The 72,089-nt window shown below is 37.4% G+C and overlaps 2 protein-coding genes and 2 pseudogenes across 2 annotated transcripts; 1 reads left to right on the forward strand and 3 right to left on the reverse strand.

The window, feature by feature from the left end:
- Window positions 1-4,159: 4,159 nt before the first annotated feature.
- Window positions 4,160-6,397, reverse strand: LOC129628102 (olfactory receptor 4C11-like; annotated as a pseudogene).
- Window positions 6,398-22,448: 16,051 nt separating this feature from the next.
- Window positions 22,449-23,387, reverse strand: LOC129628100 (olfactory receptor 4C46-like). Its single transcript, XM_055547540.1, has one exon. It carries the CDS (start codon window positions 23,385-23,387, stop codon window positions 22,449-22,451), a length of 939 nt encoding a protein of 312 aa, XP_055403515.1.
- Window positions 23,388-33,290: 9,903 nt separating this feature from the next.
- Window positions 33,291-34,229, reverse strand: LOC129628101 (olfactory receptor 4C46-like). The gene has a single exon (XM_055547541.1). It carries the CDS (start codon window positions 34,227-34,229, stop codon window positions 33,291-33,293), a length of 939 nt encoding a protein of 312 aa, XP_055403516.1.
- A 36,887-nt stretch (window positions 34,230-71,116) lies between these two features.
- LOC129628103 (olfactory receptor 4C16-like) lies at window positions 71,117-72,048 on the forward strand (annotated as a pseudogene).
- The last annotated feature ends 41 nt before the right edge of the window (window positions 72,049-72,089 follow it).

Consider the following 72,089-nt stretch of genomic DNA (forward strand, 5'->3'; position numbering starts at 1 on the left):
ATTGTGGTGCAAAAACTAAAATTTAATGAGGTTTCATTCATTTATTTTTGTTTTTATTTTCATTACTCTAGGAGGTGGATCCAAAAAGATCTTGCTGTAATTTATGTCAAAGAGTTTTCTGATTATGTTTTCCTCTAAGAGTTTTATAGTGTCTGGCCTTACATTTAAGTTTTTAATCCATTTTGAGCTTATTTTCGTGTATGGTGTTAGGAAGTGTTCTAATTTCATTGTCCAGTTTTCCCAGCACCACTTATTGAGGAGACTTTTTTCTCCATTATATATTCTAGCTTACTTTGTCATAAGTTAGGGGACCATAGGTGCATGGGTGTGTCCCTGTGCTTTCTATTCTTTTTTCATTGATATCTATTTAAATGCTGAAGAGGGTGTGAAGAAAATGGAACCCTCCAACACTGTTGACAGAAAGGCAAATTTATGCAGCAGCTATGGGGAACAGTATGGAGGTGCCTTCCGTTCAGTTCAATTGCTCAGTCGTGTCCAACTCTTTGTGACCCCGTGAACCAGAGCACGCCAGGCCTCCTTGTCCATCACCAACTCCCAGAGTCCACCCAAGCCCATGTCCATTGAGTTGACGATGCCATCTAACCATCTCATCCTCTGTCGTCCCGTTCTCCTCCTGCCCTCAATCTTTCTCAGCATCAGGGTCTTTTCAAATGAGTCAGCTCTTCACATCAGGTAGCCAAAGTATGGGAGTTTCAGCTTCAGCATCATTCTGTCCAAGGAATATTCAGGACTGATTTCCTTTAGGATGGACTGGTTGGATCTCCTTACTGTCCAAGGGACTCTCAAGAATCTTCTCCAACACCATAGTTCAAAAACATCAATTCTTCGGTGCTCAGCTTTCTTTATAGTCCAACTCTCACATCCATAGATGACTACTGGAAAAACCACATCCTTGACTAGATGGACCTTTGTTGACAAAGTAATGGCTCTGCTTTTTAATATGCTATCTAGGTTGGTCATAACTTTCCTTCCAAGGAGTAAGAGTCTTTTAATTTCATGGCTGTAATCACCATATGCAGTGATTTTGGAGTCCCCAAAAATAAAGTTATCCACTGTTTCCACTGTGTCCCCATCTATTTGCTATGAAATGATAGGACTGGATGCCATGATCTTAGTTTTCTGAATGTTGAGCTTTAAGCCAATTTTTTCACTCTCCTCTTTCACTTTCATCAAGAGGCTCTTTAGTTCTTCTTCACTTTCTACCATAAGGGTGGTGTCATTTGCATATCTGAGTTTAGTGATATTTCTCCCATCAATCTTGTTTCCAGCTTGTGCTTCCTCCAGCCCAGTGTTTCTCATGATGTAAGCTAAAAATAGAACTAACTTATGATCCATCAGTCCCACACTTGTGCATACATTTAGGAAAAAACAATTTAATAAGATACATGCACCACAATTACAGCACTATTTATAATAGTCAGGACATGGAAGCAATCTAAATGCCCATCGATAGAGGAATAGATAAAGAAGTTGTGGTAAAAATATACAATGGAATGCCACTCAAACATGCTGTGCTGTGCTTAGCTGCTCAGTCCTGTCTGACTCTTTTTAAACCCATTGACTGTAGCCCACCAGGCTCCACTGTCCAGGGGATTCTCTAGGCAAGAATACTGGAATGGGTTGTCATGCCTTCCTCCAGGGGATCTTCCCAACCCAGGGATCGAATCCAGGTCTCCCTCATTGCAGACAGGGTCTTTACTGTCTGAGCCACCAGGGAAGCCCACTCAGTCATAAAAAGAACAAAATAATGCTATTTGGATCAACATGGATGGACCTAGAGATTGCCATACTGAGTAAAGTAAGTCAAACAAAGAAAAATGTCATATTATATCACTTCAGATCAGATCAGTCCCTCAGTCGTGTCTGACTCTTTGCGACCCCATGAATCGCAGCACGCCAGGCCTCCCTGTCCATCACCAACTCCCAGAGTTCACTCAGACTCCTGTCCATTGAGTCGGTGATGCCATCCAGCCATCTCATCCTCTGTCTTCCCCTTCTCCTCTTGCCCCCAAGCCCTCCCAGCATCAGAGTCTTTTCCAATGAATCAACTCTTCACATGAAGTAGCCAAAGTACTGGAACTTCATTCAGCTTTAGCATCATTCTTTCCAAAGAAATCCCAGGGCTGATCTCCTTCAGAATGGACTGGTAGAGGGTATAAATGAACTTATTTATAAACCAGAAGTAGAATCATGGATGTAGAAAATAAATTTATGTTTACCAGGGAATAAGGAGGGGCAGGAATAATTCGGGAGCTTGGGATTGACATGTACGCAGTACCATATATAAACTAGATAGCTAAAAAGGACATGTTGTATAGCACAGAGAACTACTCAATACTCTGTTATGGCCTATATGGGAAGAGAATCTAAACAAAAAGAGTGGATATATGTATATGCATAACAGATTCACTTTTCTATATACCTGAAACCAACAGAACATTGTAAACTGACAACATACCAATATATTTTAAAATGTCAAAACAACACAACACACAAAAAACCAATGCTTGATGGATATCTTCAGTTTGATTTTCCTTCCATTATAACTGTAACTTATATTCTCTGAATAAAATAAAATATTGCTGGCAAACACATGTGGTGGCCATTAATTAAAAACAGAAATTTTAGTAAGTATATTTAAAATTCATTTATGATAATGATAGCACATACTAGATTTTGTTATGTATGCAATCTTGAACCCTTATGACAAGCCAATAACATAGAGATTATTTTAATTGCCATTTTATAGACAAACACTGAGGCCTAGAAATCCATCTATCTTTCCTCAAGTTACAGGTCTATGAGGTGATAGAACAAGGATTTGGATTCATCAAGACTGAATCCAAAGCTAATGCTCTTAATCATTATATTCTACTCCCTATTTCAAAGCTAGAAAAAAAAAAAAAAAAGTTCGTGACCACTTCATCAATTCCTAATGTTTCCTGTGTTTTAGTTCACATTGCAGATGTTTAAATAAAGTGGATTAGAGGCATTTATTATGGATTAGAGATAAGGAAGACATATGAAACTGTTTTGAAACCTTCCTTCTTATTTCTCAGCAGAATAATCTTGAGGATGGGTTTACTCTGGAAACTTCAGAGAATTGCTATTTGTTCTGAATTTGCTATTTGTATGTTTTTGAAAGCCATATTCAACTTTATAATATATTTGAGACATAACTGAGATAGCAAAAAGGCACTGGAAACATATCAGGAATTCTACTTCTTCTTGAGAGAAATGAAAGTATACTTAGAATTCAGAGTTTCTCCTTTGGGTGAATCACTTTTGAGGGCAGATGACTATTCACAATTATACAATCTGTTTATATTAATAGCATCTTCCAAAAATCATTTAAAATTACACCATTTCCCCTGTTTAATTTGGCTGCAATTAATTCTGAACCACATAAAAACTTTTAAGTTTTCTTTCCCTGTATAACATCTTATTCTATTATCTAAACTTTATGTTTTCATCTGTGTGTGAGCTTATTTTCTTTTCTGTTTTATCTCTTACACGTATTCATCCATTCAATCATCTGAAGTACAAATAACCACAAATCCCTGTATAGCAAGTGTATGTGTCTTTGCCTGTTTGTGTACTGGCATGAGGGATATTTAGACTAGATGAGCTTGTAACAAAATTATGGCACTTCTATTCTCTTTTATACATATGGGCTTCTTAACGCATCACATGAAACTTCTGAGACACCAGTTTAGGCACCAAACTTCGCAATGTCCCAAAAGGTACAAATATATGAAAAACAAAACAAACAAACAAACAAAAAAACCCTTCATGTTATTTTTACTCTGTTGGTGATGTACAGGGAAGCCTGGTGTCTTGCAGTCTATGGGGTTGCAGAGTTGGACACAACTGAGCGACTTAACTGAACTGAACCAATTGAAAAATAAACTTTGACAGGGGATCATGATTAGAATTGGCACGTTTGGTCCATGAAAGAATGAGAAGCCTTGGCATTCATCTTGCCTGTGAATTAAAAATAATAATAATAATAATAAAGCAAAGCATACTTTGATTTTAATTATGCTACTCCCACAAGAGTCAAACATTGTCATATATGATAATTTGTACAGATTCACTAAAACCATGACTCAATAAACAGTCATTCCAGCCCCACAATTCATCTTTTGCTTTTTGAGGTAATTCTGACATGTCTTAACTTTCTCATGGCATTTTTCACTTCTGTATTCCTCAGTGTGTAGATGAGTGGATTGAGGAAGAGTGTTCCAATCGTGTACAATACTTCCACCATCTTGTTCATGGGGAATGTGGCTGGGGGCCGAGTATATATAAATATACACAGACCTGCCGGGAGCCGGCATATTGCATATTGAGTGCATATTGCATATTGAGTGCAGCACTTTCCACAGCATCATCTTTCAGGATCTGAAATAGCTCAACTGGAATTCTATCACTGCCGGGAGCCAGCGTGAGGAATTCCGCCCATGACAAAGGTCATGAGGAAGGAGGCTCGGCATACGCAAAGGCGGGATCGAGCCTCAGGAGTCCCCCTGGAAATTCTCGAGCATCTACCCCGAAAACCAGAGTCTGCCTACTTTCTGCTTTGTGCTTTCACCTACACCTCTGACTTTACGGGGGGCTGTCCCCCACTACCTCTCTCTGAAAAGAGAGTTAGCTTACAGCTCCAGTTAATAATTCTTGGATGTGACAGTGTTTCAACCTACAAACTCCTTTGGAAATCCTCTAGCCTGCCTGAATGGGTTTTTCCGGCCACATGTGATTGTTCAGAGCCTCCCAACTGTGAGAGGCAGGAGATGTTCTAAACTGCCTAAACACAGATTCCTTTGAGTAGTTAAAAGATTGATTAGAAATTGTATTGGTGAAGGGTTTTTCACTTGTTGGGCCAATGTTTGCTGCTAAGTCTCCATACTCCTTACCTACTGTGTCCTTGGCAGTGTATTGATTGATATAATGGGTGTATAGAAATGTAAAATGCAGCTTTGTTCAATGCTTTTTGGAAGGCTGGCACCTGACTTTGGAATAATCACCTTTAGAGAAAGATAAGTTTCTTAAAATGTTAACAGGCCTCCGGGCCAGAAGATGATGTCTATCACCTGAACTTTTGCATATGATAAGTTTACAGGAAAAAAGCCTGGCTTGCTGCATGACTCTACCCCTTCCCCCATTATCCTCTATGCATAACTTAAGGTATAAAAACTACTTTGGAAAATAAAGTGCGGGCCTTGTTCACTGAAACTTGGTCTCCCCATGTCACTCTCTCTCCCAAATTCCAGCTGAGTGTCCATCTGGAGCGTGGATATCCTCTGCGACCATTTATTGGCCTGGGCTTCTAAGACCCACTCGAGAAGGTGTCTAAGGTGGGGCACCTTCCGCTATTCGAGAGGGCGCCTGCGGCCTCCGTGGTCAGAGCTAACCTGGTGTCACGGGTTATATTGATTTTCCGCGTAAACCAAGCCACTCAGCTTCTTTTCTCCACTGAATTTTCCTACTGAGCTATCCTTATTTCAGCTTCTTCTCTCCACTGAATTTCCTCACTGAGCTATCCTTATTCTATTACTCTTTATATCTTTGATGAATAAATAATTAAATAAGTCGCCGACGCCGTCCCCGCTTCGAATACCCTGGATCAGCCGGGGCTGGACCCCAGCACAGACCAAGAAGTGCAAATGGAGAGGGCCTTTTTCCTCCCTTCTGCACTGTGGTTCCACAGTGAATGCAAAATAACAATGTAAGAGATCATCAGAATTCTAAAACTGCTTGCACAAATTGCCCCGCTATTAATCACCACCAGTAAGTTCATCACATAAATATCCATGCAGGCAAGTTTCAACAGTAGCTACTTATCACAGCAATGGTGATCAATGAAATTGGATCTGCAGAAGGACAATCTAAGGGCCAGAATAATCTGAGCCATAGAATGTGTAAAAGACCCTATTCATGCAAGAACAATCAGGATGATGCAGACTTGCCGCCTTATGATGGTTGCATAATTCAAGGGCTTACAGATGGCCACATACCAATCCATGGCCATGAGGACCAGGACAAAGATCTCCATGCATCCAAATAAATGCAGTGCAAAGACCTGAGTGAGGCACTCATTGTAAGACATGCTTTTCTTTGCATACAGGGCATCCACGATTAATCTGGGGCTATTGAAGTTGGAAAGCAGGTATCAACCAAAGAAAAATGAAATAGGAAGAAGTACATGGGGCTCCCAAATGTCTGGCTGAATTTTTATGGTCATAATAATAAGCAAATTACCCATCAACATTCCTGCAGAGAAAATGAAGAAGATTACAAATACCATTTTCTGTCTCTTAGGGTCTTGAATCAATCCTAACAGTATGAACTCGGTTACATTGTTATTTTGCTGCATTGTTTCATGTGGAGAGGGCAAAGCTCTGCTGAGAAAATACCTGCAGGAGAAAAGAAGAAAGAAAATGGCATGAATGCTACATGTGTGATAAGTCACTTTAGTCATGTCCCACTCTGTGATCCCATGGACTGTAGTTGCCAGGGCCCTCTGTCCACGGAATACTCTAGGCAGGAATCCTGGAATGGCTTGCTATTTCCTTCTCCAGGGGATCTTCCTGACACAGGGACTAAACCAGTGTCTGTCTCCTGCTTTGGCAGGTGGCTCTTTACCACTAGCGTGATAGAGCACTAATAGGTACACATGATCATGGGACTGCCACCTTCCAATGCATAACCATTATCTGCAGTGCAATGTTTTACCTGAATTAAATGGAATTCATAATACTCACTCAACCTGTTGCTTAAAGTCATCTGAAAAAAAAAATAATTAAAGAAATTAAAATAATAAAAAAGTAAATAATTCTTCAAATGCCATGGATATCAATTTGAGTTACTTTGCAAGAGTGAATAACTTTTTCACTGTAGCTTATCTTCAATTTCTATCAAGGACATATTGATATTTAGTAAAGTTCAGTTCAGTTCAGTTGCTCAGTCGTGTCTGACACAGTGAACCCATGAATTGCAGCATGCCAGGCCTCCCTGTCCATCACCAACTCCCAGAGTTCACCCAGACTCACGTCCATCGAGTCAGTGATGCCATCCAGAGTTCTCATCCTCTGTCGTCCTCCTACCCCCAAACCCTCCCAGCATCAGAGTCTTTTCCAATGAGTCAACTCTTCGCATCAGGTGGCCAAAAAATTGGAGTTTCAGCTTCAGCATCATTCCTTCCAAAGAACACCCAGGGCTGATCTCCTTTAGAATGGACTGATTAGATATCTTTGCAGTCCAAGGGACACTCAAGAGTCTTCTCCAACACCACAGTTCAAAAGCATCAATTCTTCGGCACTCAGCTTTCTTCACAGTCCAACTCTCACATCCATACATGACCACTGGAAAAACCATAGCCTTGACTAGATGGACTATTGTTGGTAAAGCAATCTCTCTGCTTTTTAATATGCTATCTAGGTTGGTGATAACTCCTACCAAGGAGTAAGCATCTTTTAATTTCATGGCTGCAATCACCATCTACAGTGAATTGGAGCACCAAAAAATAAACTCTGACACTCTTTCCACTGTTTCCCCATCTATTTCCCATGAAGTGACGGCACCAGATGCCATGATCTTCATTTTCTGAATGTTGAGCTTTAAGCCAACTTTTTCATCCTCCTCTTTCACTTTCATCAGGAGGCTTTTTAGTTCTCTTCATTTTCTGACATAAGGGTGGTGCCATCTGCATATAGGAAGTTACTGATATTTCTCTCAGCAATCTTGATTCAAGCTTGTGCTTCTTCCAGACCAGCCTTTCTCATGATGTACTCTCCATATAAGTTATATAAGCAGGGTGACAATATACAGCTTTGACGTTCTTCTTTTCCTATTTGGGACCAGTCTGTTTGTTGTTCCATGTCCAGTTCTAACTGTTGCTTCCTGACCTGCATATAGGTTTCTCAAGAGGCAGGTCAGGTGGTCTGGTATTCCCATCTCTTTCGGAATTTTCCACAGTTTATTGGAATCCACACAGTCAAAAGCTTTGGCATAGTCAATAAAGCAGAAATAGATGTTTTTATGGAACTCTCTTGCTTTTTCCATGATCCAGTGGATGTTGGCAATTTGATCTCTGGTTCCTATACCTTTTCTAAAACCAGCTTGAACATCTGGAAGTTCACGGTTCATGTATTGCTGAAGTCTGGCTTGGAGAATTTTGAGTGTTACTTTACTAGCGTATGAGATGAGTGCAATTGTGCAGTAGTTTCAGCATTCTTTGGGATTGGAATGAAAACTGACCTTTTCCAGTCCTGTGGCCACTGCTATTTTCCAAATTTGCTGGCATATTGAGTGCAGCACTTTCACAGCATCATCTTTCAGGATTTGAAATAGCTCAACTGGAATTCCATCACCTCCACTAACTTTGTTGGTAGTGATGCTTTCTAAGGCCCACTTGACTTCACATTCCAGGATGTCTGGCTCTAGGTGAGTGATCACACCATCGTGATTATCTGGGTCTTGAAGATTTTTTTGTACAGTTCTTCTGTGTATTCTTGCCACCTCTTCTTAATATCTTCTGCTTCTGTTAGGTCCATACCATTTCTGTACTTTATCGAGCCCATCTTTGCATGAATCTTTCCCGTTCTGTTGTTCCTCTATGTCTTTGCATTGATCGCTGAGGAAGGCTTTCTTATCTCTTCTTTCTATTCTTTGGAATTCTGCATTCAGATGCTTATATATTTCCTTTTATCCTTTGCTTTTCACTTCTCTTATTTCCACAGCTATTTGTAAGGCCTCCCCAGACAGACATTTTGCTTTTTTTTCTTTTCTCTTCCATGGGGATGGTCTTGATCTCTGTCTCTTGTACAATGTCATGAACCTTCGTCCATAGTTCATTAGGCAGTCTATCTATCTGATCTAGGCCCTTAAATCTATTTCTCGCTACCACTGTATAATCATAAGGGAATTGATTTAGGTCATACCTGAATGGTCTAGTGGTTTTCCCTACTTTCTTCAATTTAAGTCTGAATTTGGTAATAAGGAGTTCATGATCTGAGCCACAGTCAGCTCCCGGTCTTGTTTTTGTTGACTGTATAAAGCTTCTCCATCTTTGGCTGCAAAGAATATAGTCAATCTGATTCTGGTCTTGACCATCTGTTGATGTCCATGTGTAGAGTCTTCTCTTGTGTTGTTGGAAGAGGGTGTTTGCTATGACCAGTGTGTTCTCTTGGCAAAACTCCATTAGCCTTTTCCTGCTTCATTCCTTATTCCAAGCCAAATTTGCCTGTTACTCCAGGTGTTTCTTGACTTCCTACTTTTGCAATCCAGTCCCCTATAATGAAACGGGCATCTGTTTTGGCTGTTAGTTCTAAAAGGTCTTGTAGGGCTTCATAGAACCATTCAACTTCAGCTTCTTCAGTGTTACTGGCTGGGTCATAGTCTTGGATTACTGTGATATTCAATGGTTTGCCTTGGAAACCAATAGAGATCATTCTGTTATTTTTGAGATTGCATCTAAGTACTGCATTTTGAACTCTTTTGTTGACCATGATGGCTACTCCATTTCTCCTAAGGGATTCCTTCCCACAGTAGTATATTTAATGGGCATCTAAGTTAAATTCACCCATTCCAGTCCATTTTAGTTCACTGATTCCTAGAATGTCGACATTCACTCTTGCCATCTCCTGTTTGACTACTTCCAATTTGCCTTCATTCATGGACCTGACATTCCAAGTTCCTATGCAATATTGCTCTTTACAGCATCGGACCTTGCTTCTATCACCAGTCACACCCACAGCCGGGTATTGTTTTCACTTTGGCTCCATCCTTTCATTCTTTCTGGAGTTATTTCTCCACTGATCTCCAGTAGCATATTGGGTACCTACCAACCTGGGGAGTTCCTCTTTCAGTATCTTATCATTTTGCCTTTCATATTGTTCATGGGTTTCTCAAGGCAAGAATACTGAAGTGGTTTGCCATTCCCTTCTCCAGTGGACCACATTCTGTCAGACCTCTCCACCATGACCCGCCCATCTTGGGTGGCCCCACACATCATGGCTTAGTTTCACTGAGTTAGACAGGTCTGTGGTCCATGTGATTGGATTGACTAGTTTTCTGTGATTTTTGTTTGTGTGTCTGCCCTCTTGCAACACCTACCATCTTACTTGGGTTTCTCCTACCTTGGACGTGGGGTATCTCTTCACCACTGCTCCAGCAAAGCACAGCCACTGCTCCTAACCTTTCACGAGGGGTGTCTCCTCACAGCCGCCCCTCCCGACCTTGAAGGTGGAGTAGGTCCCCTTGGCCCTCCTGCACCTGCACAGCCACCACTTCTTGGACATGGGGTTGCTCGTCTCAGGCAATGCCCCTGATCTCGGTCATGGGGTAGCTCTTGTCAGACGCTGCCCCTGACCTTGGGCAAGGGGTAGCTCCTCTCAGCCACGCTTCTGCGCAGTTCATGTCAGCCAGCGTGCTTCTGCCACCCGGTCCGTCACAGCAATGTTCCCTACTGCAGAAGTAAAGAAATTGTTTTCCTAATTTACGCAATATGCTGTCACATCTTCAACAAAATGTCCAGTGACAAAATACTCTTCTAGTCAATATTGCTTTGAGTAATGATTGTCAAAACATTTCAGAATGTCTTTCATAATAAAACCTAAAGATTCTTGAGAATCTCTTGCACAACAAAGAGATCAAACCAGTCAATCCTAAAGGAAATCAGTCCTGAATATTCATTGGAAGGACTGATGCTGAAGTTGAAGCTCCAATACTTTGGCCACCTGATGAGAAGAACTGACTCACTAAAAAGACCCTGATGCTGGGAAAGATTGAGGGCAGGAGGAGAAGAGGATAACAGAGGATAAGATGCTTGGATGGCATGACCGACTCAAAGAACAAGAGTTTGAGTAAACTCTGGGAGATAGAAAAGGACAGGGAAGCCTGGTGTGCTGCAGTAGTAAAGAGTCAGATATAATTTAGTGACTGAACTACAACAAAGCACACATAAAAATATATGCACATACACACACTGCATTACACACATATAAACCTATGATAGTAGACTGAGTGGAGAGAAAAACAAAAGCATAAAATTTTAGCAATGAGTACACAGCCAGTTGATCCAGTCTATCATTAAATTTACTTTACTCTGTTGCCTTGACTAAGTTTAATTTTTCTTCAGTTCAGTCACTCCGTTCTGTCCAAGTCTTTGTGACCCCATGGACCGCAGCACGCCAGGCCTCCCTGTCCATCACCAACTCCCGGAGTTCATCCAAACTCATGTCCATCAAGTCAGTGATGCCATCCAGCCATCTCATCCTCTGTCATCCCATTCTCCTCCTGTCCCCAATCTCTCCCAGCATCAGGGTCTTTTCCAGTGAGTCAACTCTTCGCATGAGGTGGCCAGAGTATTGGAGTTTCAGCTTTAGCATCAGTCCTTCCAATGAATACGCAGGACTGATCTCCCTTAAGATGGACTGATTGGATCTCCTCACAGTCCAAGGGACTCTCAAGAGTCTTCTCCAACATCACAGTTCAAAAGCATCAATTCTTCGGCACTCAGCCTTCTTCACAGTCCAACTCTCACATCCATACATGACCACTGGAAAAACCCTAGCCTTCACTAGATGGACCTTTGTTGCAAAAGTAATGTCTCTACTTTTGAATATGCTATCTAGGTTGGTCATAACTTTCCTTCCAAGGAGTAAGCATTTTGTAATTTAATGGCTGCAGTCACCATCTGCAGTGATTTTGGAGCCCAAGAAAATAAAGTCTGACACTGTTTCCACTGTTTCCCCATCTATTTCCCAAGAAGTCTGCCGGAGTCCATCTCCAGCAGCCAGGGAATCAGTCTGAAGGGATGGGAGGTGTCAGCGAGTCACAATGCAGCCTCTCATTCATTTTTCTTGACTGCATATTTATTTCAAGCTTAAGATTCTCTTTTATAGTTTTACAAAAGCATTAGGTCAGAGGTTTGACATTTTCAGTTCCCCTGACCCAAATTTGTTGTCTCCATAAATCATTGTTGCCCCTCAAAAGGAGTTCCTGCCTCAGCGATTCTTTTTTCTACTTTTTCTCATGTGTCCTTGTGAATACACTGTAACTCATATTAATGTCTGGGCTACATACCAAATTCCTCCGTTTATTTTTTTTCTTTCTAAATCCTGTTTGCCCCTAGTATCCTGAGCTCACTTTCTCTACAAAGCCTTCTAACCACTAATATCTCCAAAATTCCTAATCTCTATAAGCTATATAGTAAAATATGCTAACATTACAACATTCCTTAAATCTTTAGCTTCTAACTATTTTAATTATTCCTAAGCCCTAAACTCAGTAAACTCCTTTGCCATAAACATTTCCCTCACAAATAGGTTTCAGATAACAATCCCTCCCATGGCCTCAAGCTGCAGCCTACATGTTCATCCTGGAACACTTTTTTGTAAAGGTCCTTGAATGAATGTCAGTGACTAACTTAATGAATTATTCTCTGAGCACAGCTGCAGAAGGCTTTGTGCTTTCTCATACTCCTCTCAAGAACAATAAGCACCTTAATTCTTTTCAGTCAACTCAGCCGAGGAGAGGAAAAAACAAGTCAGAATCACAAGGCATACTCCTTCATCCCAGGTCCATGCCTGCGGGACAAGGAGAGGGAGTTGGGGCCGTGCCTCCATTTTGTCAGTAATACCTAATGAGGCTCCTGACAGAAGTCATGGGACCAGATGCCATGATCTTAGTTTTCTGAATGTTGAGCTTTAAGCCAACTTTTTCACCCTCCTCTTTGACTTTCAACATGAGGCTTTTTAGTTCCTCTTCACTTTCTGCCATAAGGGTGGTGTCATCTGCGTATCTGAGGTTATTGATATTTCTCCCAGCAATCTTGATTCCAGTTGTGCTTCTTCCAGTCCAGCATTTCTCATGATGTACTCTGCATAGAAGTTAAATAAGCAGGGTGACAATATACAGACTTGACGTACTCCTTTTCCTATTTGGAAACAGTCTGTTGTTCCATGTCCAGGTCTAACTGTTGCTTCCTGACCTGCATACAGATTTCTCAAGAGGAAGGTCAGGTGGTCTGGTATTCCCATCTCTTTCAGAATTTTCCACAGTTTATTGTGATCCACATAGTCAAAGGCTTTGGCATAGTCAATAAAACAGAAATAGATGTTTTTCATGAATTCTCTTGCTTTTTCCATGATCCAGTGAATGTTGGCAATTTGATCTCTTGTTCCTCCGCCTTTTCTAAAACCAGCTTGAACATCTTTACAATTTTAATATTTTTCAATTTTAATGTGGTTTCTTTTAGGATTTTAAGTCTTCATTGGATTTATCACAATATTGCTTCTGGTTTTTTTGTTTTGTTTTGTTTTTCCCAGCTGCAATGCTTGTGTAATCTTAGCTCCTGACCAGGAATCGAACCCACACCCCCTACATTGGAAAGCACAATCTTAACCACTGGGCCACCAGGAAAGTCTCCAGATGTTGACAATCTTAAATTCAGCTTGTATTTTTTTTTTATTTTATTCTTCAAATTATACTATATTGTTCAAAGTTAAATTTAAACTCAGGGATTCACTGTGTCTAAAATGAAGGAAAAATTTCAAAAATGAACATATACCATATTCAGAACTTTTAAAAAATATTTCAGGTTTATGGTTAAGTACTAGGAATTTATAAAGTAAACCCAGAAAGCTACAAGTAATACCTGTAACTTTTCAGTTGAATTCTTGTAATGTATATTTTTAATGGCCTATACTGTCACCTCAAGTAAGGGAAGATAAAAATAAAGAGAGCTTTTTTGCATATCTAGCTGTATGCTAATCACTGAACAGTTTGTCTTATGTGCCTTTATAGTCCCCAAACAAGCAGGCAGTAACAGATTATATATGCCCAAGTGGTAAAGTATATTTACAACTCACATGCCAGACAAAAGCATAATTTTAAGTATAAATAGATTTCATTTATTAATCTTAGAAAAAATAATTAATGGGCAAAAGAATCCACTTTAACAAAAACTCTTCTTGCTATACAACTAAACATAGGTAAAGATGCTTAATTTCATTCACAGTTAAATACATTCAAATTAAATATCAAATTAGGTAACATTTTAACCCATTTTTTAATAAAGCAATCTTTGTGATGCAGTCTGTTGATATATAGCACTGACAAGTTGTGGGTTGTAGTCAATCTACACATCTTTGGTAGGAGGCTAACTATGCTCAGTCTCTTAAGGGATGATTTTCAGCATCTAAAATATTACAACTGCACTCAGCATATGGGTCTAGTAGTTCCATTGCCTGCAGATACTTTTACTCACAGAGTCAAAGGCCATCATTGCAACCTTTTCTCTGAGAGCAAAAGATGAGACTGGTTTTAAAATCTATGTGAAGGGAACTGAATAAATAAGAGGTGGCAGTTTTATTTATACCAGTTGTTAAGCCATTATTGAAAACATAATAGGGATTTCCCTGGTGGTCCAGTGGTTAAGACTTTGACTTCTAATGTGAGGAGTGGGGATTTTATCCCTGGTCAGGTAGCTAAGAACCTATGTGCCTCGTGACCAAAACACCAAGACATAAAAAAAAAAAAAAAAAAAGAAGAAGAAGAAATATTGTAACAAAGTAAATAAGCATTTAAAAAGTGGTCAGCATCAAAAAAAAATCTTAAAAAAAAAAAAGCAAATACATGTGCAATGGTCTGTAAAGTAGATTTTAAAGTAAACAAAATAGGAGGACAGCATTGTATGTTAGGAAGTTAAGTGTTAAGTAAGGATAGGAATTTTTGTTCATAAACTACTGAATTTGAGTGCCTAAAAAAGAGTAGTGTCTTAACCAGCATCTGTTGAGTGAATTGAAGCCTTAAGAAAATAACCTATACATAGTCTAGTAGTGTTTCACACTATACTATATTCAGATGCTATTGAGGTTTTTAAGATCTTACCAGGTTTGTAGGAATTCATGCAGAAGTTAGGATGTTCACTTGCTCTTTTTTCATCCCAAGGCAATTTGGATACCCTTGACTCAAAAGAAAAATCATTTTAAATGATCTTAAAAACCTTTTCATCAGGAACAGGAACTCCTTGATCTCACAAGGAGACTTAGGTCCTCACCAGCATGCCAAAAGACAGACTAAGTGGATTCCAGATTCACCCACACTTTCTGAAAGCCACCCTCACACAAGACTTTGACCAGGGAAGTACTTCTCTTTTGCCTCCCTGCAGGAGTACATAAACATGAATGACGCAAAATATAGAATTCTGCAGAAGGTGATTCCCTAAAATGTCCCTTCCCTTCCAATTAAGAGAAATGAACCACATGTGATAAACAACTTAATTTTCAATTTTTCTTATTACTTATGGAAAAAAATGTGGCTTATACTTTCAATTAAAGATGTTTACATGGGCCCTAAATGACATATTTGGACTAGAATAAAAACAAAGATGGTCTTCCAAAACACACGTCTTGTTTACTGATATCATTCTTCAATTAATGAATCAGGACTTCTGAAAACAAACTGACAGATTCTAGGTCTGCAGTAAGGAATGTAAACATGAACCAGAGCACCTTGCAGCAACAGAAAGTAAGGAAATGCTAAAACACACATATATGCACAGTGATGAGAATAAGCCAAAGGAACACAGAAGTCAAAGAAAAGATGCCCCCCAGTGCCCAAACTGGAAAAACAGTTCAGCAACAAAGCAAATAACAGACAATTGAAATGTAATCCAAAGTATAAAATAAATACCCATGAGTTATAATGATATAAATAACTGGACCAATTACTAGATAGAGGAGAATACACAAAATTCCAAATAATTTATGCAGATACTTTGTCCTCAGTTGCTCCAATTTTTCAGTGTCAGCTGAGCACACATTTAAGTTACTTCACTCTGAAGACAACACTATGGAATTAGGGAAAGGAGTAAATTTATAATGAATAAATATGACAAATACTACCTGAGTCAGATGATCAAATTTAACATCAACAGTGGTAAGTCACATTGAGAGTATGTACCTAGTGATATGATATGATGAAAGTGGAACTTTATGTCTCTGGTCTTTCTCCCAATAACCATAACTCTGCTCTAATGGCAAATTAAATATCAGAAAACCCCAATGCAAAATTTTATACAAAATATCTGCCTAGCCCTTAAAACTATCAAGGACAAGACAAGCCAGATAAACTTTCATTGTTTGGAGGAGCTGGAGAAAACTTAACAATTGAATGTAAGATGGTTTCCTGAATCAGATACTGGAGGAGAAATACAGCATCAATAAAAACTAATAAATCTAATTAATTTACAGATTTTAATTAAAATAATGTAATATCAATGGTTAGCTAGTGGTGACGAATGCACCATACTAATGAAAGGTTGTTACTAAACGAAAAGACGCCAGAATTCTTGGCCTCTGGAGGAGAAGAATTCAATCTGGGGCCAGAGACAAGGCTTGATTGCACAGAGCTTTTGTGTAATAAAGTTTTATTAAAGTATAAAGTAGATAGAGAAAGCTTCTGACGTAGGCATCAGAAGGGGGCAAAAAGAGTACACCCCTGCTAGTCTTCAGCTGGAAGTTATGTAGTCACTCAGATCCGACTCTTTGTGACCCCATGAATCGCAGCACGCAAGGCCTCCCTGTCCATCACCAACTCCCGGAGTTCACTGAGACTCACGTCCATCGAGTCAGCGATGCCATCCAGCTATCTCATCCAGTGTCGTCCCCTTGTCCTCCTGCCCCCAGTCCCTCCCAGCATCAGAGTCTTTTCCGATGAGTCAACTCTTCACATGAGGTGGCCAAAGTACTGGAGTTTCAGCTTTAGCATCATTCCTTCCAAAGAAATCCCAGGGCTGATCTCCTTCAGAATGGACTGGTTGGATCTCCTTGCAGTCCAAGGGACTCTCAAGAGTCTTCTCCAACACCACACTGCAAAAGCATCAATTCTTCAGCGCTCAGCCTTCTTCACAGTCCAACTCTCACATCCATACATGACCACTGGAAAAACCATACCTTTGACTAGACGAACCTTTGTTGGCAAAGTAATGTCTCTGCTTTTGAATATGTTATCTAGGTTGGTCATAACTTTTCTTCCAAGGAGTAAGTGTCTTTTAATTTCATGGCTGCAATCACCATCTGCAGTGATTTTGGAGCCCAAAAAAATAAAGTCTGACACTGTTTCCACTGTTTCCCCATCTATTTCCCATGAAGTGTTGGGACCAGATGCCATGATCTTCGTTTTCTGAATGTTGAGCTTTAAGCCAACTTTTTCACTCTCCACTTTCACTTTCATCAAGAGGCTTTTGAGTTCCTTTTCACTTTCTGCATAAGGGTGGTGTCATCTGCATATCTGAGGTTATTGATATTTCTCCCGGCAATCTTGATTCCAGCTTGTGTTTCTTCCAGTCCAGCATTTCTCATGATGTGCTCTGCATAGAAGTTAAATAAACAGGGTGACAATATACAGCCTTGACGAACTCCTTTTCCTATTTGGAACCAGTCTGTTGTTCCATGTCCAGTTCTAACTGTTGCTTCCTGACCTGCATACAAATTTCTCAAGAAGCAGATCAGGTGGTCTGGTATTCCCATCTCTTTCAGAATTTTCCACAGTTTATTGTGATCCACACAGTCAAAGGCTTTGGCATAATCAAGAAAGCAGAAATAGATGCTTTTCTGGAACTCTCTTGCTTTTTCCATGATCCAGCGGATGTTGGCAATTTGATCTCTGGTTCCTCTGCCTTTTCTAAAACCAGCTTGAACATCAGGAAGTTCACGGTTCACATATTGCTGAAGCCTGGCTTGGAGAATTTTGAGCATCACTTTACTAACGTGTGAGATGAGTGCAATTGTTCAGTAGTTTGAGCATTCTTTGGCATTGCCTTTCTTTGGGATTGGAATGAAAACTGACCTTTTCCAGTCCTGTGGCCACTGATGAGTTTTCCAAATTTGCTGGCATGTTGAATGCAGCACATTCACAGCATCATCTTTCAGGATTTGAAATAGCTCAACTGGAATTCCATCACCTCCACTAACTTTGTTGGTAGTGATGTTTTCTAAGGCCCACTTGAAGTCACTAGCAGTCTGTTAATGAAAGAAAAGAATGTCTTAAAACTCAGAATGGCACCAGGCCCCTCATCCATAAAATGCATTTTGGGATAATTTTGGCACCAGATGATTCATCCCGGGCCATAAAATGATTGATTTGAATTTTGTAGAAGGGCAGATTACCATACAAATTATTTTGTTTACATAGATTAGGGGAATAATATCTGAGTATAACATACTGGTTTGTCAAGCAGGTTCTGAGCCATTAGATGGAACCGACTTGAAGACAGAGGTCTGGGGTAAATGCATAGTCCATTAACATAGCTTAAGAGAAACATTTCCATAAGAAAAATGCATTGGTTAACTCAAGGTTTGAGAATAGTGAACTTCAGGTGAAACCAGGTGTCATTATGGCAACACAGTATTTTAAGAGAAACCTCCTTTTAAATTTGTATAGAGAAGGAAAAAAAAATATTGCTAGTTTGTTTCCTCCTGCCACTTAAGAGAGATAAAAATGTCTGACACTTGCAGCCTATTTCCTCCATTTGGAGACCCCTGGCCTTCCTGTCTGTTACCCTCTCACTAACATGAGATGAATACAGGTGAAACTGAATATAGGATACATGAAAACTGTGTTATTTTTTTTTTACAACCTGCTATAAATATAAACCATTTATAAAATACAAAGTTTATGAAAATTGAATGGCATATTTTAACTCATCTTCAAATTTTCTGTTGTAGCATGTGTCAGAGACCCATTATTGTTAAGTGTTGAATTATATTGTTTTAACTGTATACCACATTTTGTTTATCTGTTCATATGTTGATGGGTAACTTAGGTTCCTTAACCATTTTGGCTGCTCTGAGTAGTGCAACTACCCTACAAATATCTGAATTCCTGATTTCAATTCTTTTGGGAATATGCCCAGAACTGGAAAAGCTGGATCATTGGGTAATATTATTTTTCACTTATTCAGAAACGTAATACTGTCTTTCACAATGGCTGCAGTTTCCTCAACCAATACAGGGCTAATCCTTCAGATAGCGGATGAGAGGTCATGTCCTCTGGATGTGGGGAGACCTCTTCTATTGGAAAAGACTTGGTTTTCTTTTGTTTTTTTCTTCCTGGGTTACTCAAACCTCCAGTGATCTATGATAGGATCTGGATTTCATCATGACTCTTCTTTCTCAAATCTTCATTTTATATATGAAATTATTTTGCCTATAAATCCGGAATATTTCTCGAACCCTTCTCTATTTCTTCATTTTACTTTGGTCTTCTTAGGTGCAAATGCAGAGAGGGAAATTTATAAAAGCAATTTCTAAGGAGAAATGTTGAGGGAAGCTGTAGTACAGGGGAAAAGAATAGAGTCTCAATTAGTGTCTGGATTTATCCAGGAGGCCTGAGAGTTCTGCAGTATTTATTGTACTATGATACTCGTTCCACCTTAATGCAAGAGGACCAGTCTTTCACCCCCAATCCAGTCATTTATTGGCCGGTGGTGGACCCTGGGATGGTGAGAATAATCCCCAGTGAAGCAGTTCCAATTTTCTCTGGTGCAAATGTACATAAACAATGGGGTTGTGAGTTCTTAGCTGCTCAGTCATACAACAGCTATTCCTGGGTACCCTGGCCCAGTGAAAGAGATATGACCAGGTGCAATATGTCCTCCACATTCTGTGTCATCATTGGTACCACTGCAGTTCAACCCTCTATCATTTCATACCTAAATAATTAAAGTTACCTTCTAACTGCTCTTCTGATGCCTGTCTTGCTCCCTTCAATTTATTTTCTGTACTGTATCTGGAGTCATCACCTAAATCTCAACTCTAACTGCATCATTAGCTAGCTTAAAAGACCATCCAGTCTTTTCCATATAATACATAGCATCAAGCCTTGACACAATTATGAGACCCTTCTTTAACTTCCCTATTTCTATCTCTTGCTATTTTCCCTTTATAAGCTAAATGCCCAGCGTGTTTCCTGGCATATAGTGGGAATGCAATAAACAATTTTAAATGAATAGTTGATTTCACAACCACAACTCTATCAAAATTGTTAGGATTTCTGCATTCTTATATTCACCTTCTAGCCTTTGTTATATATTCCATCTCCAAGAACACTCTTACTTCAATTGGTGCCTATTTATTCTGGTAACATTTTCTCATGCTTTTAGTTTCAGTTTGGAGATTTTTTTCACTCTGTAAACTTTCTGATTCCAAAGTCTTTGTTGTATATCCATCAAGCATGCCCTTATAGCATCCTGTGCTTCCATTGTCTTATTTTTTGTAAAACTGCATTGTAATCACCTGTACTTTTGGGGGTCTCTCAGTGGTCCTAAGGAGAAGGCAATGGCAACCCACTCCAGTACTCTTGCCTGGCAAATCCCATGGACAGAGGAGCCTGGTAGGCTGCAGTTCATGAGGTCACTAAGAGTCGGACACAACTGAGCGACTTCACTTTCACCTTTCACTTTCATGCATTGGAGAAGGAACTGGCAACCCACTCCAGTATTCTTGCCTGGAGAATCCCAGGGAAGGGGGGGCCTGGTGGACTGCCGTCTATGGGGTCGCACAGAGTCGGACACGACTGAAGTGACTTAGCAGTAGCAGCAGCAGCAGCCCTAAACTTTGTGAAGGCATCTCTTGAATTTCTCTCTGTCACTGCTGCTGCTACTGCTAAGTCGCTTCAGTCATGTCCGACCCTGTGTGACCCCATAAATGGCAGCCCACCAGGGTCCCCCATCCCTGGGATTCTCCAGGCAAGAATCCTGGAGTGGGTTGCCATTTCCTTCTCCAATGCATGACAGTGAAAAGTGAAAGTGAAGTCATTCACTTGTGTCCAACTCTTCGTAACCTCACTCTTAGTAACCCGACTCTTTGTAAGCCCTAGTTGGGCTGTAGCCAACCAGGCTCCTCCATCCATGGGATTTTCCAGGCAAGAGTACTGAAGTGGGGTGCCAGTTCCTCCTCCACTTTATCACTGAAACCCAAGCAAATATTAATGTGCTTTATTCATTCCTTGGACCCCAAACTATTTTTTGTTTAATGAATGAAGAATGAAAGTGATAAATGGAATATATTTATACTGAAATTACTTTATATAAAACTGAAGCTACTTATTAAAAAAAAAAAAAAACTTTTCATAATATAGTGTTACCCAAAAGCAAACTGATTAACAAATAACAGAAAAAGCCCACAGTAACTCTATAACGAAATCTTGGTAATAGCACAAAGAATAAAAGGTAAATAATTTGCTCATTTGATTATAGAAACAGCTTTAGTTTCTTTCTTTTTCATAGTTTAAGTGGGAATAAATAAAAATAGTGGTTTCCAAGAAGATAAAACTAGAATTCATCCCAGACTCTGAAACACATAAAAGTAGAAAAAGTTTCCTAATATCTATCACTACCTTATTTACCTTCATTTTATTAATGTTATTCATCTTTGTTTACATTTATATTATTTATTCAGCATTTATTATGAACCAGACATTGGGCTAATTGTAAAAAAATGTTAGCAAGTAGGCAAATACTTTATGCAGTATGGCTATTTATATACTTAATACATTGAAATTCCCATCTGACATTAAACATTATTTTATTTACATCATCCCTCCTTCTGATTCCTTATCAGGATAAGATAGCTACATGAGTGATTCAAAGTGATTCTGAATGCAATAGGAAATTTTGAAATACAGTATATCATTTATTACTTATATATTAAATGGTCCATTGCTTTTATATTCCTAGAATAGTTAAACACCACAATAACACACTACTTGCCATAAAACCATCAACTATGACACATAAAAAAGTGGTCCGTATTATTAATTAAAATCATTAGCATTTATTCATATATAATGACAACTAAATATATATATATACATTATGATAGTGTATATACTAATGTATGATACATATCTATATAAATATATATTTCAGCAGAACTGTTTCTATACATGCTAACAAATGTAACTATGTTGTTGCTTGTTGATTATTATGGCCTGGTCGTACATCACAACATTTAAGAACATGGTCTGACAGTACAGGTAGGTTCTGGTTACTGGTTCCTCAGTATTTTTGCTTTGAAACATATTCCTTGCTTTTTGTTTGTTCACTTGTAATATGGCGATAATAGCTATGTCTACACTTTCGATTGTAATTGAGATTATTAATAAATATTAGCATATTTTGTCACTTTTGTTTTATTAGAAAAATAGTTTTGAATCCATAAACAGTAATGAAGATAGATATATAGGTAAAAATTTGGTAGTTTTCCAAATTTGCAAAAGCCTGTTTTTTTGTCCCATTTCTACACCCATTTATTCTGCCCTCTTTGTAGAATTTATGATTTATACTAGTTTCTTTCTTTGGTCAAAAATATCCTTTTGAACTTTCCCTCTCTTCAATTAACTTTGGTGTCCAGGCACATTTATATTACATCTGTAATAGCTTTCCGACTAAAAAATTTCCAAATGGCATTTTTCATCTGGTCATTTCTCAAGGTATAGATTAAGGGATTTAACATGGGCGTTATCATAGTGTAAAATACAGCCACTGCTTTATCAAGAGGTAAAGTAGCTGTGGGTCTCAGGTACACAAATATGCAGGGCACGAAGAAGAAGACAACTGCTGTGATGTGGGAGATGCAGGTGGAGAGGGCTTTTTGCCTCGCCTCCAAGCTGTAGGTCCTTAGGGAGTGCAGAATGACCACATAAGAGCCCATCAAGAGAAGGAAGTTTAACAGACAGATGAACCCACTGTTGGCAGCAACAAAGAGTCCTAGAATGTGGGTATCAGTGCAGGCAAGATCGAGCAAAGGGTTCAGATCACACATAAAGTGGTCTATGACATTAGGGCCACAGAAGGGTAACCTGAAGATGAAGAGGATCTGAATGATTCCATGAAGAAAGCCTCCCACCCATGCCACTCCCACTAGCAGTCCACACAGCCGCCGATTCATGATGGTCGTATAGTGCAAGGGCTTGCAGATGGCCACATAGCGGTCATAGGCCATCACAGTGAGCAGGATGACATCAGCACCTCCAAAGAAATGTTCCCCAAATATTTGAGTCATGCATCCATTGAAAGGGCTGATTTTCTTCTCATAGAGTGAATCTATAATGAGTTTAGGGGTATTGACACAGGAATAGCAGGCATCAATAAAAGAGAGATGAGCCAGGAAGAAGTACATGGGGGACCCCAATAATGAGCTGGTGGTGATGGTGACCAAGGTGAGCACATTACCTACCATAGAGACAATGTAGACAATGAGAAACAAAGCAAATATGATTTTCTGCACCTTCAGATTCTGTGTGAGTCCCAGTAGAATAAACTCTGTCACATTATTCCTTTTCTCCATGTATCTCATATTATGGTTAATTACATTACATGAAAAAATGTCACTTTTTCATAATGTAACCTTGAATCATTGTCTCCGGTAATAAATACCTAAGTTCTATTGAGTTCTGTATCCTTGTGAGTTTATTTGAGACTAAAAAAAAAAAAAGCTTCTGATATCTTGAAAAATTACTCAAATTCTTTCCTGGCAGAAGATAATGCTTAGAATCATGAGGAATTTAGTGAACACAGAGGCAAGAGGGTATCTCTGTACACTGAATCATGTGAGATGACTTAGGGCCTTAGTAGAAGCAGTAGGTCTCATGTGTAGTGGCAACTAAGCCTGAAAAAAGAAATAGAAAATGGATGCAAAGACTATAAATTCAAAGTTAAAGAGTTTTCCTTTTAATCTTAGAAAATGAGAAACCAGGGAAAGTAATTGGAATACTAGTGGAAAGATGAAGAAGCATTTGAGAAAGAAGGAATGCTGGATATAACTCAAATAGAGGTCTTTGTGTGACTTTTATGGAGCAGGTAGAGGTTCAGGAAAGTGAAGGACAGATAAGGGAACCTCACTATCAGACAAATTGTAATAGTTGGCATAAATTTTAACAGAGCATTGTTGATGAGAAGGAAATGAAAGGACACAGTTACTGTAATCGAATGATCAATGTGTTGCTTAATTCCAGTAAATTTATAATGCTAACAAACATACTTTCAATGACTGACATCATCATGGCATGATGGCAACCTATGTGGATAGTATTATTTCATTATTTTGCACAGGATTAAGAATTGTAAAGACTACTTTTAGTCATAATAATAATCATTAACTAAAACTTAATGAATACTGACTGTGCTTCAAATTTTTAACTCATGCTCTATATTATATCATAATAAACAATATTTACCTAGTAAATTATTTTGATGTGACCATGATGACTTGAATTACTTTAATAACTTTAGAGGCAAATGTATATCAAGCAAATACAACAGACACACAGGAACAGCCACACATACACACACAAAATAGCTTTTTTGAATCCTCAAATATTAATTAATTAATGAGTTTTAGTAAGCTCCAGGAGATGGTGGAGGACAGGGAAGCCCGGCATGCTGCAGTCCATGGGATCACAAAGAGTTGGACATGACTGAGCGACTGAACAACAACAGCAACAACAACATATGGTGCTGCTTTCTTTGTAGATCCACTTTATTTTTGTGTTCCCTTGGCCTTTTTGTCTCTCTCCAATTCCCCTATAAAATATAATCTCACAGATTCTTCTGCAAAAGGTTGAAAATCACAATCCCAGTTGTTGAGTATGCTGTTTTGAGATTCAGAAAGACCAGATAAGAATCTTGCTTTCCCCTACTTACAACTTCTTGATCTGGGGTACACTTCTTTGCAGCTTCCATCCTTGTTTCCTCTAATCAAGTGAGAACAATAGCCTCTACCTCACAGGTTGTTATAAAAAGTGATTCAGGAAACATGTATGAATATATCCATCACACTGTGGAGAACACATAAAGGCATTTCATTTATTCTTCTATTTATGAATGCAGCAGTAGGAAGAACTGACATTTTGTGCAATAATACAGATAAATTAACCAATTAAAGTGAAGAAGAGTTATCTCCAATTTTACTTTTAATGAAGTCACAGAGACCCTTATTATTCACAGCAGTTGATCCAGGAAAGGTTCTTCACATTCATGTTTGAACTAAACAAGTGATGATTTATATAATTTAATATTTATGTTTATTTACATATGTGTGTAATTATATTTAAAGTTTTATTTTCATTCACATGATTAGTCTTAATCATTAAAAGAAGTATCTCATGGCCAAAGAACTATATCTGATATTTAGCTAGATCTTAAACATTTCTTAAATTCTATGAGCCATAATTTTTTCATTCGTAAAATTATGTTAATGATATTTACAAACTACCTTTTGAAGAATGGGGTGAAGTTAAAATGCTCTATTACTATATTTGAAAACTGTTGAAACAGAATGATTACTGTATACAGAAAATCACAAGCTCTATAATCGACACTATCAAACAACTTACCTTCTGGTCTTAGAAGATATTAATGATTTTCAAAGTGTTCAGAACTAATTCCATTTTCAAATTATCCCGCCTCATTTGGGATAAGTAGATTTCAGTATGAAAGATATGATATATTCCAAAAGATCCTGTTCAGATTATTCACAGCAGAAATATTATCCTTTTTTTTTTAAAGTCTTTTCTTCTAGCCTAAAGACTCACAAAGTTTACACAGAAAATCCGGGGCTTGAATTTAGAATGCATTAGCTTGGAACATTATGGGGAAATGGCCAAAACAAGCAGTTTTAGTCTTACAGACAAGAGGCAGAAAGAGTGGTGAAAACATATGCAAATGTGTCATTACACCCTTGATGAATTTTGCTCTGGAGATGAAAACAGAAAAGACATTTTCATCTGTGATGCATGGATATTTAAAGAGACTTCCATAAACGTTCTTGTCTTGTAGATGCTATATTCTGTCCAGTAAATTAATTATCTGCTTTGATGTTAAAGCTTTGTCTTAGAAGCAGGTATTCTGGAGGCATGCATTTATAAAACTCTCATTCCTGAGTGGGGAATTGTATTCCCTGCTTGCAACCAAAACATGTGAGTCCCCTTATTCTATCTGAACCAAGCTTTCTAAGAAGGTTGATGTCCTGTGAATAGCAAGGATCGCTTAATTCCAGCCTGGCAGCTTATGATGTAGCCAACCTGTGCACTTATTTTGGAAAGAAAACTTCTGTCTTATCCATACTAAGGTATTACTGGAAACCTGGTATCCATTGTCAAGAGAGACAAAAGCAATGAGGACATAATAATGGCAGTGGTTTTAAACTACTTGATGTCAAACCAGTTTTTTGCAATTATCATAGTACTTTTAGAATAAATGGAAACTATAAAAGGCTCCAGATACATCATCTCAGGAATCCATGTGATGATCATTACGGAATCCTAGGCAACATTAAACATGTGGAGAGATATTTAAAGCTCAAGAATTTAAAGTTCTAAATTCAAACACAAGAATTGTTCACCATTCTTATTACTTTGCATGATTTTTTTCCCTTTTAGTCATTTTAGAACATGTGCAGTGATAGATTACTAAAGTTTTAGTTTGTTTTCCCTGATGACTAATGATGTTGAACATTTAAAAAAATATTTTATTGGCCATTCATGTATCTATTTTTTTTTTTCCCTCTGGAAGTTTCTTTTCAAATGTTTTGCACAATTTAAGAATGATATCTGAGTTTCTTATTACTAAGTTGTTGTAAAGATGGTTTATATATTCTAGATATAGGTACAGATATATATATATGTGTGTGTGTGTGTGTGTGTGTGTGTGTGTGTGTGTGTGTGTGTGTGTGTATGACTTCCCTGCTGGCTCAGATAGTAAAGCATCTGCCTACAATGTGGGAGACCCAGGTTCAATACCTGGGTCAGGGAGATCCCCTGGAGAAGGAAATGGCAACCCACTCCAGTACTCTTGCCTGGAAAATCCCATGGACGGAGGAGTGTGGTAGGCTACAGTCCATGGGGTCATAAAGAGTCAAACATGACTCTTTATATACACACACACAAATTTATGTAGTATATAAAATTGTATGTGTAAACTTTTATATATAAATATATTTACATTATATATATATATACACATATACATAGCATATATATACAAAGTACCTATGTGTGTCTGTCCTCAGCAGTGTTCAACTCTTTGCAACTTCATGAACTGTAGCCCACCAGCTTCCTCTTTCCATGGGATTTTCCAGGCAAGAATACTGGAGTGGGTTGCCATTTCCTTCTCCACAATGTACCTATAAAAGAAACTTTATATTTTCTTAGTAATAATGCTAATTAGCACTATTATATATTCTAGATTATCCATATAAGAAAACAATGAACTTCAACCACTACTTTATGCAAAAATGAATGGAAAATGAGTCAAATAACTAGATGTTAAACTTAAGCCTGGAAAAATTCTAGAACAAACGTACCTGATGTGGAGGTAGATCAATATTTTAGACCTGACATTATAAATAAGCACTTGTGAAAAAAATCAGCATTTGTTGAAAAATCTCTTATTTTGCATTGAATTAACTTGATGTCTTTTTTTTAAAAGAAACTCTACATTTACATTTTTTAAGTATATTCTATTATGTATCAGTACTATACAACATGGTTATGAGAGGTTTATACTAAGTCTTCAATTTTGGTAGAACTATTTTCCAATTTTGTTATTTTATTGAGAGTTCTTTTTCATCCCTATTTCTTTTAAAAGTTTATATTTCAGTACAGCCACTATGGAGAACAGTGTGGAGATTCCTTAAAAAACTGGAAATAGAACTGCCATACGACCCAGCAATCCCACTGCTGGGCATACACACTGAGGAAAGCAAAATGGAAAGAGACACGTGTACCCCAAAGTTCATCGCAGCACTGTTTATAATAGCCAGGACATGGAAGCAACCTAGATGTCCATCAGCAGATGAATGGATAAGAAAGCCATGGTACATATACACAATGGAGTATTACTCAGCCATTAAAAAGAGTACATTTGAATCAGTTCTAATGAGGTGGATGAAACTGGAGCCTACTATACAGAGTGAAGTAAGCCAGAAAGAAAAACACCAATTCAGTATACTAACGCATATATACAGAATTTAGAAAGATGGTAACGATAACCCTGTATGGGAGACAGCAAAAGAGACACAGATGTATAGAAAAGTATTTTGGACTCTGTGGGAGAGGCAGAGGAGGGATGATTTGGGAGAAAGGCATTTAAAAATGTATAATATCATATAAGAAATGAATCGCCAGTCCAGGTTTGATGCAGGATACAGGAAGCTTGGGGCTGGTGCACTGGGATGACCCAGAGGGATGTTATGGGGAGGGAGGTGGGAGGAGGGTTCAGGATTGGGAACACATGTACACCCATGGCGGATTCATGTTGATGTATGGCAAAACCAATACAATATTGTAAAGTAAAAATAAATAAATAAATAAAAAGTTTATATTTCAGGATAAATTTCAAAACATTATTTTTAGTTTCTTCAAATATCTGTGGGCTATATTTATTGGAATTGCTTTAAAATTATAAAAATTTGATATGGTAAACACATTGAATCTGTTAATCTATCAACATAGCATATATATCCCTTTACTTAGATATTTGCTTTCAATAGTATTTTATGGTTTTCATATATAAATCTTGACTATATTTTTAAATGTGCTCATAATATACTCATCAAAGTTAATGTTTTGTAGTATTTCACGTAACATTTTGTTTATATTTTTAATTGCTTTTATAGAAATCTATTTGATATTTTATGTTGAAATTCTATCCTGTCACCTTGTTTAGTTAGTTGCTTAGGTCTATTTTATTTTTTGTAGAGGCCTTCACAATTTTTAACTATATAAGGATGTTATCTGCCCATAAAAATATTTGCATGATCTTGCTCTTCTCTACCCATCTGTGTGTCCTTTATTTTTCTTACTTTGTTGCAATGGCTGGAGTCTTATAATGTAGAACAGAATTTGGAAAGGAGAGACTTGTTTCCAATCTTGAGAGAGAATTCATCATTAAGTATGAGGGTGGCTATAGTTTTTATACCAATGCCTTTTTTATCAGATTGAGTAAACACTTTTCCTTTCCTTATTTAGTAATAACTATCTTGTGGGATATTTATTCATAAATATTTTCATTCATAAATACAAATAGAAGTGTATTAATTTGTATGCATCTATTGAAATGATCACAAAATGTTAGTCACAACTTAGCAACTGAACAACAACTGAAATGATGTTATTATCCTCTTTTATTCTGTTAATTTAGTGAATATAATTGATTATGTTTTTCACTTCAAATAATATTTTATTCCTGGTATAACTTACATATGATCATGGTGAATTATTATTAAATAACTTGGCATATTTCATTCACTTTAATTTGTTTAATACCAAAGTTAATAGAAAGCAATCATGAAGATCAGAGAAAAAAATAAATGAAAAGAAAGTGAACAAAACAATAGACAGGACCAACATTTTATCACTATTTTACATTCCCATCAACAGTGCTTCTAGTTTTCATTTTCTTGATAGTGTCCCTTGATGCACAAGAGTTTTTAATTTTGATCGAATCTAACTCTTCTATTTTCCTTGTGCTATTTGTGGCTTATTCAAGGTTATGAATATTTCTCCCTACCAAGAATTTTATATTTTTAGATGTGCATCTGATCCTTGATCTCTTTTGAGTTAGTATCCATTTATGGTGTGAGGTAGGGTTCTGAATTCATTTTTTTTTTTTATTTTGATACAAAAGTTTTTCAGTACTACCTGTATATATACTATTCAATGCCTATGGAATGGTGTTGGCAACCTTGTGAAAAAATAATTGCCAGTAGATATAAGGGTTATTTCTGGACCTTTATTTCTATTCTTTTGATCTTTGTCTTCTCATTCTAATACATTGTTTTAATTACTGTAGCTTTTAGTAAGTTCAGCAAGAAGTGTGAGTCCTCCCAATTTGTTCTTAATAAAGAACATTTCAAAACTATTTCAGGACTCTTTAGCTATTTATGGTTTCTTGGAGTATCTTATGAATTTTAGGATCAATGTTTTTATTCTGGGGGAAAAAAAAAGAATAACATTAGTATCTGGATGGAAATTATAGAGTCTACAGATCACTGTGAGGAATTATGTTATCTTAATTATACTAATTATTTAATCTATGAATGTAAGATATGTTTCTAAGACTTTTAAAATTTCCTTAGAGTAACCTTTTATAGGTTTCAACAGCTATAGAAGGGGAAAGGCAGATGGAGAAACCTTCTCTCTGAAAGTAACTATTGCTTCCCCAGGAACTCTTTCCTTGGGAACAAGGAAATGACTTAACATTTTTCTTAGAAGGAAGCAAGGACCTTGGAGACCCCTGTTTGACCTGATCAGTATCTGGGCTCTGGTCACTGAAAACCATAAGATCCATCGATGGGCCCTTCCTTCACACGCACAGGGTCTTTTGATTAAATTTCTAAGCACTGTCACCATTTTTGGTTTTTTTTTTTTTTTGGTTCCCAAATCATTTAACTGTATTTGATGTTTTGCTTTCAATAATTGTGTGTAGTATGAACCCCAAAATTATAATTTCCATGATACATTTGTGATACAGCATGTATACAAATAACTTTTCTACAGTTTTTCCTAAATCTTAAAGATAGGAACACCACCATATGTTTTACTTACAGTTGCTTCTTTTCTTCCAACAGTTGAAAAACATATATATTACTGTATTTAGACTTTCTTGAAAGTGACTTTTTTGATTACAATGTTATTTTTCAAGCTACTTCTTATTCTTCATGCAATATGCTTTCTTTACTCTCTCAATTCTTTCAAACAACCTACTTATGATTGAATTCAGCTCTTATGATTGAATCTATCTTGAAAGGTTTTACTTTGGAAGTTTAAGGCCCATTGCAAGTAGCCTGTTGGTGCAGTGAAAGTGTTAATCACTCAGTTGTGTCCAACTCTTTGCAACCCCTGTGGACTGTAGGCCACCAGACTCCTGTGGCACCTTATGCTCTCCTTAATCTGACCTGTTCCCTGTGCTGAGATTCTTACCCCACGTGCCTCAAACAATTGCTTACATATTATAAACAACTGACCTTAGAATTTTGGGGTTTTGACCAAATTGGTTTTGCCAAATTTTCTAAACACACTCTTTCCTTGTTCCTAACATCCAGCCAAATTGCTGGTCAAAATCCATGAATCAATACATATTGCACATCTGACATGTCTTTTTCCAATCAAGATGAAAAACCAGGTGTAGTGCCTGAACTTGTACTAATTGGGAGGATTTCCATCTCTACTGACCTTCAAGGATTTTTTTTTTTTTTTAATAATGAATAGGGCTATTAGTTCTGCAACTGTCTACTTTGATGTGATGCCTGCTTATCATTGCAGAACTCTTGGCATAAAAGTCACAAAACTCCCCTTCCTCTGTCCACTGATCAAAGTCATCTACGTGCACATGTGCAGTTGCTTCAGAAGTTCCTGACTCTTTGCAACCCCATGGACCATTGTTATATTTCTTGAGCTCAAAAATATTTGTTGTTTAATGAACGAAGGACAAAAGAACCGAATGGAAAATATTTTCAATGAAATTGTTTTTTGTGTAGACAGAGCTACATATTTTTAAAACCGTTTTTCATTTAAAAAGTAATAAAAATTTAGAAATAAAAATTAATAACAGAAAAATACAACATGTACATGGGATGGATGTGTGCACACTGCTGTATTTAAAATCAATAACAAACAGGGATCTACTGAATAGCACATGTAACTCTGCTCAATATTATATAGCAGCCTGGATGGGAAGGGACTTTGGGAAAGAATTAGTACATGTATATGTATTGCTATTAAGTCCCTTTGCTATTCACCTGAAACTATCACAACATTGTTAATTGACTATACTCTAATACAAAATTAAAAGTTTAAAAATTAAAAAAAATAATTTGAAAAAAGAAAAACATAACAAATCAAACAATATTCATAAACTAATAAATTCTAAGAACAGAGAAGATATCAGTGTAAAAGATTTTTTTTAATGTGATAACATACTTTCAATTTTTTTTCTTACATAAGCAGGACTAAAACAACTTGTGGCTTCCAAAATAGACATAACTAGAATTCTTCCTAGATTCTGAAAAAGATGAGAAAAAAATTCCTATTCTCCACTACTATTTTCTTTTTCCCTATATTTTACTGAGTGTATTCATTTTCCTTTCTAATAATGTTTATCCATTCAACATTTATCATAAACCAAAATTGTGCTATTTGCATAAATTATTGCTAGGAAGTCTGCAAGTATTTCATGGAATAGGACTGTTTAGAGGATACATGGAAATTACTGTCTGGAATTAAAATATTATTTTATTTAAATCATCCTCTTTTCTGATGGTTTATAAACATAAGTTGCTGACATGAAAATACAGAATTTAGGGGGGGTTTGTTTTTTTATGCATCACATTTTTTATTTTTAATGTTTCTTAATGCTAAAAGGATTTTTTAATATGGTGTAACATTGTTATTTATGTGTTAGAGTTTAAATTACCCATTCATTTTGTATTTCAAAAGTAGTTACATAACATGGTGTTACAATCAACATATTATGACCCACTATGATATATAAAAAGTGAACAGAGTAAGTGAAAATATGTGATTTAGTTATATATATGAATATATGTATTTAATAAAAGAGTACATATACTAGTATATAGAGCCAATTAAATATATAAATATATAACAAATATATATTTGGATATATATATAGAGAGAGAAAGATAGATAATTAGTCCAGGATTGCTGTTGTCCCAATAAATGGTAACAGCATAATTATATTACCTTACTATTGCATTGCCTGGCAGTATATCACAGCAGTGAAGAACATGGAATGAGAGGAAGTTATACTCTGATTACTGGATCTTCAATTTTTTTTGTTTGGATCATCCTCTTTTATGTTTATTACTCACCTGTTAAAATGGGAATAAAAAGAATGCCTACCTCTTGTGTTATTATAGAAATGACTGCTAAATGTCAATGAATTATCTATTTTATTTCATTTTACTGGGATTAAAGCTTATGAATGTATATACAGTGATGAAACTAGTAAAATCAGTTTCCGATTTTGCAGAACATTTTAAATAATATGAGTTGTCCTCTGCTAGGTCATTCTATCATTTCTTGAATTACTTTCTTCTCCCCTTTTTGCAGAAGCAATGATTTCTATTGGTTATTATTTTCTTTATCTCATTGATATTCTTAACTGATTATGTGCATTCACCAATGATGTCCTTTTGACATTTGCATCAGTTGAATGAACACTGGAACACAAGCACATTTTATCGATCACTTGAAATCACTTTTCTACTACACAATTCCCTAATGGCATTTTTCATCTGGTCATTTCTCAAGGTATATATTAAGGGATTTAACATGGGAGTTATCATAGTGTAGAATACAGCAACTGCTTTATCAATAGGTAAAGTAACTGCTGGTCTCATGTAAGTAAAAATGCTTGACACAAAGAACAAGAGGATCGCTGTAATGTGGGAGATCAAGGTGGAAAAGGCTTTTTGCCTCACCTCCAAGCTCCGTGTCCTTAAAGAGAGCAGAATGACTGTATAGGAGCCAACCAAGAGGAGGAAGATTAACAGACAGATGAACCCACTGTTGGCAGCAACAAAGAGTCCTAGAGTGTGGGTATCAGTGCAGGAAAGTTCGAGCAAAGGGTTCAGATCACACATAAAGTGGTCTATGACATTAGAGCCACAGAAGGGTAACCTGAAGATGAAGAGGATCTGAATAGTTGCATGAAGAAAGCCTCCTGCCCATGCCACTCCCACTAGCAACCAACACACCTGCCAGTTCATGATGGTCGTGTAGTGCAAGGGCTTGCAGATGGCCACGTAGCGGTCATAGGCCATTGCAGTCAGCAGGATGACATCAGCACCTGCAAATAAATGCTCTCCAAAGATCTGGCACATGCATTCAATGAAAGAGCTGGTTTTCTTCTTATGGAGTGAATCTACAATCAGTTTAGGGGTACTGACACAGGAATAGCAGACATCAATAAAAGAGAGATGAGCCAGGAAAAAGTACATGGGAGACCCCAATAATGGGCTGGTAGTGATGGTGACCATAGTGAGCACATTTCCTACCACAGAGACAATGTAGACAACCAAAAAGACTACGAATATGACTTTCTGCATCTTTGGATTCTGTGTCAGCCCCAGTAGAACGAACTCTGTCACATTGTTCCTGTTCTCCATGTATCTCATGTTATTGTTAACCACATAACCTGGGGGGCGGGGAGGGAAAGATCTTGTTTTAGTTCAACCTTGAGTTCATTAAACATATCTACCTAATAAATAACACATGCCTAGATTCTTATGGCTTTTTTTGTGATAAAAGATAATGTTCCAATCTGCTGAATGCTGCTTATATATGACGGTAAGAATCTGAGAATACGAATGTAGTGAAGAAGAGGCTTTTGAGAGAGAATCTTGTACATAGATCTAATAAAGATTTTTGTGTGCTAGGACGGAGTGAGCTGAGTTTCACTAAGGGGATGGAAGCCTATTACAGAAGTCCCGGGATTTCACTATTCTTCCATTACCAGTGCACTGACAGAGTTAATATTAACTGGTTAATATTAACTGTTATGAGACTAGTTAATATTAACTCTGTCAGTGCACTGGTAATGGAAGAATAGTGAAATCCTGGGACTTCTGTAATACAGTTGCTAAACCAATTACCTAAATCCAATAACTTTGTAGTAGCTAATAAAATTATATAATGACTGATTTCCATGGGTACTACATGAAAACAAACAGTAAATGGTTTTTTTTTTTCTCATTTTGGCACATAATCTCAGAGACTAAAGCTAGCAGTAATATTAATGATAATATTGTGGGAGTGCAAGCATACTCAGTCATGTCTGACTCTTTGCAAACACATGAATTATAGTCACTAGGTTCCTCTGTCCATGGGATTTCCCAGGCAAGAATACTGGAGTGGGTTGCCATTTCCTTCTATGGGGGATTCAGGGATACAGGGGGATTCAGGGATACCTGATTCAGGGATTGAACCCATGTATCCTGCATCTCTTGCATTGGCAGGCAGATTCTTGACCATGGCACCACCTGGAAAGCCAGGCCTCAATTTAAATCAACAATACTTCAATAAAATTGTTTTTTAGAAAATTTAATGAACACTTAGTATGTGCTAAAATTTTTTCTCAGACATTTGGTTATTTAACCCTTGTTATAAACCTGCCAGATGATTAGTGCCATCATTTTTATACTTATTTTACACATCAGGACATAGAAGAATAGAGAAGATAAAGATCCTGCCCCAAATCAAGCAACTAATGAAAGGCAGGTCTAAGATTATTTCAGATTATACTTCTCATCTCTTTTTTACTGCAAATTCTTAAAACACATCCTTTATATTAGGTTAAAATATACAATGTTGAGTTAGTAAACTCCTTTTGACATGACTACAATAATTATAATTGCTTAAATAGTATTTCAGAGGTAAGTATATACAAAGCAGTTTCATTGACAATGAAAATACACATACCAGACACTTGTATGCACAATATAACACACTGGAATCCCAAATGTTAATAACCATGTGGTACTGCTTTCATTGAAAGTCAAATTCGTTTTTTTTTTTTTCCTCTCCTTCACCCCATTTTCTTCTTCCCTTAATTTCCTTACAAATCATGCACAGACTGTTCTGTAAAATGCTGAAATGATGATCCCAGTGGTGAAACACATTGGCTTGAGAATCAAAGAGACAATACCAGAATCTTGCTTTTCCCCACTTAACACTCCTTGATCTGGGGTGTATTTCCTGACACCTTACATTCTTGTTTCCCTTGGTATCAAGTGAGAACAATATGTCTACCTCACAGGCTGTTATGAGAATTAATTGAGGAAACATATCCATCACACTGTTGTGAAAACACAAAGGATCTTCACTTATGTTTATGACTTTCTATGCACCTAGAAGGTACGAAGATTTGACATTTTGAGTAATAAAACAGAGAAACATATTTAACCATGCAATAAACTGGGGAAGAAACATCTACAATATTTTTTGTTTTGTTGTTTTTTTTTTAAGAAGCCACAGGGACTCATACCATTCATAGCAGTTGATCCCTGAAAGAATTATCCATGTGCTTGCTTGAAATAAAAAGAGGATGACTTTTATCTTTTAAGACATTTGTGGCTTTCTGAGTGTGAAGTGTATTAAGTTTTGTTTTCATTTTCATTATTAATCTAAATTATTGAAAGAAGTGTGTTCTGGCAAAGAAGAATATCTAGGGATGGAGAGTTGGCTTAAATTTCTCAGTCTCTATGAGTCTTAAGTTTTTCATCTATCAAACTAGGTTAGTGATATTAACTAACTGTCTTTTGAAGGAAAGGGTGAATATGTAATGGTCTTTGGCTATATTTGAAAAGTGTTATAACATGATTAATACATATATATATAATATATATAAAGTAATTGTTTATAAGCATTTAATAAACTTACCTTCTGATCTTTAGAAGATATTAGTGATATCTGAGGGTGTTCAGAACTAATTCCATTTTAAATTGACTTCCACTTGGGCTAAGTAACTTTCAGTTTGAAAGATATGACATACTCATAAAGACACTAGTCAGATTATTGAGTGTCACAGTAGACATGTCATTGTTTTTATAAATCTAAATCTTTTCTAGATGAAAGACCTATAAAGTTTTCACAGACAAATTGGGACTTGAATTTAGAATAGATTAATTTTGAACATTATGCAGAAATCATCTTCTATAAAATGGTGTAGTCCCAGACACAAGAAGAAGAAAGAGTGGTGGAAATACATAAAAGTGAATCATTCCAACCTTGATGAGTCTTGTTCTGGAGATGTAAACAATAAAAAAGAATTTTCACCTGCAATGCATGGATATTTAACCAGGTTGCCACAAACTTTCAAGGACTTCCTCTTGTAGATGTTATTATCTCTCCTTGGAATTAATTATCTCCTGTGATGGAAAGGCTTTGTCTCAGAAGCAGGTATTCTGAAGAGATATGTTTAAGAAACACCCATTCTGGGTGGGGAATTGTATTCTCTGCACTTACAACCAAAATATGTGAGACCTCTTACTCTATCTGAACTTGGGTTCTAAGAAAATTGAATGTCATGTGAATACCAATTATGGCATCATTCCAGCATCATTCCAGTTAACTTAAGGATACATCTCAGACAGAAAACTTTATCTGTTTATCAGTATTAAAACTTTTCTGAAAACTGCATATTGATTACTAGAGACTTAGAGCAGTGAGGGCATAAAATTATTGGTATTTTTTTCAGAGTAATTAAATCCCAAACCAATTTTTCATATTTATCAGAGGTCTTTGGATGTAAATAGAAAATCTAATCAGATCAGATCAGATCAGTCGCTCAGTCGTGTCCGACTATTTGCGACCCCATGAATCGCAGCATGCCAGGCCTCCCTGCCCATCACCAACTCCCAGAGTTCACTGAGACTCATGTCCATCGAGTCAGTGATGCCATCCAGCCATCTCATCCTCTGTCGTCCCCTTCTTCTCCTGCCCCCAATCCCTCCCAGCATCAGAAATTTTTCCAATGAGTCAACTCTTCACATGAGATGGCTAAAGTACTGGAGTTTCAGCTTTAGCATCATTCCTTCCAAAGAAATCCCAGGGCTAATCTCCTTCAGAATGGACTAGTTGGATCTTCTTCCAATCCAACGGGCTCTCAAGAGTCTTCTCCAACACCACAGTTCAAAAGCATCAATTCTTCGGCGCTCAGCCTTCTTCACAGTCCAACTCTCACATCCATACATGACCACAGGAAAAACCATAGCCTTGACTAGACGAACCTTTGTTGACAAAGAAATGTCTCTGCTTTTCAATATGCTATCTAGGTTGGTGATAACTTGCCTTCCAAGGAGTGTCTTTTAATTTCGTGGCTGCAGTCACCATCTGCAGTGATTTTGGAGCCCCAAAAAATAAAGTCTGATACTGTTTCCACTGTTTCCCCATCTATTTCCCATGAAGTGATGGGACCAGATGCCCTGATCTTCGTTTTCTGAATGTTGAGCTTTAAGCCAACTTTTTCACTCTCCTCTTTCACTTTCATCAAGAGGCTTTTTAGTTCCTCTTCACTTTCTGCCATAAGGATGGTGTCATCTGCATATCTGAGGTTATTGATATTTCTCCCAGAAATCTTGATTCCAGCTTGTGCTTCTTCCAGCCCAGCGTTTCTCATGATGTACCCTGCATAGAAGTTAAATAAGCAGGGTGACAATATACAGCCTTGACGTACTCCTTTTCTTATTTGGAACCAGTCTGTTGTTCCATGTCCAGTTCTAACTGTTGCTTCCTGACCTGCATACAGATTTCTCAAGAGGAAGGTCAGGTGGTCTTGTATTCCCATCTCTTTCAGAATTTTCCACAATTTATTGTAATCCACACAGTCAAAGGCTTTGGCATAGTCAATAAAGCAGAAATAGATGTTTTTCTGGAAGTCTCTTCCTTTTTCCATGATCCAGCAGTTGTTGGCAATTTGGTCTCTGGTTCCTCTGCCTTTTCTAAAACCAGCTTGAACATCTGGAAGTTCATGGTTCACGTATTGGAGAATTTTGAGCATTACTTTAATAGCGTGTGAGATGAGTGCAATTGTGCAGTAGTTTGAACATTCTTTGTCATTGCCTTTAAGACGCTCAATATTGCTAAGAATTAGAGAAATGCAAATTAAAGCTACAATAAGATATCACCTCAGGGCTTTCAGAATGGTCATCGTTAAAAACGTCTACCAATGATAAATGTGAAGAGGGTATGGGGAAATGGGAACTCACCTTCATTGCTGGTGTGAATGTAAAATGATACAATAGCTCTGGAGAACAATATAGAGGTTCCTTAAAAAACTCAATATACCTACTATATGACTCAGCATACGGATTTCGGATATATGTTAGGCGAAAACCATGGTCCAAAAGGTTACATACAGCCTGATGTTCATCACAGTGCTCTTTACAATAGCCAAGACTTGGAAGCAACTTAAATGCCATCAATAGATGAATGGAGAAACAAGATAACAAGATGGAATATTACCCAATAATTAAAAAGAAAAAATATACCAATTACAGCAACAAGGTTGGATCTGAGATTATCATACTAAAGTGAAGTAAGTCAGACAGAGAAAGACAAATATCATATGATATGGCTTATATGCAGAATCTTAAAATAAAAGATACAAATAAAACTTATTTATAAAATAGGAACACTCAGAGACTTAGAAAACAAAATTATGATAACCAGGGGAAAGGGGAGAGAGAAACTGTGAGTTTATGATTGATATGTACATGCTGCTATATTCAAAACAGATAATCAAGAACCTACTGTATAGCACAGGGATCTCTCCTTAATATTCTGTAATAATATAAATAGGAAAATCATTTTTTTGTTGTTTTGTTTTTATTTTATTTTTATTTTTTCTTTATTTTTTTAATAATTTTATTTTATTTTTAAACTTTACAATATTGTATTAGTTTTGCCAAATATAAAAATGAATCCGCCACAGGTATACATGTGTTACCCATCCTGAACCTTCCTCCCTCCTCCCTGCCCATACCCTGCCTCTGGGTCGTCCCAGTGCACCAGCCCCAAGCATCCAGTATCATGCATCGAACCTGGACTGGCGACTCATTTCATACACGATATTATACATGTTTCAATGCTGTTCTCCCAAATCTCCCCACCCTCTCCCTCTCTCACAGAGTCCATAAGACTGATCTATACAAAGATACTTGTATGGGTATAACTGAATCACTTTGGTGCATACATGCAACTAATACATTATTGTTAATCAACTGTATTTTAATATAAAATAAAAACATAAGAACAACTAAACGTCCGAGGTTAGGGGCGGTGGCCGAAAGGAGCTACCCCAGATCCTAGGCCAGGGGCGGCGGCTGGGAAGCCCTACCCTACACGCGAGGCCAGGGGCGGCGGCTGGGAGGAGCAAACCCACCTCCAAGGAGCGGTGGCTGTGGGCAGAGGAGGGCCTAGAGGAGCTATTCCACGTTCAACGTCAGAAGGGGCGGTGGTGAGGAGATATCCCTTGTCAAAGGTGAGAAGCATCGGCTGCGCTTTGCAGGAGCAGGCATGAGCAGATACCCCACGTTCAAGGTAAGAGAAACCCAAGAAAGACAGTAGGAGTTGCAAGATGGCATCAGAGGGCAGACACAATAAAACCATACTCACAGAAAACTAGTCAATCTAATCATACTAGGGCCACAGCCTTGTCTAACTCAATGAAACTAAGCCATGCCCGTGGGGCAACCCAAGATGGGTGGGTCATGGTGGAGAGGTCTGACAGAATATGGTCCACTGGAGAAGGGAATGGCAAACCACCTCAGTATTCTTGCCTTGAGAACCCCATGAATGGAATGAAAAGGCAAAATGATAGGATACTGAAAGAGGAACTCCCCAGGTCAGTAGGTGCCCAATATGCTACTGGAGATCAGTGGAGAAATAACTCCAGAAAGAATGAAGGGATGGAGCCAAAGCAAAAACAATACCCAGCTGCGGATGTGACTGGTGATAGAAGCAAGGTCCGATGCTGTAAAAAGCAATATTGCATAGGAACCTGGAATGTCAGTCCATGAATCAAGGCAAATTGGAAGTGGTCAAACAGGAGATGGCAAAAGTGAATGTCGACATTCTAGGAATCAGCGAACTAAAATGGACAGGAATGAGTGCATTTAACTCAGATGACCATTATATCTACTACTGCGGGCAGGAATCCCTCAGAAGAAATGGAGAGCCATCATGATCAACAAAAGAGTCCAAAATTCAGTACTTGGATGCAATCTCAAAAACGACAGAATGATCTCTGTTCGTTTCCAAGACAAACCATTCAATATCACAGTAATCCAAGTCTATGCCCCAACCAGTAATGCTGAAGAAGCTAAAGTTGAATGGTTCTATGAAGACCTACAAGACCTTTTAGAACTAGCACCCAAAAAATATGTCCTTTTCATTATAGGGGACTGGAATGCAAAAGTAGGAAGTAAAGAAACACCTGGAGTAACAGGCAAATTTGGCCTGGGAATACAGAATGAAGCAGGGCAAAGACTAATAAAGTTTTGCCAAGAAAATGCACTGGCCATAGCAAACACCCTCTTCCAACAACACAAGATAAGACTCTACACATGGACATCATCAGATAGTCAACATCAAAATCAGATTGATTATATTCTTTGCAGCCAAAGATGGAGAAGCTCTATACAGTCAACAAAAACAAGACCAGGAGCTGACTGTGGCTCAGACCATGAATTCCTTATTGCCAAATTCAGACTTAAATTGAAGAAAGTAGGGAAAACCACTAGACCATTCAGGTATGACCTAAATCAAATCCCTTATGATTATACAGTGGAAGTGAGAAATAGATTTAAGGGACTAGATCTGATACATAGAGTGCCTGATGAACGATAGACTAGGTTCATGATATTGTACAGAAGACAGGGATCAAGATCATCCTCATGGAAAAGAAACGCAAAACAGCAAAATGGCTGTCTGAGGAGGCCTTACAAATAGCTGTGAAAAGAAGAGAATCAAAAAAGAAAAGGAAAGGTATAGGCATCTGAATGCAGAGTTCCAAAGAATAGCAAGAAGAGATAAGAAAGCCTTCCTCAGCGATCAATGCAAAGAAATAGAGGAAAACAACAGAATGGGAAAGACTAGAGATCTCTTCAAGAAAATTAGAGACACCAAGGGAACATTTTATGCAAAGATGGGCTTGATAAAGGACAGAAATGGTATGGATCTAACAGAAGCAGAAGATATGAAGAAGGGGTGGCAAGAATACACAGAATAAGTGTACAAAAAAGATCTTCACAACCCAGATAATCACAATGGTGTGATCACTGACCTAGAGCCAGACATCCTGGAATGTGAAGTCAAGAGGGCACTGGAAAGCATCACGACAAAAAAAAAAGCTAGTGGAGGGGATGGAATTCTAGTTGAGCTATTTCAAATCCTGGAAGATGATGCTGCAAAAGTACTGCACTGAGTATGCCAGCAAGTTTGGAAAACTCAGCAGTGGCCACAGGACTGGAAAAGGTCAGTTTTCATTCCAATCCCAAAGAAAGGCAATGCCAAAGAATGCTCAAACTACTGCACAATTGTGCTCATCTCACACGCTAGTAAATAAATGCTCAAAATTCTCTATGCCAGGCTTCAGCAATACGTGAATGGTGAAATTCCTGATGTTCAAGCTGGTTTTAGAAAAGGCAGAGGAACCAGAGACCAAATTGCCAACATCTGCTGGATCATGGAAAAAGCAAGAGAGTTCCAGAAAAAAACATCTATTTCTGCTTTATTGACTATGCCAAAGCCTTTGACTGTGTGGATTACAATAAATTGTGGAAAATTCTGAAAGAGATGGGAATACCAGACCACCTGACCTTCCTCTTGAGAAATCTGTATGCAGGTCAGGAAGCAACAGTTAGAACTGGACATGGAACAACAGACTGGTTCCAAATAGGAAAAGGAGTACGTCAAGGCTGTATATTGTCACCCTGCTTATTTAACTTCTATGCAGAGTACATCATGAGAAGCACTGGGCTGGAAGAAGCACAAGCTGGAATCAAGATTTCTGGGAGAAATATCAATAACCTCAGATATGCACATGACACCACCCTTATGGCAGAAAGTGAAGAGGAACTAAAAAGCCTCTTGATGAAAGTGAAAGAGGAGAGTGAAAAAGTTGGCTTAAAGCTCAACATTCAGAAAACGAAGATCATGGCATCCGGTCCCATCACTTCATGGGAAATAGATGGGGAAACAGTGGAAACAGTGTCAGACTTTATCTTTGGGGGCTCCAAAATCACTGCAGATGGTGCCTGCAGCCATGAAATGAAAAGACTCTTATTCCTTGGAAGAAAAGTTATCACCAACCTAGATAGCATATTGAAAAGCAGAGACATTACTTTGCCAACAAAGGTCCATCCAGTCAAGGCTATGGTTTTTCCTGTGGTCATGTATGGATGTGAGAGTTGGACTGTGAAGAAGGCTGAGAGCCGAAGAATTGATGCTTTTGCAGTGTGGTGTTGGAGAAGACTCTTGAGAGTCCCTTGGACTGCAAGGAGACCCAACCAATCCATTCTGAAGGAGATCAGCCCTGGGATTTCTTTGGAAGGAATGATGCTAAAGCTGAAGCTCCAGTACTTTGGCCACCTCATGCAAATAGTTGACTCATTAGAAAAATCTCTGATGCTCGGAGGGATTGGGGCAGGAGGAGAAGGGGACAACAGAGGATGAGATGGCTGGATGGCATCACCAACTGGATGTACGTGAGTCTGAATGAATTTTGGGAATTGGTGATGGACAGGGAGGTCTGGTGTCCTGCGATTCATGGGGTCCGCAAATAGTCGGACACGACTGAGTGACTGAACTGAACTGAAATGAAATGAATGAAAGCAAGATTGTGAAATATTGATATAAGAATAAACATAAAAAGCATTGAAACATAATAGAAAGTTCAGAAATAGACTTAAAAATATGAATTGTTTTACAAAAATAAAGTAATTAAAACAGAAAGAATATATTTTTCAGCAGATTACAGCAGATCACTAAATATCCTTATATGAAAAAAAGGACTCTCAACCACTACCTCATGCTACAGACAAAAATTAGCTCAAAAAGAGATCAAGATATCAAAGTCAAACCTATAAAAAATCTGTAGGAAAAGTACGATCAAGAACCATAAACTAAAAAGTTTAACATTGTCAACATTTTAAACCTTCTGATCATTAGAGATCATACATTTTAAAAATAAAAAGGCTATCCACAGAGTAGAAAAACATTGTATCTATATTCATATGTACAAAATTTTACATTACATATAAATTTATGTGTAAATTTTTACATATACATGAAATAAGAACTATATCTATAATATATATATATCACCTATAATTTAGTGATAAGACACCCAGAACTCCTATTTTAAATTGCACTGAGGTCTTTTTTTAATATAAATTTATTTATTTTAATTGGAGGCTAATTACTTCACACTATTGTATTGGTTTTGCCATACACTGACATGAATCCACCACAAGTGTACATGTGTTCCCCATCCTGAACCCCCCTCCCACCTCCCTCCCCATCCCATCCCTCTGGGTCATCCCAGTACACCAGCCCCAAACACTCTATCTCATGCATACAACCTGCACTGGCGACCCATCTCACATATGGTAATATATATGTTCCAGTGCCATTCTCCCATTCATCCCACCCTCGCCCTCTCCCAGAGTCCAAAAGACTGTTCTGTATTCTGTTATCCTATTTCAAATTGCACAGAGGTCTTTAAAAAAAAAAGAAAGAAAGAAAAAACCTTCCACAAAAAGGTGTAGAAATTGCCTAAAATATAATAGCATTAAAAATTATCAGCTTCAGTAGTTATCAAGAAAGCAAACTAAAACCTCAAAAGTTTATCACTAATACTTCCTAGAATGACCAAAATGATACCAAGTGACAGAGATGTCAAATAATTCACTTTGATATCAGAACTAATTTCTTGTGTTTTATGTATCTACCCACGTGTGTAAAGTCACTTAGTATTCCACAATGACTATCACAACTGTCCCAGACATAACTTACTGGACACTTTCTAGTTTCCCTATATTAATAGCCTTCTAATGATTGTGCAAAACAAGTTTTGTATTCAAATACTTTTAAATGGCTGCCATTAGTTTTTTGGCCTCACTGCTCCAGCTCTCAGGAAATCAGTACTAGGTTTCCAGGAACTTTATTTTTTTTTTTTTCTAGATTCATCCATCTCTTTATTATTTTTTTTTAATTTTATTTTATTTTTAAACTTTACATAACTGTATTAGTTTTGGAACTTTAATACTGATAATAAGAAAGGAGTTCTCTCTCTGACGTGAGTGCACAAATTAACTACATCGCAGGTCCCAAGGCTGGAATACTGCTCTCCTTGTCATTCACATGGCATTTGTCCTTAGAAAACCAGGCTCGTATAAAGGGGATTCACCTCTTTTAGCTGCAAGTGCAGGGAATACAATTCCGAACTCAAGAATGTGTGTTTCTCAAGCATGTCTCTTCAGAATACACGCTTCTAAGAAAATGCCTTTCCATCAAAGCAGATAATTCCTGGGAGAGAAAACAGCAGCTACAAAACAAAGTCCTTGAACCTATATTGGAACCTTGTTAAATATCCACACATGCAATTGAAAATGTCTTTATCTGTTATTTACATTTCCAGAGAAAGACTTGTCAAGAGTTGAAAGACCAATTTGGAGGTCTTTCCACCACATTTTCTGCCTGCTGACTTTTGGAGCAGACAGAAGAAGGGGACGACAGAGGATGAAATGGTTGGATGGCATCACCGACTCAATGAACATGAGTTTGGGTAAACTCTGGGAGTTTATCCAATGGACAGGGAGGCCTGGCATGCTGCAGTTTATGGGGTCACAAAGAGTCGGACATGACTGAGCAACTGAACTGAACTGAACTGATCCATGGACGATCATTTCTCTATGGTTTTCTAAGTCAATTTATTCTAAATTCAAGTTCCAGGTTTTTTGTGAAATTTCATTGGCTCTTTAGGCTAGAAGGAAATATGTAAACATATAGAACGATTTTTCTACTATTGATTTGATATTGAGTTATCTGAATAACTTCTTTCTGAATGTGTCACATCTTTCATATTAAAAGTTCCTTATGCTAAAAGTAGGTCAATTTGAAGATGGGATTATTTCTGAATACCCTCATATATCATTAATATCATCTAAGACCAGAAGGTAAGTTCTTCAATAATGGTGATGCTTAGTAAAAATTATTCAGTTCAGTTCAGTCACTCAGTCATGTCCGACTCTTTGGTACCGCATGAATCGCAGCATGCCAGGCCTCCCTGTCCATTACCAACTCCCGGGGTTCACCCAAACTCATGTCCATCCAGTCGGTGATGCCATCCAGCCATCTCATCCTCTGTCATACCCTTCTTCTCCTGCCTCCAATCCCTCCCAGCATCAGAGTCTTTTCCAATGAGTCAACTCTTCCTCATGAGGTGGCCAAAGTATTGGAGTTTCAGCTTTAGCATCAGTCCTTCCAATGAACACCCAGGACTGATCTCCTTTAGAATGGACTGGTTGGATCTTACGTATATTTTTCGTTGTTCAGCCACTCAGTCGTATCTGACTCTTTGTGACCCCATGGACTGCAGCATGCCAGGCTTCCTTGTCCTTCACCCCTTCATCATCTCCCAGAGCTTACTCAATCTCATGTACATTGGCATGAGTTATATATACACTAATTATGTTTTAACACTTTTCAAAAACAATAGCAATTTTAAATAGTTAAATTTTAAAATTTAATTTTAATTGCAAAGGGAAGAATTCACCTCAGTTTAGTTCAGTTCAGTTCAGTCGCTCAGTCATGTCCGACTCTTTGCGACCCCATGAATTGCAGCACGCCAGGTTCCCTGTCCATCACCAACTCCGGCAGTTCACTCAAACTCATGTCCATGCAGTCGGTGGTGCCATCTAGCCATCTCATCTTCTGTCGTCCCCTTCTCCTCCTGCCCCCAATCCCTCCCAGCATCAGAATTCACCTTATCCTTCTGCAAAATGTTGAAGATGATAGTCCCAGTGACTGAGCATATTAGTTTGGCAATCAGAAACACCAGACTAGAATCTTGCCTTTTCCTACTTGCAACTTGATCTGGGGTGCATTTCTGGCAACCTTACATTTTTATTTATTTTAATATCAAGTGAGAAGTATAATCCACCTCATAAGCTGTTCAGTTCAGTTCAGTTCAGTCCCTCAGTCATGTCCGACTCTTTGCGACCCCATGAATCACAGAACGCCAGGCCTCCCTGTCCATCACCAACTCCCAGAGTTTACTCAAACTCATGTCCATCGAGTCAGTGATGCCATCTAGCCATCTCATAAGCTGTTAGGAGAATACAAATGTATCCAGCACACTTCTGAAGACACACAGAGGAATGTTACCTATATTTATGACTATGCACCCAGGATTAGGAAGACTTAACATTTTTTTGCAATAATACAGAAAAAAAAAAAAATTAACCCTACATTAAACTGAGAAACAGTCATCTCCAATTTTAAAGAAGCCAAAGAGATCCATATTATGCACAGAAGTTGCTCCAAGGAAGAGTTCTACATACCCATTTTTGGACTAAACAAATGATCATTTGTATCAATTAATAATCATGTATTTTCATGTGTGATGTGTATTCAAATTTCATTTTCATTGTCATGATTAGTCTTAACTATTAAAATAAGTATCTGATGGCAAAACAAATGCATCAGAGGTTAGAGAACTGTGTCTTGCAAATTTCTTCATCTTGATGAGTCAAATTTTTCATCTGTCAAATTAGGTTAATGACATAATTATTAGCATTATGTACTATGATTGTTTCTTATCTGCTATACGGATGGAATGATACCATTCACATAGATTTAGTCCAGATTATTTCTCTACACAGATGTAGATTGTTTCACAGGCAGCTCCATCTGTGTTTTAAAGCCAAATGGTCCATTTTTAATATATATTTATTTATTTCTGTACCCTTTGCAAGTGCTTATTACTTTTTATTGAAGTCTACTAATATTTCACATTTCACTTCTGATTATCTGTGGCTTGGTGGACTAACAGTCCAGAAGTGTACTCTTTGGAAAAAAACTGGCCTTTTTTTCTGATCACCCACCTCCAAATCCCCCATTATTTTCTCCAGAAATAATGAACTGCAGTTAATGGTTGTATGTGCATTTTTTAGATGGTTTATTTGCTTATTTAACTTATATGCAGAGTACATCATGAGAAATACTGGACTGGAGGAAGCACAAGCTGGAATCAAGATTGCCAGGAGAAATATCAATAACCTCAGATATGCAGATGACACCACCCCTATGGCAGAAAGTGGAAAAGAACTAAATAGCCTCTTGATGAAAGTGAAAGAGGAGAGTGAAAAAGTTGGCTTAAAGCTCAACATTCAGAAAACTAAGATCATGGCATCTGGGCCCATCACTTCATGGCAAATAGGTGGGGAAACAACGGAAACAGTGGCTGACTTTATTTTTCTGGGCTCCAGAATCATTGCAGATGGTGATTGCAACCAATAAATAAAAGACGCTTACTCCTTGAAAGGAAAGTTATGACCAATCTAGACAGCATATTAAAAAGCAGAGACATTACTTTGTCCACAAAGGTCCATCTAGTCAAGGCTATGGCTTTTCCAGTGGTCATGTATGGATGTGAGAGTTGGACTATAAAGAAAGCTGAGCACCAAAGAATTGATGCTTTTGAACTGTGGTGTTGGAGAAGACTCTTGAGAGTCTCTTGGACTGCAAGGAGATCCAACCAGTCCATCCTAAAGGAAATCAATCTTGGGTGTTCATTGGAAGAACTGATGTTGAAGCTGAAACTCCAGTACTTTGGCCAACTGATGTGGAGAGCTCACTCATTTGAAAAGACCCAGATGCTGGGAAAGATTGAGGGCAGGAGGAGATGGGGATGACAGAGGATAAGATGATTGGATGGCATCACTGACTCAATGGACATGGGTTTGGGTGGACCCCAGGAGTTGATGATGGACAGGGAGGCCTGGCATGCTGCAGTTCATGGGGTATCGAAGAGTCGGAAACAACTGAGCGACTGAACTGAACTGATTTGAGTAAGTGTATTTTTTGAAATGGCAATAGATCATACTTACATCTGATTTTTAAAGTGTTACTCAATAGTGTGGGCTTCCCTGGTAACCCAGCTTGTAAAGAATCCGCTTGCAATGCAGGAGACTCAGTTAGATTCCTGGGTCAAGGAGATCCCGTGGAGAAGGGATAGACTGCCCACTCCAGCATTTTTGGATTCTCTGGTTGTTTAGACAGTAAAGAATCTGCCCACAGTGCTGGAGACCTGGGTTTGATCGCTGGATTGGGAAGATCCCCTGGAGAAGGGCATGGCAACCCACTCCAGTATTCTTGCCTGGAGAATCCCCATGGACAGAGGAGACTGGTGAGCTACAGTCCATGGGGTCACAAAGAGTCAGACATGACTGAGTGGCTACGCACAACACGACACTTAATAGTGTGGGCATATTTTTGTGTGAGTATGTGTGTTTCTGCCTCGTCATTTTCCTGTTGTCTGGTCTGTCTGTCTGTATTCATTGCTTTAATAGCTGCCTCATATTCTGTGAGTCATTAAATCCAATCCTCATGATGGAATATTTCCTTATCTTGTAAATAACTGTACAACCAGCATTGTTGCACACAATTCTTTGTGCCTTTATCTGCTTCCTCAGGATAAACTCCTAGAAATGGGGTTGTTGGAACGAAAGTAGATGGAGGGCCCAGGAAGCTTTGCCAGCCTGAAACTGTCATTGGCAGTGTTGAGAACCCATACCTCCCAGCTGTCCCCAATGCTCACTGCCCAAATGGGCTTTCATGCCATTATTAACAGTCACACATCTTGGGCTGAGGCTCTAAACTTAAATTTGCATTGATCTCTATTTGCTCAATGTGTCCATTCTTTTTCTATCACCACACAGTATGAAGTAGTGATAGTGGTAAAGAACCCGCCTGCCAATTCAGGAGATGTAAGCTACGTGGGTTCGATCTTGAGGTCCGGAAGACCCCCCTGGAGGAGGAAATGGCAATCCACTCCAGTATTCTTGCCTGGAAAATCCCAAGGGCAGAGGAGGCTGTTGGGTTACAGTCCGTGGGTTTACAAAGAGTCGGACGCGGCTGAAGCATGCACGCAGTCATGCCATCCATATAGTAATCTATCGTTAAAGTGTATTTATAAGTTGTTACAAAGTTACTGGAAACTGTTAGGAAACATGTTAATTTCATTACAGTACCTCCTGTATCTTTTCAGTACTTTCTCATTACCAATGCTCTGTTACACTTTATGTCAACTCATATATAGTGATTCTAGTGTTTTTTGTTTGTTTGTTTGTTTTTTTAATTTCATCCCCTTATACAAATCACACAGATATCCTTATTGGAATTCTATGCAACATTCCCTGTTTTACAAATCTCTATCATCCTTATACTCACAGTCTCAATTACCTTGCATGGTTTCCTATTTCCTAAGAGTAACAGAAAAATCCACTGGCTTTACATTCATAGCCTTTACATTCATTTTCAACCTCTTGGGCTTAGCTATTACTATGTGCTCACTCAGTCATATTTGACTCCTTGCATTCGCATGGACTGTAGACCACCAGGCTCCTCTCTCTATGGGACTTTAAAGGGAACAATTGCACTGGGTTGTCATTCCTTTCTACAGGGAATCTTCCTAACTCAGCAACTGAAACTGCCTCTCCCCTGTCTCTTGCATTGGTAGGCAAATTCTTTCCCACTAAACACCTAAGAAGCACTGCTACTACTATGTGTAAGACCTATTGATTCACATTAGGTTCTGGGTCATCTCTCATGATTAAATGAGCACAGATGGTCTCCAATCAGTGTGTTCATAAAGTTCCTCATGTCTCCAACTATAAATATATCCTAGGAGAGGATTTGAGTTAACTTTAAGAGATCAGAAATATTTTTTCCTATATCAAAAGAAAAAAATACTCTTAAAAATTCACAGCTCAATAGAATTTGGCATTTATTACATGAAAAGGATAATGAATTCAAGACTGACATATTATGATGTTTTTTCAGGTAATGTAATTAACCATTCTACTGGGACTCACAGAGAATCCAAAGCTGCAGAAAGTCATATTTGCTGTGTTTCTGGTCATTTACATTGTCTTTATGGTAGGGAATGTGCTCACCTTGGTCACCATAGCAGTCAGCCTATTATTGGGGTGCCCAATAAGGAGAAAATAAAAGATATAAGCATCTGAATGCAGAGTTCCAAAGAATAGCAAGGAGAGATAAGAAAGCCTTCCTCAGCGATCAGTGCAAAGAAATAAAGGGAAACAACAGAATGGGAAAGACTAGAGATCTCTTCAAAAAATTAGAGATACCAAGGGAACATTATATGCAAAGATGGGCTCGATAAAGTACAGGAATGGTATGGACCTAAGAGAAGCAGAAGATATTAAGAAGAGGTGGCAAGAATACACAGAAGAACTCTACAAAAAAGATCTTCATGAAACAGATAATCATGATGGTGTGATCACTCACCTAGAGCCAGACATCCTGGAATGTGAAGTCAAGTGGGCCTTAGAAACCATGACTACAAACAAAGCTAGTGGAGGGGATGGAATTCTAGTTGAGCTATTTCAAATCCTGGAAGATGATGCTGCAAAAGTACTGCACTGAGTATGCCAGCAAGTTTGGAAAACTCAGCAGTGGCCACAGGACTGGAAAAGGTCAGTTTTCATTCCAATCCCAAAGAAAGGCAATGCCAAAGAATGCTCAAACTACCACACAAGTGCACTCATCTCACACACTAGTAAAGTAATGCTCAAAATTCTCTAAGCCAGGCTTCAGCAATGTGTGAACCATGAACTTCCATATGTTCAAGCTGGTTTTAGAAAAGGCAGAGGAATCAGAGATCAAATTCCCAACATCTGCTGATTCATGGAAAAAGGAAGAGACTTCCAGAAAAACATCTATTTCTGCTTTATTGACTATGCCAAAGCCTTTGACTGTGTGGATCACAATAAACTGTGGAAAATTCTGAAAGAGATGGGAATACCAGACCACCTGACCTTCCTCTTGAGAAATTTGTATGCAGGTCAGGAAGCAACAGCAAAAGAGACACTGATGTATAGAACAGTCTTATGGACTCTGTGAGAGAGGAAGAGGGTGGGAAGATTTGGGAGAATGGCACTGAAACATGCAAAATATCATGTATGAAACGAGTTGCCAGTACAGGTTCGATGCACGATACTGGATGCTTGGGGCTGGTGCACTGGGACGACCCAGAGGGATGGAATGGGGAGGGAGGAGGGAGGAGGGTTCAGGATGGGGAACACATGTATACCTGTGGCGGATTCATTTTGATATTTGGCAAAACTAATACAGTTATGTAAAGTTTAAAAATAAAATAAAATTAAAAAAAAAAGAAAATAAAAAAGAACTGGACATGAAACAACAGACTGGTTCCAAATAGGAAAAGGAGTACGTCAAGGCTGTTTATTGTCACCCTGCTTATTTAACTTCTATGCAGAGCACATCATGAGAAACTCTGGGCTGGAAGAAGCACAAGCTGGAATCAAGATTGCCAGGAGAAATATCAATAACCTCAGATATGCAGATGACACCACCCTTATGGCAGAAAGTGAAGAGGAACTCAAAAGCCTCTTGATGAAAGTGAAAGTGGAGAGTGAAAAAGTTGGCTTAAAGCTCAACATTCAGAAAACGAATATCATGGCATCCGGTCCCATCACTTCATGGGAAATAGATGGGGAAACAGTGGAAACAGTGTCAGACTTTATTTTTCTGGGCTCCAAAATCACTGCAGATGGTGACTGCAGCCATGAAATTAAAAGACGCTTACTCCTTGGAAGGAAAGTTATGACCATCCTAGATAGCATATTCAAAAGCACAGACATGACTTTGCCAACTAAGGTCTGTCTAGTTAAGGCTATGGTTTTTTCAGTGGTCATGTATGGATGTGAGAGTTGGACTGTAAAGAAGGCTGAGCGCTGAAAAATTAATGCTTTTGAACTGTGATGTGGAGAAGACTCTTGAGAGTCCCTTGGACTGCAAGGAGATCCAAGCAGTCCATTCTGAAGGAGATCAGCCCTGGGATTTCTCTTTGGAAGGAATGATGCTAAAGCTGAAACTCCAGTACTTTGGCCACCTCATGCGAAGAGTTGACTCACTGGAAAAGACTCTGATGATGGGAGGGATTGGGAGCAGGAGGAGAAGGGGATGACAGAGGATGAGATGGCTGGATGGCATCACTGACTCGATGGACGTGAGTCTGAGTGAACTCTGGGAGTTGGTGATGGACAGGGAGGCCTGGTGTGCTGGGATTCATGGGGTCACAAAGAGTCCGACACGACTGAGAGACTGAACTGAACTGATATATTTAAGTGATCACCAAAATAAGCCATTGACTTTCATCACCCCACAACTTTGCCATTTTTTCTTGTGATAAGAATGTTCATTATTTACTTTCTTAACAACTTTCAAATGTAAAATACAGTACTGTTAACTAAAATCATCATTCTATACATTACATATCCAGGAAGGATTTATTTATTTTATAAATAAATTTGATAACTGCAACTTTGGACCTTTTGACTCTCTTCACTCATTTTGTTATGCTCCTTCCACCCACCTCTGGCAACCGACAATCTATTCTCTGAGTCTATGAATTCAGGTTTGTTTGCTTTTCTTTTTTTACAATTTCACATATAAGTACAATTATATAGTATTTGTCTTTATGTGTCTGTCTTACTTCTTTTATTATAATGCTCTCAAGTTCCATCTATGTTATTAAAATGATAAGATTTCCTTCTTTTGTATATGCATATACACATACATGCATATATCACATTTTCTTTTTCCATTCATCTGACAGTAGACACTTAGGTAGTTTCCATATTGTTCTTATTGTGAATAATGCTGCAGTGAGAATGGGAATCATATATCTCTTTGATGTAGCAATTACATTTTCTTTATATTCCACAATTCAGTCCAACATACCATGGTTCGTTTAGTATTCTTCTCTCTCTACATCATTATTGCTCCTGTGTTCAATCTCTTAATCTATATGCTGAGGGATGTAAAGATGAAAAATGCTGTAAGAAGAGCTTAGCATTAAACATTCTAACCACATCTTAATAACTGCTGCTGCTGCTGCTAAGTCACTTCAGTCATGCCCGACTCTGTGATCCCATAAATGGCAGCCTATCAGGCTCCTCCCCATCCCTGGGATTCTCCAGGCAAGAACACTGGAGTGGGTTGCCATTTCCTTCTCTAATGCATGAAAGTGAAAAGTGAAGGTGAAGTCGCTCAGTCGTGTCCAACTCTTAGCGATCCCATGGACTGCAGCCTACCAGGCTCCTCCATTAGCGGGATTTTCCAGGCAAGAGTACGGGACTGGGTTGCCATTGCCTTCTCTGCATCTTAACAAAAATAACAACAAAAAAGAAAAAAAAAAAAAGGTGGGGGGAGAGACAGCTAGATGAGATATATGTGGAATTAGAGAATAATAAATTATTTCACAGGTTAATTATTCCACTGGTACTGTTCTCTAAAGTGACATAAATAGGACTTCTAGATTAAAAATAGCTACTAATCAAACACCAATTCTACTTAAAAAAATTTGAATTGAAAATGTAGTTAATTTTGTTGGATTTTGAGATGATGTGATCAGGGTTACATGCCTAAAACTCATCTGGGTTATAGTAATTAAGTCACTATTATATTAGAATGAATACTATAATGAAAAAAAGAAAAAATAAGAGGAAATTTAGGTTTAGTGCTTTCTGTATTCATCTTCAAAGACTACTGTAACTTCTATCTCTTGAGGACCACTTCTTAACATACTTTTCTACACCCCAGTTTCTTCATCTGTGCAATGGAGCTGATAGTTCTCTCTTAGGGTTGTTATAAAGATTAATAAGCTAAACCTCATCAGTTGATTCATACCTTACAGATAGTAAATATTTGCTATTATTAATGAGGCTCACAGAGCAGAGCAGAACCAAGCATAGTTTTGTATATAGACGTAAAAAGAGGAAAAGCTGTTGAAAAATTATGAGAGCAAAATTACACAATGCTTGACTCTATTGTTGACAAATTAGTCTAATAAGTTTTTTTAAACGTAGAAAGATATGAAAGAAAGTTCTATATATCTATAATTTTCCAGAAAAATTCATCTTAACTGGAAGTACATTAAAGAACATTCATTTTGCCCCCTTGGAGACAAAGATGAAAACACTACATGAGGATGGATGAAAAGTACTTAACAGAAGGACTGACTACAGGTTTCCTCATATAATAGCAAGGAGAAAAGAAACTCAAATTGCATAAATAGCAGATCTCAGTCATTAAGGGATTCTAACATGCTTCAGGTTTACCTCTTTTGCAGGGCATTTGTAGTCCACTTCAGGACACTGGTGAGTGGACTATTTGAGTACACACACATAATTATTGTTGCTGTTTAGTTGCTAAGCCATGTCTGAATCTTTGCAAACCCATGGACTGTAGCCTGTTAAGATTCTCTTTCCATGGGATTTCCAGGCAAGAATACTGGAGTGGGTTGCCATTTCCTTGTTCAGAGGATCTTCCTGATCCAGAGATCAAACGCACATCTCCTGAATTGGCAGGAGGATTCTTTACCACTGAGCCACCTGGGAAACCCAATATACATAATTAACTTGAACTAAGTAAGCAACCTTTAGGGAAGAAATATATGTACCTTTAGGATATAGAGTTTACCTAAAACTTTACAGAGTTTTGTGCCTAAACCCCTCAGGAATGATGTGCTAATGTAAGTACAGAGTCTATAAAACTCCATTTGACTAGTTTGGATAACAGAATACTCTTCTTACCCTCAAGCTTTTTTTCTGTGGAATAAACCTCCATCATTTATTTGATTTGATGGTGTTGTAAGGGGCAGTAGTTACTAAGATTATGTAAATGTTGTACTATTTATTTACAGATCAGGGAAAATTAGAAAGTGAAACTCAGCAGTAGCATTCAAGTTAGAAACTTGAAAGGAAATCACTTGAGCAGTTAAAGGATGACTATCATTTCAATGAAGACAGGACAGAAACTATACAAGAAGAATAGATTCAAAATAAGTGCAGAGGAAAATATGTGAGCAAATTATGTCTTTTTCTTCCTTGCCAGGAGCTTCCATAAACATGTGGTATTTCTTGCAATATATTTTTAACTACTGGGTTAGGAAAATATTAGTTAGCTGTTGCTTTTAAAATATGCTTTATTGTGAATTCTATAGCCTAGGAAATTTTTTGATTAAGGGACCAGGAAATTCAAGGAGGATCTGTGAGTAAACTGAGGGTGGAATAACAGATTCTGGAAAAATAAGATCAAAGTCATAAATAATACTGCAGGATGACTGGATTTAAAAAAAAAAGACATATTGTTATAACTCAAGGGAGAAGGTCAGTAAAACATTAAGCAATATTAAGCTAATTTTTATTCTGAAAAAGACATAATAGCGGAAAGGGCTATTAGAACAATGAAGCTAATGTCTTCATTTCACAGAGCCAGTTTTCAAGTTCACAGATATAAGCAGTGGCAATGTTAGGACATGCTCCTAAATACATTTCTCCTATTATTTTACATGGCTAAGAGTTGAGATGCACTGTTAGTGTTCACACTTGAAAGAATATGAAATTTCTTCCTACAGAAATTTCCTAAAATTTCTTGTTACATTTTTGAGTGGCTTATTTATGACAATTCGGAGCTGACTCGGTTTGTGGTTTCTCATAGAGACTTTAGCCTAACTATGTTCTGTGTTTCCATTTGCACATTTTTTAAATATAAGTTTTTGTGACTAGAATGGACCAATGATTGATTCAGGAGGTATCATAGTTTTATCTAGAAGGTTTAAGAAATCTATGCAAACTTCAGAGTTCGGTGAAGTGGGGTTAATGTTAAATCTATCTTGTTGCTTTGCTTTTTTTGTTTGTTTTTGTTTTTCCTTTTTGAAACTTTGTAATGTTATAGCCATGTGTTCCGGGAAATAAACTCACTCAGAAGGACAATGCAGAGAGTGGAGCGCAGTTTATTACACCAGCGGGCCCAAGGCAGAGTCTCCTCTTAGCCAAGGACCCCGACCAGCATTTGTGAAAATCTTTTATACCCCATGTGTACGTGTCTGAACCCACCACCCCAATTTTCTTGAGACTTACATAAGACAAAGGAAGGGTAAATACAATCACACTAACCCCATTATTCAAGTGTTATCAAGTGTTAGGTGTTCAAACAGTTAATAATCAGCAAGCCTGTGGTTACACTCCAATAGACACAGAAAGAATTTATGACCTGTCCAGAGGAAGGGGTGATTAGAGTATGCTTTTCCTTAGGCAATGAGTAACCTGGATGTGATCTTCAAGATTCTCCTGTCCAGACGGGGTCTTATCTTTTTATTGTAGTTTTCATAGGCACTAAGCGCAGATGACACCACCCTTATGGCAGAAAGTGAAGAGGAACTAAAAAGCTTCTTGATAAAAGTGAAAGTGGAGAGTGAAAGAGTTGGCTTAAAGCTCAACATTCAGAAAACGAAGATCATGGCATCCGGTCCCATCACTTCATGGGAAATAGACGGGGAAACAGTGGAAACAGTGTCAGACTTTATTTTGGGGGGCTCCAAAATCACTACAGATGGTACCTGCAGCCATGAAATTAAAAGACACTTACTCCTTGGAAGGAAAGTTATGACCAACCTAGATAGCATATTCAAAACTAGAGACATTACTTTGCCAACAAAGGTCCGTCTAGTCAAAGCTATGGTTTTTCCAGTGGTCATGTATGGATGTGAGAGTTGGACTGTGAAGAAGGCTGAGTGCCGAAGAATTGATGCTTTTGCAGTGTGGTGTTGGAGAAGACTCTTGAGAGTCCCTTGGACTGCAAGGAGATCCAACCAGTCCATTCTGAAGGAGATCAGCCCTGGGATTTCTTTGGAAGGAATGATGCTAAAGCTGAAACTCCAGTACTTTGGCCACCTCATGCAAAGAGTTGACTCATTGGAAAAGACTCTGATGCTGGGAGAGATTGGGGGCAGAAGGAGAAGGGGCCGACAGAGGATGAGATGGCTATATGGCATCACTGACTCGATGGACATGAGCCTGAGTGAACTCTGGGAGTTGGTGATGGACAGGGAGGCCTGGCGTGCTGCGATTCATGGGGTCGCAAAGAGTCGGACACGACTGAGCAACTGAACTGAACTGAAGGATTATTTTGACTGCTTTATAGAGCATCTGGAGTAAATTCTGAAGATATTATAACAATTAGAAAAGAGGTTATGGTAATTTGGGCCAGATCAGTAGCATGTTTATGGAGAGAAATAGTCTGCTTATGGATACAGTTTTCACTGTTGATTGGAATGTACAATTACACATCCAAAGAAGATAAATATCTGATTCTTCATTTTAAAACTAAACACGCATTTAGTGTATTCTCATCTATTCCATTCTTAGCACCTAAGGTAAAAAAAAAAAAAAAATGTGTTCACAAAGACTCAAGCTGTAATATTCATAGTAGCTTTGTATGTAATAGTCATGAACTTAAAGTAAGTCAAGTGCATATGAATAACAAAAAGGAAAAAAAAATATGACTACAATGAAATATTTCTTAGAAGTAAAAAGGAATAAACTGTTGACATACACATGAGCAATAATCATTCCAAAACTAACTATTTGAATGAAAGACGCCTTACATAAAACAGTATGTTCTTTGTGGTTTCATTTATATTAAGTTTTGCAACAGGCAATAGTAATTAGTAGTGGGAAAATGAAATAAAACAGCACTTTTCTTTATAGAATAAAGTAGTGAAGATTACCTAGGGGTCAGCATGAGGGAAATGCCTGGGTTCGTGGGAATGCCTGTATCTTGATAGTAAGTGGTTGCACACATGTACTTATTTGTAAAATTTCTTGTAGTTTTGAAAATTTTCATAATAATGTGCTATGAAAAATAAATTTTCTTTGGCATCTTATGATACCTGTCACTAAGTTTAATATAATTTTGTTTGATCTACCAGAAAAATTGGCTTTTTTTATTGTGCTTCTTACTGGGATTTTCAGTATGTTTTTAGAGAGAACACTTTACCATTATTTTTACTGTTTTATATCATAACATAATTATTATAAATACTCCATGGAACATTATTTTTAATAAACATACAAAATTTCACTTTACTAATGACAGCAGTATTTTGGTCATACATTTGCTGTTTTAGTAAGTGGCACTCTAATTTTCACTTGAATGAGGACTTTTGTGAAAAAGGATACTTTTTCACATTTGTGAACATTAAGATGGCAATATTCCACCCAGTCACTTTATATTCAACTGAGCTTGAGGCTCCCTGGATATTAACAATTATATATTTTTCATAGTCAGCATTAGACTTAACTCTTGGATATGTTATACTGAAAGATGAAGGTATGCTTAGCCCTTTGACCCAGAATGAAATTTGGGATCAAGGAATATACAACATATGAAAAGTATCATAAAATATAACTAAATGGGACTAAATCTTGAAATGCCAGATTGGTTAATCACAAGCAGATTAATTGACTATGCCAAGGCCTTTGACTGTGTGGATCACAATAAACTGTGGAAAATTCTGAAAGAGATGGGAATTCCAGACCACCTGACCTGCCTCTAGAGAAACCTGTATGCAGGTCAGGAAGCAACAGTTAGAACTGGACATGGAATAACAGACTGGCTCCAAATAGGAAAAGGAGTATGTCAAGGCTGTATACTGTCACCCTGCTCATTTAACTTATATGCAGAGTACATTATGAGAAATGCTGAGCTGGAAGAAGCACAAGCTGGAATCAAGATTGCTGGGAGAAATATCAATAACCTCAGATATGCAGATGACACCACCCTTATGGCAGAAAGTGAAGAGGAACTCAAAAGCCTCTTGATGAAAGTGAAAGAGAAGAGTGAAAAAGTTGGCTTAAAGCTCAACATTCAGAAAACGAAGATCATGGCATCTGGTCCCATCACTTCATGGGAAATAGATGGGGAAATAGTGGAAACAGTGTCAGACTTCATTTTATGGGCTCCAAAATCACTGAAGATGGTGATTGCAGCCATGAAATTAAAAGACACTCCTTGGAAGGAAAGTTATGACCAACCTAGATAGCATATTCAAAACCAGAGACATTACTTTGCCAACAAAGATCCATCTAGTCAAGGCTATGGTTTTTCCAGTGGTCGTGTATGGATAGGAGAGTTGGACTATGAAGAAAGCTGAGCACCGAAGAACTGATGCTTTTGAACTGTGGTGTTGGAGAAGACTCTTGAGATTCCCTTGGACTGCAAGGAGATGCAACCAGTCCATTCTAAAAGAGATCAGTCCTGGGTGTTCTTTGGATGGACTGATGCCAAAGCTGAAACTCCAATACTTTGGCCACCTCATGCAGACAGTTGACTCATTGGAAAAGATTCTGACACTGGGAGGGATTGGGGGCAGGAGGAGAAGGGGACGACAGAGGATGAGATGGCTAGATGGCATCACTGACTCGATGGACATGAGTTTGCGTGAACTCCGTGGGTTGGTGATGGATAGGGAAGCCTGGCGTGCTGCAACTCACAGGGTTGCAAAGAGTCAGACACAACTGAGCGACTGAACAGAACTGAAGCACATTAATTAATGTGAAACACCAGATTAACAAAATGGACATTTAAAATCTCATTATCATCTAATCACACACAGAAAAATCATTTGACAAATTCAACATTGATATTATGGTTAAAACTCTCTCAACAAATTAAGAATAGAAAGAACTTCCCTCACTATAGTAAAAATCATGTATTAAAAATTAAAAAAAGAAAAACAGCTAACATCACATTCAATGGTGAAAACCTGAAATCTGTTCTTATAAGATCAGGAATAAAACAAAGATTACCACTTTTATGAATTATAGTCAATAAAGTACTAAAAGTCCCACAAGATAGAACTGTTAGGTAAGAAATGAAAAGCTTCCAATCCATAAAAGTAGTGACACTATTTCTGTCTGTAGATGACATCATCCCATATGTAGAAAATAAAAAAGACACCATAAGAAAGAAAGAAAAAAAAAAAAAAAAAAAACCTCAGAGCTAATAAATGAATGCAGCCAAGTTGCAAACTACAGTTCAGTTCAGTTCACTTGCTCAGTCGTTTCTGGCTCCTTGCGACCCCATGGACTGCAACACACCAGGCCTCCCTGTCCACTGACAACTCCTGGAGTTTACTCAAACTCATGTCCATTGAGTCAGTGATTCCATCCAACCATCTCATCCTTTGTCATCCCCTTCTTCTCTTGCCTTGAGAACCCTATAAACAGTATGAAAAGGCAAATTACAAAATCAACATAAAAATAAATTGTCTTGGTTTGCTAAATACATTTTGTTTGAAAATGAAATAAGACAAACTGATTACAATAGCATAGAAATAATACAAATGAAAGTATTAAATGAAGTGAAAAATGATTACACTGAAAACAACACATAATTAATGAAAGAAATTAAAGCAGATAAGATAAATGAAAAGGCCCCTGTGTTCACAGATTGAATAACTAATATACTTAAAATATTCATACTATTCAAATTGATATATAAGTTCAACAAATCCTTATCAAAATTTCAATGGAAATTTTCATGTAAATAAAAGCAATTCTAAAATTCATGTGAATTCACAAATGTCCCCATTTAGTCAAACAAGTACTGATAAATACAAACAAAGCCAGAGGCATTATACTTCTTCAATTCAAAATACATTAGCAAGCTACAGTAATTAAAGAAATATGATACTGGCATAAACACAAGTATATAGACCAATGGCACAGAATGGGGACCCCAAAAGTCCAAGCATAAACTATAAGCAGCTCTTTGACAATGAAGTTAAGAATCTACAGTGGGAAAAGGAGAGTGTCTTCGAGAAAAACATTGTGAAACTGTATAACAAACTATATCAGATGAAATAAATTGTACCTTTGTGTTATTCCATATACAAAATCAATTCAGAATGGATTAAATACTTCAGTATTGTAATTGGGAAAAAAAAATCCTTGAAGAAAACAAAGGCAAAAATCTTCATGACACAAAAGAAAAAGCAGCAAAATCAAAGTTAGACGAGTGAGATAACTTCACAAAACACAACAAAGCAACCCGTAAACATGGTGAAAAAAAAAAAAAAAAACAAAACAAAAAAAACAAAAACAAAACGTAGAATGAATGGGATAAACTATTTGCAAGGCCACACTACAATAAATGTACCAGAAACCTTACAACTAAACAACAACGAATTAACAATATGACTCATAAATGAAAAAAGGACTTGAATAGACATTTTTCCAAGGAAGACATAAACATTGTCAACTGGTACATGAATATGCAACATCATTATTTATCAGGGAAATTCAATCAAAACCCACAGTGAGATATCACCTCACACCAATGAAAATGGGCTTATCAAAATAATCAAGCTAACAAATGTCAGGACATATGTGGAGAAATCAGAACCTGTGTGAACCGCTGGGAGCAATTTAAAATAAAACAACACCTAGGAAACACAAATTGGCAGTTCTTCAAAATACTGAAAAAACATAATTACCATAAGGTTCAACTTTCCACTTCTGAGTCTATGTCTTCAAATGTATTAATATCAGGAACATAAAGAAATATCTGTACACCCATCTTTATTGTAGTATTGTTCACAACAGCCAAGACATGAAAACAATCTGTTTATCAAAAGAAGAAATGATAACAAAACTGTGACATATATACATAATGGACTATTAAATAATCTTTAAAAATAAGGAAATTCTTCCATATGCAACAACTTTGATGAACCTGGAGGACATTAAGCCAAGTGAAATAAGCCAGATATAGAAGGACAAATTCCTTATCACAATAGCCAAACTGATAGAAACAGACAATAGAATGGTGGTTGCCAAAGACAAGGGCAAAGTTTTAATTATGCAAGATGAGTAACTTCCAGAGACAGTGCAAATCATTGTGACTATAGTTAATAAACTGTGTGGTGTAACTTCAAGTTTGTTAAGAGGGTGTGTCTCATGTTGTGTTTTTATTACAATAAAAATTGTATAAAATAAATAAACATCCTTAAAAATTATCTTCCTCAAAAAATAAAGTACCAAAATATAAAACGATATACAGATGACAAGTTACAAAAGACAATCAGTGCTAAATGCCATTAAAGAATTGAAACTAAAACAACAATAAGATGCCACTATACACCAATAAAAAGTCAAATCTAAAATGCTGACAACATTAACTGGTCACAACGATGCAGAGCAACAGGAACTCTCATGCACTACCTAATGGGATACCCATGAAAGACACTTTTGTGTCATTTTACACAACTAACCTAGTCTTCCTACAAAACCCAACAATCACACAACATGGTATTTACCCAAAGGAGCTGACAATTTATGTCTACGCAACAACCTGCACACAAATATTTATTGCAGCTTTAACTCATATTTACCAATGATAAACCAAGATATTCTTCAGTATATGAAAAGGTGAATAAACTGTGCAATATCCACAATATTGGAATCAATCAAGATAGTCTTCAATATGTGAAAAGGTGAATAAACTGTGAAATATCCACAATGGAATATTTTTGAACACAAAATCCCACTATCTAGCCATGAAAAGACACAAAGTAATTTTAAATGCATAATACTGAAATAAAAGAAGCTAATCTGAAAAGGTTACTTACTATGTGATTCCAGCTATGTAAAATTCTGTAAAAGACATTAAAAGAGAGAGAGAGAAAATACAGTGATCAGTGGTTGGCAGGGGTTGGAGAGAGGGAAGAGTTAATCTAAATAATAAAACAGCCAGATATTTTTACCAGTAAAAGAGATTTATTCAGGAACAGGGATGAGTAACTGTGATGAATCACATATAAATCTGGTAAAGCAAAGGAGAGGAAATTCTCTTATCGTGAAGAGGAAGTTAGGAGAAGCTGTTATAAACAAAAAGTCCACTGGAGGAAACTGGGAGCTTGAACTACAGTGACTTTCTTTACCTGAGTTGTCACAGTCTCTTGTGGCCAACTTATTGTCAGTCAAAGAGAAACTCTTTCTTCCTTCTGATGATGACAGGAGTTTCATACCCTGTCCGAGTTGCAAGTGCATCTCTTTCAGCTGGGATCCTTACTGACTGAATATGCCTGAGACCTCCCCCTTTTGATTTACTGACACCAGTTTAATGAGGTTTCCCTTCATTAACTTTCACAAGCAAGATGAGTAGGCAGAACACAGAGATTATTTAAGGCACTGAAAGTACTGTACTATTCTGTAATAATGTGCTCCCCTTATGGCTCAGCTGATAAAGAATCTGTCTGCAATGAGAGAGACCAGGGTTTGATCCCTGGGTTGGGAAGATCCCCTGGAGAAGGGAATGGCTAACAACTCCAGTATTCTGGCCTGGAAAATTCCATGGACTCCATGGTCCATGGGTTTGCAAAGAGTCAGACACGACTGAGCAACTTCACTGTAATAATAAATACTTGTCATTTTACATAGATCAAAACCCATAGAATGTACTACACTAACAGTGAGACCAAACATAACCCATGGAATTTGGTTTATTATGATATGTCAATGATGTGTCAGGTTCAATGATTCCAAGAAATGTACTAGAAATTCCAGTCTAGTTCAGGGTGTTGATAGAGGGGAAGATTGTATGTGTGAGGAGTGGAAAGGTGGATGGTATGGAGAATCTCTGTATTTTCTACTCAAACTTGCTATGAACCTAAAATGTTACATAAAAAGAGAAAGTATATTTTTAAAAGTTATGTTTACACCAAAAATTACAAAATAAAATGTTAAGGTGAACTTCATTAAAATTATATTAGTCTTCTCTGGAAGAGATCTAATTATGGACAATGAAAGTACTAGCTACAGACTTAGAGGTGTTATTTATAAAAACACACATCTGACAAAATGATTCATATCCAACATGTACAAAGAACACTGAAGTACAACAACAAGAAAACAAGAAATCTGATTTTTTTAAAATGGGCATTGATCTGAACAGATATCTCACCAAAAAAGATGTACTGATGGAAAACAAGTATGCAAAAAGATTCTCAACATCATATGTTATTAGGGAATTGCAAATAAAATGATGAGATACCACAAGCACACTTTATAAATTGACTGCATTGAAAACACTAACAGTATCAAATTTTGGTGAAGATGTTGAGTACATGGGAAAAATCATTCACTACAGTGGGAATGCAAAATGGTACAGTCACTCTGAAGATAGTTTGGCCCTTTCTTACAAAGCTAAACATAGATTTACCATGTGATCCAGGAAGATATCACCCAAATGACTTAAAAACTTAGGTCTATATGAAAAATATACGAGATGTTTCTCAGTAGATGACTGGATAAAGTAAATGTTAAGCCCCCATACCTTGGAATATTATTCAGTAATAAAGAGAAATAAACTATCAAACCACAAAAATCATGAATAAACCATAAATGCCTGTTGCTAAATGAAAGAAACCAATCTGAAAGTCGAGGTACTATATGAATCAAACTGTATTATATAGCACAGAGAAACCCTTGGGTCCAGTAAAAAGATTGGTGGTTGGCAGGGGTTAGAAGAAAATAAGAGGGCATAATTAGGAGTACAGAGAATATTTAGGATAGTGAATTATTCTATGATATTGTAAAGTTGGTTAAATGTCATTATGCTTCTGTGCAACACCAAGAGTGAATGGTAATGTAAATTATGGACTTTAGGTGATAATATAAATTCATAGATCATTTTAAAACATATATAACTTTAATCAAGATATTAATAATAGGGGCTACTGGGGGTGTTACAAAGGAACTCACTGTACTTTTCATTTTTGTTTAAAACTGATCTCTATAAACATTAGAGTATTGGTTACCTTTAGAGTGAAGCAGTAACAGGAAGGAAGGTAGTCAGGAATAGATTTAATTACTGTTAGCATTTTAATTCTTAAGATGGTTGGGAAGTTTGCAAGTATTTATGATATTATTTAGATAAATATAAAAACAAAAGTATAAAATGGAAAACAGTAAAATAATTTGGACATAGGTAAATTCTATAGATGAATGTTATTATACAATTGATTTCTCTCTTAGCTCTGCTTTCATGTTGACTTTCCCCAACTGTTGATGGTCAGAAGTTACAGATCTGTACACTCTTTTAGGGAAAAAACTGATTTGGGGGGGGGGGGGGGACTTAATACTCCAAACAAAAGTAATGACTGTATCTTATTTGCTGATAGATCCCCAACACAAATATTACAGCCTGGGGTAAATGTTTCTAAACAAGCTAGTGAGAATCATATTCCAAACTTTGTGAAATAATATCACTAAAATCTTGTATAGTGAAAAATTAAGAAGTTCTATTGATATTTTCTGAGAGGAAATTCAAGATTCAGTTATTCAAGAAAGAAAATACTCTTGTCAGGTATAAACAATTAGAGCCTACTAAAGAAGTTTTTACATCTTTTTTTTTTAATTAAACGCAGTTAACATAGTCCTTCTTTAAGCATAATGTACAATATTATATGTTCACTTCAGTCGCTCAGTCGTGTCCAACTCTGTGACCCCATGAACCACAGCACGCCAGGCTTCCCTGTACATCACCAACTCCCAGAGTCCACCCAAACCCATGTCCATTGAGTTGGTGATGCCATCCAACCATCTCATCCTCTGTCATCCTCTTATCCTCTGTCTTCCCCTTCTCCCGTCTTCAATCTTTCCAAGCATCAGGCTCTTTTCCAATGAGTCAGCTCTTTGCATCAGGTGGCCACAGTATTGGAGTTTCAGCTCCAACATCAGTCCTTCCAATGAATATTCAGAACTGATCTCCTTTAGGATGGAGTGGATGGATCTCCTTGCAGTCCAAGGGACTCTCAAGAGTCTTCTCCAGCAATCCCACTGCTGGGCATACACACTGAGGAAACCAGCAGGGAAAGAGACACGTGTACCCCAATGTTCATCGCAGCACTGTTTATAAATAGCCAGGACATGGAAGCAACCTAGATGCCCATCAGCAGATGAATGGATAAGAAAGCTGTGGTACATATACACAATGGAGTATTATTCAGCCATTAAAAAGAATACATTTGAATCAGTTCTAATGAGGTGGATGAAACTGGAGCCTATAATACAGAGTGAAGCAAGCCAGAAAGAAAAACACCAATACAGTATACTAACACATATATATGAATTTAGAAAGATGGTTACAATAACCCTGTGTACGAGACAGCAAAAGAGACCCTGATGTATATATCAGTCTTATGGACTCTGCGGGAGACGGAGAGGGTGGGGAGATTTGGGAGAATGGCATTGAAGCATGTATAATATCATGTATTAAACGAGTCGGCAGTCCAGGTTCGATGCATGATACTGGATGCTTGGGGCTGGTGCACTGGGACGACCCAGGGGGAGGGTGTGGGGAGGGGGGAGGGAGGGGGGTTCAGGATGGGGGGCACGGGTGTACCTGTGGCGGATTCATTTCGATGTTTGGTGGAGCTAATACAATATTGTAAAGTTTAAAAATAAAATAAAATTTAAAAAAAAAGCATCAATTCTTCAGCGCTCAGCTTTCTTTATACTCCAACTCTCACATCCATTACAGACACATAACATAGTGATTCACAGGGTTTAAAGATTATACTCCTATTTATAGTTATCATAAAATATTGACTATATTCCCTATGTAGTAAAATGTTTTCTTGTAGCTTATTTATCTTATACATAATAGTTGGTATCTCAGTCCTCTATTCTTTTCTTGCCCCTAACTCCTTCCCTCCCCCATTGCTAACCAATAGTTTGTTCTTTATTTTTGTGAGTACATTTCTTTTTTGTTGTATCCATTATTAGCTTGCTTTGTTATTTAGATTCCATATATAAGTAATATCATATAGCATTTGTCTTTCTCTGTATGACTTATTTCACTTAGCATAATATATTTCAGTACCATTCATTCATTGCTGTAAATGGCAAAATTTATTCTTTTTTATGACTGTAGTACCTTGATAGGGAATATCTGGATCCCATATCATAGAACTTATGTTTTCAAGCACCATAGTGCTTTCCCTGGATTGTAGTTACCAACAACAACAAAAAAAAAATTATCAGGGCTTAAAGATTTTGTTTCCTAATGCAGGGGTGGGTAATTAAGGCACTGGTGGGAGCATAGTAGTTTCTTGGTGGCCCACTTTCTCTCCTACCAGTAACATAGTTTCTTCTTCCTGTTCTCCACTACTCTGTCTTTTTCCTCTTCTTCCCTTTTTTTTTTTTTTTTAGACCAAGGAAAATATAATAACTACAAATCCTTGTTTGATCTGGTTCCTGAGTACAAGGTGGATTAACTTGCTGTTCTTAACAGGCTAATTGGATAAACCTAACATTGAGGTTATTACATCTGGGATGAATTTGACTGAAAAGAAACTTTAGGGAATAAACTCTTTACGATGCTAAAAACTTACATCATTAAGTCTGAAAATATTCCCCCTGGAAAGCAAAGAGGAACCACTGTTGCTTTGTGTGTGTGTGTGTGTTTTTGGGTTGTTTTTTTTTTTTTTCAGTATTCTTTAAGAAAGTTGGTAACAGAAAAGGACAGGCAGATAATACTAATTCAGAGACTCTTCTAACAGTTAAGTGATAAATTATCTTTATATTTGTTTTCTTCCTTCTTCTTGGCTATGTAAAATTAGAACATATTTGTCTACCTACTCTACATAATAGATAGATGATCCCTATAAGTTAATAACACTGTGACTTTGTAACCAACATAATGTGAAAACAATGAGGTAAATGTTACCTTTTATGGAGTTATAGGAAATGATCAAGTTAAAAGCTCTTACTGAGCAACTACAGTGTACAAAGCATTGTGTTGGAACTGTGGAGAATGATATTCAAAGAGCATGTAGTTTTCTGATATTCTCATTCCAGGAAGAAAGCTAAAGTAAGCTTACGTGTACTTATTATAAGCAATAAGGTTAATACTATAAGAAAATTATAGATAAAGCCTTTAGAGGGCAAAAGAGTGGATTTCCTTTCTCACAGGAAATGTCTGAAGGCTAGCTAGAGGATATTTCTCAGAAATTTGGTTTGAAGTTCCCAGAAGGTTGAAACAGCTAGAAATGGAAGGACACTCCAGGAAAAAAGAAGAGAACAAGGTGAGTTTGGATATTCTACATCTATTTTTCATCTTTGGCTGCCACATTATTTACATTATAGAGATTTCACATGATGTATCTACTACTTTTACATCTCACATTGCATCATGAATACACCCTGATCATATAAAGGCTTTGATATAGTTCACTTGAGAATTATAGTCTCCATTTTCTAGGTCATGAAGTATTGTATATTACAAAATAGATTAAAATCCCCTTTTTCAAGATGCAAGGGGAATCACTGAAATGTACTGATGCCTGAGGACACAGTATTTTTCAAATAAATTAGTGACTAAAGTAGTTTGAATTTTTTGGGACTTAAATGCACAAAAATGGACTTTATGGCTGTAGATATGAGTGGAGACATTTAATGTCTTTCTGAAACTACTGATTAAATACTTGATGAGGACACATGATTATTAAAAGTTAATGATCATACATGTTTATGATTCTCAAGTTATCTTAAATATACAAGTCCAAATGTGAAAAGAGAGATAAGCTTGTCCTGGAAAATAATAGGAAAATACGTTTGACAACATGCAAACCCAAAACTATAATACTCAAAGGAGTGACCGATGTCAGGGAATATTGACGTGAAATAGACTTTCACATCACCTTATTTCCAATGATTAGCATATTTCCAAGTGTTAAATATGTTATGGTACATCACTGTTTAAAACCAGTGAAGGAAAGGAGGAGCTTATTGTAATGATTAATATATCAAGACTCAATTTACTTATAGTTTAAGATTATGTGAGTTGAAAAAGATTTTCTTTAATACTTGAAAACCCAAATTGATTAACTTTATTAGGCCTATTCTGAACAGTTTTTTTTCCCCAGGAATAAGGGATATTTCATCTCTGTTGAAGAGAAGAAAGTTCACCATGAGAGAGAAAAATATATTGAAAGGAAATCTTGTCCCTAGCTAGTCTGTCATAATCTGCACTTTGGCTATTCACAACTTTCAAGACATGCATTGAAGGTTGGATGGATTGAGGAGAGGCACAATGAAATAAGTAAGTCTTCCAGATGATATTTAAATGCATGACATTTCATTTTCTATTTAAACTTGCATATAGTGCCACTTGCCAGCATCATCTTCATAACAAAGAACTAAAAAAAAAGGTGTTCTTGGAAGTGACCCCATGATAATATTTCTTTTAAAATGTGAAAACAGAAATCTTCATCCAAAGAAGGGACATTTTACGTTGAATAATTATTTGCCAGGACAGAAACAAACTGAATGAAGAAGTCAGTTGTTATTTATTATGACTCTTTTGGAAAATTACATTACCCTCCCTCTTCTGCTTTCCTGGTCTTCCAGCAATATGAGGTTTTCAGGTACCTGAGTATACAATCTCTACTGGCAATATAACCATGATCAGGTCCTAGACCAACTGCCAGGTGACATCCTCCAATAAAAGAAAACCACCTCAGGTTTAACAAGCTTAGGTAAAAGCTTGAATTTTTAAAACATAAGCTATTAATTAATAAATTCTCTTTCATTTAGCAATTTAACTTCAGGAAGTCATTTTGAAATGTAACTTCAGGAAATATTAGTGCTTAAAATGTACTTTTCCCTGGCTGGAGAATGAAAAAAAGAGTAATGGGTATTTTTGAAATATTATCAAATAACAGAGATCATTCGCTCTGTTCATCATATACATCAAGGACTAAATATAAATGTGCTTGGAGGTTGCAACAGATTATTTAAAGTAATATGTCTTTTCTCTTTTCAAACTAGGGTATCTAGAAGACAGCTTGTGCTACTTTTAAAATCAATATGTATAATAAAGGAAAAAGTATAAGGGTATGTATGAACAAGATATTCTTTAAGGTGCTAAGGATGATGTATGACTTTATGTCATAAACCACCATAGGCAATCAAATATACCCTAAATAATGACTGATGCACAATACTTTGGATTCTGAATATATTGAATATGGCCAAAAAATGACAAAGGGAATAATAAAATGGAGCCATATATAACATATATTCATAAAATTAATCATAATCATATCCGGTCTAACAAGGGATTGTATTTAAAGAGTTTTATTGGAAAGTTTAACATTCACAAGTTTATATGAGACTCATAATGACCCTATGAAATGGTCATTACAAATTGAAGAACAAATGTTATTATTAAGAAACAAACATATAATATAAATTATTGGAAATAATATACCTGATAAGCAAATTTTGTTTTACTTAAAATATTCCATCATATAATATATTGCACCATATATTGATTTATTTTTTGCAGATAATCTATTTCACATTCATCCCTCATCTCATTCATGAAGATGAACAATAATGTGACTGAGTTCATTCTACTTGGGTTATCACAGGATCCTCTTAGGAAAAAAATAGTGTTTGTCACTTTCTTGTTTTTATATCTGGGGATGTTACTGGGTAACCTCCTGATTATTTCTACCATCAAGACCAGCAGGACACTTGGGAGTCCAATGTACTTCTTCCTTTTCCACTTATCTTTATCTGATACCTTTCTCTCAACTTCCATAGCCCCTAGAGTGATTGCCGATGCCCTTAGGGGAAAGAGCACAATCTCCTTCAATGAGTGCATTATCCAAGTCTTTGCATCACATTTTTTTGGTTGCCTAGAGATCTTCATCCTTATTCTCATGGCTGTTGACCGCTTTGTGGCCATCTGTAAACCCCTTCAATACATGACCCTCATGAGCCATCGACTCTGTGGTGTCTTGGTGACTGTGGCCTGGGTAGGGTCTTGCATTCATTCTCAGCTCAGATTCTTCTAGCCTTGAGTCTGCCTTTCTGCGGTCCCAATGTGATAGATCACTATTTTTGTGACTTGCAGCCTTTGTTGAAACTTGCCTGTACAGACACTTATGCGACCAATCTACTCTTGGTGTCCAACAGTGGAGCTATCTGTACAGTGAGTTTTGTCATGCTGATGTTCTCCTATGCTATCATCTTGCATTCTCTGAGAAACCACAGTGCTGAAGGGAGGAAGAAAGCCCTATCCACCTGCATCTCCCACATCATCGCGATCATCTTGTTCTTTGGTCCTTGCATATTTATATACACACGCCCTGCAACTACCTTCCCCATGGATAAGATGATAGCTGTGTTTTATACAGTTGGAACACCTTTGATCAACCCCCTGATTTACACACTAAGGAATACAGAAGTGAAAAATGCCATGAGAATGTTATGGGGCAAGAAACTGACAACAGGTGACAAAAGATAAATGGAAGATAAATATGAAAAATTTCTTATTTTTCTTCAAGT

The sequence above is a fragment of the Bubalus kerabau genome, chromosome 15 (genome assembly GCF_029407905.1).
Source record: "Bubalus kerabau isolate K-KA32 ecotype Philippines breed swamp buffalo chromosome 15, PCC_UOA_SB_1v2, whole genome shotgun sequence".
Taxonomy (NCBI): Eukaryota; Metazoa; Chordata; class Mammalia; order Artiodactyla; family Bovidae; genus Bubalus; species Bubalus kerabau.

Excerpts from the sequence above, each read along its gene's own strand:
- LOC129628100 (XM_055547540.1), bottom strand. The coding sequence starts at position 23,387 with ATGAGATACATGGAGAAAAGGAATAATGTGACAGAGTTTATTCTACTG.
- LOC129628101 (XM_055547541.1), bottom strand. The coding sequence starts at position 34,229 with ATGAGATACATGGAGAACAGGAACAATGTGACAGAGTTCGTTCTACTG.